Here is a 72,089-nt window from a genome sequence, read left to right on the forward strand (position 1 = left end):
GACATGGTGCTTTCTATCCCAGAAGGCATTAGGTATTTCATTACAAACTCGTTTGACAAAGTTATTTTCGATTTCTTTAATCTTTGATATGATCTTAGGAGTTCTAAGTTGGTCTTCAATTCTTTGAAAAGGTAATTCTTCTTTTAGAAAATTAATTTGTTTTCGTTTTTGGGTAATATTATTAATTTGTCTAAATATAGAGTTATTCTGAAGATTAAGAATTTCTTGCTTTTTAATGGGAGAGATGAATTTAAAATTTATTTCTCTTCCCTGAACTTTGGTGGTAATACCACTATCACTGACATAGAAAGGATAAATTTGAGTTAGGAAAGGCGTTCCAAGAATCATATTATATGTGATATCTTCAACAATAGTAAAGATATTCTTGAAACAGTAGCCATTATTACAAATATGAGCTTTAGAGAGTTTGTATTTAATTTTTAGTAGGTTATTGTTAGCAGTATAAAGTTTTTCTTTGGATTTGTCACAATACTTAGTAGGGACTATTCCTTCTCTGATAATATTATGGTCAGCTCCTGAATCAACTAGGGCCATAATACTGGTTTTGAAGTCATTAACAGCAAGGGTGATATTAATATGCCATTTTTGATATTCAATTTCTCGGATGACTTTTATAGAATTATTTTCTGGATCAAGATCCTTCCAGTTACCAATTTCTTTATTATTTTCAATAATAGAGAGTCTTGTTTCTATTTCAAAGTCCTTTTCTTTTAATTCATAAAATTCTTTATTGATTTGTTTTTTAAGGCTATTAATTTCACTCTGGAGGTCTTTTGTTGTTATTTGTTTAGATATGCTTTGATAGGGATATTTGTCCCAAAGTTTATTCAGACTAAATTGTTCACTGATATTTATCTTTTTGGAAGTAGAAGGTTCTTCAAGAATTAAATCTTTTAATTTATTAAGGTAATTATCTCTTATATCGGTATCTGGGATTTCTTGGATAAGGTCAAAGATGACTTCTTTCTTTTCTTTAGAGATGACTTGGATACAATTTTTGCAAATATCTTTTTCATGTTCAAAACTACTATGATAATCACTTTCGTCAGAGGTATTTAGCATTTTTTCTATTTCTTGATCGGATTCACTTTCTGAGTTAGAAGAGTTATCCTTTTCTCTTAAAAGATTATTGATTTGTTTGCTTATTAGTCTAATGTTCTTCTTCTTTTTCTTCCAACATTGTTCTTCAGTGTGTCCTAATTTTTTACAATACCAACATTTTATATCACTTTTCCCCTTATCATTGGTCGGTTTATAAGTTCTTTTAGGTTTTGTTCTTCTAAATTTATTTTTGTAAGGTTTATATTCAGACTTTTGTGATTCTTTTTAAACTTTCTATTCTTCCTTTTAATTCTAGAAGAAGGGGCTTCAATCTTTTCAATCACAAACATTTCACAGAAGCATCCTAATTCACTCTTCTCTTTTTGTTTATCTTTTCTATATTTGTTTTGTATCTTTATTTTCATACATAGAGCTAAGCCTTCTTTCTTGATGAAAGCAAATAATTGCCCGAACGTAATATTTTCAAAAGGAATATTCTCAGAATCTATATCATCTTTGATTTTCTGTATTATTCTTTCACTAAAAAGTTTGGGTAATCCTGCAATGAACCTTTCTTTCCAGAAAGCTTGATTGCAATCATTCCTTTTGAGAACCTGTGTTACGAAGACATCTTTATACCACCTATAATCAGATAAGGAGGGGCATCTAAGATTGGTCAGGACAATAGAAGAACTATTATATTCCTCTCTTGGGTTTCCTATAAAATACATTGAAATAGTGACTACCAGGAAGTCACAAGCATCGCTTGTTTCTTTTATTTCTCCGTCTTGGTCTTCAATACTCACAACATGGTTTAAAATTTGTTCCTTGCTTCCAAGATCTAAGGCATTATCCCACCAATTTTTTAATTGGCCGGTAAAACCATTAACAAGAAGGATACAAGCTTCTTTTTCAGAAATTCCATTGTACCTATAAGCAATTTTTGCCATTCCCATTTCTTGTAAAGTATTAAGGATTTCATATTCAGATTTTCCATCTATGTTCCATTCTGTTATTGCATTTCCATCATAACTAGATTTATGAAATTGTCCTCTTTCTTCATAAAGCATATCTGCAGGTGAAGGTCTATTGTAATAATTTTTATTGCTGTTAAACCTTTTCCCTTTAAATATTCTGTTTATCTTAAAGGGGGAGTTATCAGATTTTTTGAAAACTTCTTCTAAATTTTTAACAGAATCATTCTCCGTCTCAGAAGAAGAAAAACTTGTTTGTTCAGAACTTGATTCATGATTTTCTCTGATGACATTAGTATTAGAGGTACTTGGCTCACTAAGTTTTTCAGAAATTTTTGTTAATAATTTCTCTGTCTTTGGGTTAAAAGTTACACTCTTATTTTTAAAAATATCATTACTCTTAAAAAAAGGTTTAGAAGTATCGTTCAGGATACTCTGTTTGACTGGTGAAGGACTCTTGGTGGAAATAGTATCTAATTGGTTAGCAATAGTGTTAAGAATTTGGTTTGAATAATTATTTTGCTGGATAATCCTCTGTAATTCTTCGTTTTCAGTAGGATCCTTTTCATTAGGCTTTTTAGTTTGTTTAAAAGGGTCTGCAATAATTTCTCCTTTATAAGTTTGAATTTTTAAGGATTGAAGAGGAGGATGAACTGCCGAAATTATAGTATCATTACTTGACAAACACCATTTTTTTATAAGACTTGAATTAACTTCAATGGTAGGTTTTTTGAAACAATCATACCATCCTTCTGAAGAGAGGTATATTGCTATAAAATCATAAAAAAGAAAGTTCGATTTTATTTTCTTCATTTCATTTATCCATTCATTCTTTATTTTGATTCTAATCTTATTATAAAATTTATTAAACCATCTTTCTTTTTCTTTGTAAAAAGGAGAACTTAATTCTTTATTCAAATACTCCATATCTGGGGTAAATTCTTCATTAAGAGTTATGACCATAGTACTTCTAGTGGGTGAGTAAGGGTCACCTATATTTTCTTCAGACGTGGAATTTGGCTGTGGTATAGGTGTTTGGGATTTGGATATTAGTGGGTTTTGGCAGGTTTGAAGCAAGAACCGTTTTATAGGGAATTTCTGGTATATTTTGGATTGGAGAGAATCTGTTTGGGATAATTTGATTGGATTTTTGAGGAGTGACATGAGTTGTGGGTGAAACAAGGGCTTTTGAGGTATGTTTTGCAGCGAAGACTTCATAGTCTTTAGCACTTTGTATTTTCTTCCTTGTAGAGTCCATTACTGTTCCCTTGTAAAAATTCTCTAGTTAGAAAATCAGGTAGAGAATTGTTTTCTCCTTTTATAAATTCAATTTCAAAATCAAAAACAGAAAGAATAGCTTGCCATCTGGCAAATATTTGTTTTGAAACAATATTTTGAACATCTTTCGTAAGAACTTCTTTTGCTGATTTGCAATCTATTCTGAGTAAGAACTTTTTATTGTAAAGGTCATCTTGAAATTTTGAAATGCATAAAACTATGGATAAAATTTCTTTTTTGATAACGGAATAATTTATCTGTGTATTATTCCAGATTCCCGAGTGGTATCTAACTAATTGTTCTTTTGAATTAAATTTTTGTTTTAAAATTCCTCCATAACCTAGATTTGAGGCATCTGTTTCTATGATCATAAAGGCTTTTGGATTGGGGATGCCTAAGCACGGAAGAGTTTTTACTTCTTGTTTTATGGTTTTGATAATATTAGTGTGTTCTTCTGTCCAATTAGGGGGGTCTTTCCTAAGCCTTTGGTAAAGAGGTTTACAGGTCTCCCTAAGATTAGGAAAAAAGTCTGAAATGTAATTCATGCATCCTAAGAATCTCTGTAATTGATTTTTATCTTTGATTTCATCAGGGAATTTATCTGTAAAGGAAATCGACCTACTAATAGGTTTGAAAGTTCCTTTACTAATTTCATGTCCTAAAAATTTAATATTGGTTTGGAATAATTTTAATTTGGGGGTGGATATATCTAATCCATTTTTTTCTATGGTTTTTAAGAGAGTGTCCAAATGTTTGATATGTTGATCAATATCTTGGGAGAAGATTAAAATATCATCGATATAGACAATACTAAAATGACTAAGAGGATTCATGATATCATTCATGATTTTTTGAAATTCTGAAGGGGCATTTTTTAGGCCAAAAGGCATGACATTCCATTCATAATGTCCGAAAGGAACTGTGAAGGCTGTTTTATATCTATCTTTTTCAGAGATTTGGATTTGCCAAAATCCAGACTTAAGGTCAAATTTGGAAAAAATCTTAGCATTAAAGAGTCTTCCTATTAAATCCCTTTTGTTGGGGATAGGGTACCTAATCCACTGTAGAACTTTATTAAGAGGTTTGTAATTTATGACTAGCCTAGGTGTTCCTCTTCCTCACGCTCCTCCGTCGCTCCATTTCACCTCTCCGCCGCACTCGGAGCTGCGACGTGATTTTCTACCCGGCCACGTTGGACGCCGCAAACGACAGCCTCTTAAACGACGTCGAATTGACACTCTCCGAGTGGTAAGGTGCTGCAATTTTGCTTGGAGTCGACTGTTACACTGCTGCGGCTGCCATTGCCACGCAAAGCTCCTATCACACTTTGTGTGTGTGTGTGTGAGAGAGAGAGAGCAGAATGAGATGATCAGAGAGAGAGCTGAATGAGATGATGGGGTTACGTGCGTGGATTGGTTTTGCATTGGCGGTGGCGGTTTTGGACTTGATGTTGGTTGTGATATATGTATCATATATTAATATGATCGGTTTTGGAACACGGCGGCGGCGGCACGTAGATGGAGTCGTCGGGAAACATATTAGAAACGGAGAGGCCGCGGAGGGAGAGAGACGACCAATCGTAGGCGTAGATTATGAGATACCAGAAGACGAACATGAGGCATGACCCGATCCAGAATTTGTTCAGTGATCTAGGATGATTCTCCATTGATGTTCTTCTCGAGCAGCTTTCTGCTATCGGATTTTCTCACTGTTGTTTTTTTGTTTAGAATATGCGAGGAAGGTGTGGTGGTCGAGCACTTCGATTAAATTAATTTAATTTGATTTGGAGTTTGGAGCACTACAATCTTGACTTTAATTGGCTTAATGTTGCCAAAAAATAGGAATATATACTGTATATTGGCTTAAAAGAAGCTCGAGTATTTTTTAAAATTGATTTATTTTTAGTGCAATTTTTTTTAAATTACTCCCTCCATTCCATAATAGGAGTCACTCTTGTTGTGGACACAAAACACATCACTCTTAGCATGATTTTACTTCACTGTTGTTTACAAAACACATCACTCTTAGTATGATTTTACTTCACTCTTGTTTACAAAACACATCACTCTTAGCATGATTTTACTTCACTCTTGTTTACAAAACAAATCACTCTTAACATGATTTTACTTCACTCTTGTTTACAAAACACATCACTCTTACCATGATTTTACTTCACTCTTGTTTACAAAACACATCACTCTTACCATGATTTTACTTCACTCTTGTTTACAAAACAAATCACTCTTAGCATGATTTTACTTCACTCTTGTTTACAAAACACATCACTCTTAGCATGGTTTTACGTCACTCTTGTTTACAAAACACATCACTCTTAGCATGATTTTACTTCACTTTTGTTTACAAAACACATCACTCTTATTCTGATTTTACTTCACTCTTGTTTACAAAACACATCACTCTTATTCAGATTTTACTTCACTATTGTTTACAAAACACATCACTATTATTCTAATTTTACTTCACTCTTGTTTACAAAACACATCACTCGTAGCATGATTTTACTTCACTCTTGTTTACAAAACACATCACTCTTAGCATGATTTTACTTCACTCTTGTCATCACTCTTAGCATGATTTTACTTCACTCTTGTTTACAAAACACATCACTCTTAGCATGATTTTACTTCACTCTTATTTACAAAACACATCACTCTTAGCATGATTTTACTTCACTCTTGTTAACAAAACACATCACTCTTAGCATGATTTTACTTCACTCTTGTTAACAAAACACATCACTATTAGCATGATTTTACTTCACTTTTGTTAATAAAACACATAGCTATTATCATGATTTTTGTTTACAAAACACATCACTATTAATAATCTACACATACACATAATTCAAAATTAATTTAGCTTTAGCTTTAGCCCACAAAAAAACTTAGTGTTAGATATTAGAAGATTTGTAACCATGTCTATCCAATCCAATGTGCTTCTAAATCCAGGTAGGCATTGAGAGCAGCTGGATATTTCTTTATCTTTTCAAAGTCGTTAGAAATAAGGAGCTTCTTGTTATTGTCAATGATGAACTGTTGGACTTATGCTATTGTATATTGGTCTTTCTTGCTCAAGTTCTGTACGTATTTTCATGCATGTTGTATCTCTTTCAGTATTGGGGCAAAGTAAATATTGGTGGAGGACCTTATACACGGTGCCGCCGGCGCCGCTCCCGATGCGGCTCACGCGCTCCAGCTCCGAATGCTCTAATTGGAGATTGGACGAGCTCGGCGGCAGAGGGAGGGGAACGGCCAAGAAGGTGTCACTCTGCGGCATCGGCAGGGTTAGGTCAGGGCGGCGCCGTTGCTGGATAGGCCAATTCGGCGGCGGCTGCAGAGGCCTCATAGTTGAGTAATGACAAATTGAGTAGAAATTGATTGAAATTAGGAATTAATCATAGGATTATTCAGTAGAGGGAGGCTAGTAATAGTATAGTATTGGTGTGGAAAGAAGACGAGTCCATGGATATTCAGCAATGGAGGGAGAATGCCGTCCATGACCATTATACCCCCGCTTGGTTATTGTGGAGTAAATTTGTGAGAGAGAGAACTAATTTCTCCTTTAAATTCTAAAATTACTTGTATTAATACTAGCCCTTGATTTCTTAATCTTGTGGCTATGATTTGTTCTCTAGTTATTTGGTTAAGGGGTGTTTGCCATAGATCACTACCCTATATTTATATATATATATATATATATATATATATTTAAGGCATTTTTCATGATTAAGGGAAAGAAAAACTCTAAAAAGAGCTTCTTCATCTCGACTCAAGTCCTTCTTCACAAACCACCGCCGACGTATCGCGCTGATTCCTTGCCGGCGATTGTACCGAACAGAAGCCGTTATCAGCAGGTTTAGCAGACGCCTTTGACGCTCCATTCAAGAAGTGGATGCGACGAATGATTCCCCAATTCACACACAATCAATACAATTCCATGTAATATTATAATAACACGAAAACAAAATGATTGTCGCACATGAATATAATGATTAAAACAAAATCATGCAATTCCGTAAAGTAATTACATCATATATAATCATTACAAATGATTACATATTGTAATCAGATATGACTTTGAAGAATCAAATTTTGGAGTTGATTCTCTCCAACTTCACAGCGCACATAGTCGTTGTTCTTCGTAGTTCGTCATTTCTTCAATAAAAAATAAACAACAAAAACGCACAGCGAATAAAATAATGCATTCAAGCAATTCCAATAACATGAAATTAATCCACATAATCACAGCCAAAATTGGCTCTGATACCAATTGTTAGGGTTTGGTGCCCCTTGCACAGCGGAAGACATGCATTCACAAATAAATCATACATATGGATCTATTTGACCGATTATGGGATTAATTGATTCACATGTTAAACATTGAATTGCATACAAGAACGCACAAAAATCATGCTTAAGGAATTAAAATCCTAATTCATGATATTCTACGGTTTAGGAATACCGATCTAATTCTCCAAAGAATCGACGATTGCTTGCGCCTTCTCCACGTGATGTTCTTCGTACTCAACCACGAATCTTCTAATCTGTATCCCGAACTCAGAATCTGACCTTTGGGTCGGCAAAGCTTGTCAGAATCGAAAAGGGCTTGATTAGAAAGGAAACAGAATACCAGTTATATCAAAAACTGATTTTTTCGTCCACTCCCAGAGGGGAGCACAAAAATTCTAGGTTAATTAACGCTAAATCTCTATTCTAATCTCCTTTCTAATCTCCTTTTATATTGAGTTATAATGGGCCAGATTAGGGATCCACGGAGGTTGGACTTGGGCCAAACCTGTTGGACTTTTACTAATTAAATTGAGCCCCAATTTAATACAAGTCCGACATAATATTATTATCAGCCACTACAGCAAAATAATATTGACTACCCGTTCAATCCCAAATTACGAGTAATCCGGGCTTTATCTCTTTAATTTATTATTTCCCGTGTTTAAGATATAAATATCCATTAATTAATTTAAGTCAGCTATTTGACTTTAATTAATTAATATCTTTTTCCAAGAGTTGTCTAGTTCAAAATCTTTATTTATTATTCTGGAATAAATTCCAACCGGCCGGGTTTCTGAATAATAAAACCTTTTTCGAACACCTCTTGAGAATATTATCAAACTGGACTCACCCATCACATGATTCATTGCAATAACAATACTAGCACCTCTAGACATTGATCACCACTACCCAAGATACCTGGATTCTTGGATTGTGAAAAATCCGCACCATTTGATAAATCAAAGTAGTGCATAATCAATATCGTATGCTCAATGTTATGTCAACAATGATTAAGAAATAACAATCACCGAGACCTCGTCTTTCAGTAAATAGCAAGAAAGACTTATCTCAACTGTTAGATCCTTCAGTGCTATACCACACCAGTGTCGTTTATTTCCTAAGGTAAGGAAACATGCGGACTGACACTGCAACCTTTCACGATAGGTAGCCAAAGCCTATCTAGGTTGTGAAATTCTATTTCTCATCTACAAAGAACTGACAGCGTCACCTTCTGTGAACGTCGTTCACGATCAGTCTACTATGTAGAAGAATTAGACTTGTTTGCTTCTTATACATTTAAATATTTTGAGAAACATCTTATAAATGCACAAGCAAACACCAATGCGATAAAATTTCTTCTTCTCGCCTTGGGTTAAAAGTGTATTGTAGAGTTTATTGTATATAAGCAATTCTATCCGTGCAACATGCTCGAAATATACTTTTCAGTATACCAATCCTAACAATCTCCCACTTGTACTCAAAATCATGCTTTCGAGTATACCCACTGCCAAAACTCTCCCACTTATACTCTAAGCTGGTCTCGGGCCACGATACATCGAACTATCATACTTTTCACCTCATGTGTAAAACATGTTGCCATATAGGCATTTTGTGAAAAAATATGCCAGGTTGTTCTCTGATGATATCTTGGAAACCATAACGTCTTGCTGCGCACTTAATCCTTAATTAATTTCTTACTTCCTCTCTTTGTGATTGTGTAGCCTTATCAGTTCGTGTTTCCCTCGAGTTAGTCACATGGCTAGAGTAACCATAATAAAATATAATACTCATAGGCATACTCGGAATCACGGTCAAAGTTATTAGAAAGTTACTGAGATGAACAACTACCTTAGTAGTTTCCGATGAAACCACACTTGTAATTTTCATGATGGAGTCTATGATTTGATCAACACTCCTTCATGTCTTAGTATTCAACTCCTAAAGTGAACACATAGTCAGAGGATGACTCGATCACCGATCAATTATAAAATCGAGTATATGTAACCTAAAGGACATAACATGGATGTCTGGTAAACTAGAGCATACCGTTTAGTCTTTTTCAAGCACTATAGTATATTCTTTACCAATCCAATGTCCTTGGCCATGGTTAATATGATATCAAGCTTCTATGCCAAAAGCAAAGCTAATATCTAACTTAATACACATCATAGCATAATCGAGACTTCCAATTACAGAACTTGTCTCATTCCTCTTGATCTCATTCAGTGTCGTAAAACACTTACTAGAGACAAGATAATTCCATCTAGAAAAGTAAAACATTTTCTTGGAATTTTCAGTGCTAAAGTGTCTAAGTATTGTGTAGATGTAGGATTCTTTAAGAAACATAACATTCTTTTTCTAGCAATCTAATGACATAGATGCTTAGAATGTAACTAGATTATCTTAAATCCATCATCCTTAAACTAGGTAGACGGCCAGTTTGCTACGCTAGATAACCCTCTTAGTCGTTTATCAACTTTTATAGATGTCATCATCGTAGAGTACCAAAAATACCATACATAGTGCACTTTCAACTTTCTTGTATTTGTAGCTTTGTTAAGGGCACTGGTCAAATTCAAAAGATTTGACAACGTGCATGAAACACATGTTCTATGATTTAGATGCTTTCCTAAGACCATAAATGATCTACATAAGCTCCAAATCACGTGTTTCTTGCCATTTATTACATAACCATTAAGATGTTCCATGCATATGATCTCCTCAAGACTTCTATTAAAGAAAACTGTATTGACAATCTTAGTACATACATCCTAATTTATGTAGGCTACAATAGACAATATGATACAGATCGACTTAGGCAGAATGGCATGCGAGAATATGATTCTCTCTTGGTATAACCGTTCAGCCATTATTCTAGCCTTTTAAGATCTCTGTTTACACTTGCAGATCCACTAGCTCCCACTGGTTAAAATAGTCTATGGGTAGTATCGCAAGTCTTGCAAACATTCTTGTCTATTTAAGATTGTTATTCAGAATCCATCATCTTATCAAGAATGATTATCTGATGAGTCAATGCGTCCTTGTAGTTACATGGATTATGTTCAAGTTGATCTAAGACTGAGTCTAAAGACTCTCTTAGGCCCATGAACTTATTATGTTCGCAAAGAACGCTCCCACTACGACATGACTCTTATAATCTTAGGTACAGATGTTGATTTTCTTAGTTTCTTGGTTAAGATGGAAAATAGATATTCTCATTATTTTGAGAATTATCATGCTTGTTAGGCTTGTAGTTCTTCACAAAATCTTCATCAAACAATCTAGTATTCGTGTAAACAAACACCTATCTTGCCTTGAAGATTATAGAACCTATACATTTTCTATCATTTGGGATAACCTTAAAACATACCTCAATACACAACTCCAATTAGTTGGATACCTTTTCCAAAACATGTGTTGGAATAACTCCACACCTTGAGATGTGCTGGACTAAACTTGCCTCTAGTCCACAACTCGTGTGTTGTAGAAGGTACTGATGTTATGGTAGTTTCTTTAAGGTATAACTCATTGTTTCCAACGTATATCCCATCAATGATAAGGTGTTATTGAGTAAAACTGTTCACTTATCGAACTTGTCTTCGAGACTTCGATATCTTCTTATATGACTATCCCATTCTTTGGAAGAATGCTTGGAGTAGTCAACTAGGATTTAACTCCCACTACTGATCTTAACTCATTTGTTCGTCTCCTATGGTGTAAACCATTGAGACTTACTAGTCTTTCTATGTTGCATCTCTATAAGTATTCTGAATCCCTTGAACCACCAAAGGATTCTAACTTATAGTGCATCAACCAGACTTACTTGACCTTTAAGCTATTTAACAAACAAGTTGTTAAAATCTCGATAGTCACTTGAGTTAGACAAAATCAGTTTGAACAATTACTAAGTACTTTCTTGGCCTTATGATTAAGTACCATAAATACTTTATTATTCATTGTTTAAGAAGTTGAACTGTGGTGTTAAACTCAATCTTTTTGCAATTATATTGTTTAGATACTATGATGTATGATTTATTTTTCTATGGTACTATGATAGATATTCGATCCACATTTCTCAATAATGCAAGCATTATCAAATGACATTGAACATCATTTAATCATTAACACGTTTAGAAACTGAAACTGAATTCTTTCCAAACTAAACTGTACCAATAAAACAAAGTCTTATACATCAAAACAAAACAATAAAGTGGGCATAAAAAATAGCTCCCACTGCAACAACTGCCCAACTGGATCTAGATCTCTCTTTTAGAAGTTGCATTGTTATCTAAGCCATTATCCTTCTATAGAAGAGGTCAATCCGACTTACAATGCATCTTCTTTTTGCCTTTTCACGTAATTTATCTTGTCTTTCTTGCTTTCAGCAGACATTGATGACAATTCAGCTCTTCCCTCTTTCCATTGCTAGTCTTCTGTTCGATTGAACTGAGACATAGGAAAGATGCAGCCTTAATGAATTCGTCAACTATCATGTTATCTTCCTCTAATAGTAATTAACTGAATATCATGTAGAAGGTTTCCAACTTTTAAGTAACAACCTTCATATAATCACTTCCTACTATATTTGGCGATGAACTGAGTGTAGAAACTATTTGAGTAACTGAATCAGAAGATTCCTCAAAACATTCTCTTGTGGATATTCCAATAGAATCTGGACATCGTCCTTATTGGATATTCACGTTTCATCAATATAAACCAAGACGTGTCTTACTACTTAAAAGAAAGTAGTTTGACCTTCTATCTCAAAGAACTTGTCAGGCACATGCATGAAATGCATTCTTAAACTTTCTTTATAGAATTTTTTCAAGGACATAGAAGACATAAATTGGTGAATACAAACTTTAAGTTTTCAGCAATGAGAATCTTATCCATTTTATATTTACAGTCTACATAATTTTGGCCTTCGAGTTTGATTTCATTAAGGTTCGCAGACATTATTAAGAATTTGGCTGAGAAGAAATAAAACTATTTATCACATACTATGCTTGATACATAATCGCAAACAACCACAAAACAATTTATGTATCTCGCAACTGTGAAAACCAAAATAAGTACGCCTCTAGGGAGGTCATACAAATTCGGATTCCAACAATTTCCTGGTCACAATACCGACGGATAGTCCAGAGACCACTAAGGTGGCATGGCCGCCAAATATTGCCTAAGCTTTTACCCTAAATATTAACATCTAGGAATTTCATTTCTGTTTTGATACTCCTTCTAGGGAATGTCGTACGCCACTAACAAAATTCCATAACTATCTTATAAATATGTTTAAACATATGAACTTGTAATTTCACAGGATTATGGCTCCCACTAGGGTGGGTCGCAATAATATTAGAAACTCGCTTTTAGCTTAAACAATTTACTATTAAGAAGTCTAATCTTATAAACTTGCTATTTCATAGGATTATTGCTCCCACTAAGGTGGGTCGCGATAATATTAGAAACTGCTTCATATATAGACCAATTTATGGAGACCATATACAACACACTGTTGTAATTATAGCTTAGTCATTTTACGTATGGTTTTTGCATAATTATCACATAAGTAGATAAGCCAGATAATCCACTTAAAACAGATAATCACCAAATAAACAGATAAATCTATTTAATTCATGGTAATTAATCTCACTGGATAATTATTGGAATTAAATAATTAATCCCTTATCTTATCCAAAATAGGAATTTCGGATTTGTTAAGATTTATCTTAGATAATGGTTATCCAAATTAATTTAGGATTTATCTAGATAAAGTTGAATCTATCTAAATCCTCTTAGGATTATTCTAGATTTTACATGGATAAAATCAAATCCTAAAATTCAAGATAATACTGACATTGGATTATCATTATCTAAACCATACAAGGATATTTCAGGATAGAAACAAATCTATCCAAATCCATAAGATAAAATCCAATCACTCTAAGATTTAAGAAAATCTTAAATTATTTAGAATAAAAAACTAGAATATATCATATCTATTAGGATTTATTCTAGATAAATTAACTTTATCAAAATCCTATTAGATTAGGATTATCTTGTATTATCTTTATCCAAATTTATCTAGGATATTTTCTAAATAGAAATAAATCTATTTATATCCATAAAATTAGGATAAACTAGAATTAATATTAATTAATTCAACTAGGATTTAACCAGATAGAACTAAATCTATCTTAAATCCAAAAGATAATTAAAATACTGGATTAACAATTATCTAAATCTTCTAAGATATATTATAGATAGATATAAATCTATCAATATCTATAAGATATAGATACATTTAATTATCTAAATCTACTAGGATATTTTCTAAATAGAATTAATTCTATATATATCCACAAGATAAAGATAAACATGGATTTTAATTATCCAAATCTACTAAGATATATTCTAGATAGATATAGATCTATCAATATCTACAAGATATGGATAAACATAATTAAAATTTATCTTAGTCTATCTAGGATTTATTCATATAGAATTAAATCTATATAAATCCATAAGACAATAAAATTAATTGTTATCCAAATTTATCTAGGATTTATCTAGATATAATTAAATATATCTTAATCCATAAAATAAGGATAAAAATCCTATTAATCCATAATTTAATTAAAAAGTTTAATTTTAGTTAATCGAATTAAATTGATATATTCAAATATTATTCTAAATTATATCTTGAAAATATCCAAAATTATTCCTAAGGTTTGGGAACCCTAACTAATTTTGGTTTATCTCCAAAACTAATTCCTAGGGTTTATGAAAACCCTAACTAATTTTGGAAGCAAGCGCACGAGTTCCGGAAGCTGCCGACGGTAGACTCCCACTCGTACCATTAGCACTGCGCGGTGGCTACTTTTCACCAGACCTGAACAGTCTGGAAATTCGCCTGAGCTGCTGTGTCGTTGTTACTGAGTTGCACCGCAAAGACAACCCAGCCCGAAGGCATGGGCAACCTACTCTTCAGTCGCTGCCTGCGGTGCTTACTGCCGCTGCGTCATCTCCGCAGCCGCCAGCGCCGCTGCATTGTAGCTACTGCTTCACAACCGCTAGTCCTTCTTCACAAACCACCGCCGACGTATCGCGCTGATTCCTTGTCGGCGATTGTACCGAACAGAAGCCGTTATCAGCAGGTTTAGCAGACGCCTTTGACGCTCCATTCAAGAAGTGGATGCGACGAATGATTCTCCAATTCACACACAATCAATATAATTCCATGTAATTATTATAATAACACGAAAACAAAATGATTGTCCCACATGAATATAATGATTAAAACAAAATCATGCAATTCCGTAAAGTAATTACATCATATATAATCATTACAAATGATTACATATTGTAATCAGATATGAATTTGAAGAATCAAATTTTGGAGTTGATTCTCTCCAACTTCGCAGCGCACATAATCGCTGTTCTTCGTAGTTCGTCGTTTATTCAATCAAAAATAAACAACAAAAACGCACAGCGAATAAAATCATGCATTCAAGCAATTCCAATAACATGAAATTAATCCACATAATCACAGCCAAAAATTGGCTCTGATACCAATTGTTAGGGTTTGGTGCCCCTTGCACAGCGGAAGACATGCATTCACAAATAAATCATACATATGGATCTATTTGACCGATTATGGGATTAATTGATTCACATGTTAAACATTGAATTGCATACAAGAACGCACAAAAATCATGCTTAAGGAATTAAAATCCTAATTCATGATATTCTACGGTTTAGGAATACCGATCTGATTCTCCAAAGAATCGACGATTGCTTGCTCCTTCTCCACGTGATGTTCTTCGTACTCAACCACGAATCTTCTAATCTGTATCCCGAACTCAGAATCTGGCCTTTGGGTGGGCAAAGCTTGTCAGAATCGAAAATGGCTTGATTAGAAAGGAGACAGAATACCAGTTCTATCAAAAACTGATTTTTTCGTCCACTCCCAGAGGGGAGCACAAAAATTCTGGGTTAATTAACGCTAAATCTCTATTCTAATCTCCTTTCTAATCTCCTTTTATATTGAGTTATAATGGGCCAGATTAGGGATCCATGGAGGTTGGACTTGGGCCAAACCTGTTGGACTTTTACTAATTAAATTGAGCCCCAATTTAATACAAGTCCGACATAATATTATTATCAGCCACTACAGCAAAATAATATTGACTACCCGTCCAATCCCAAATTACGAGTAATCCGGGCTTTATCTCTTTAATTTATTATTTCCCGTGTTTAAGATATAAATATCCATTAATTAATTTAAGTCTGCTATTTGACTTTAATTAATTAATATCTTTTTCTAAGAGTTGTCTAGTTCAAAATCTTTATTTATTATTCTGGAATAAATTCCAACCGGCCGGGCTTCTGAATAATAAAACCTTTTTCGAACACCTCTTGAGGATATTATCAAACTGGACTCACCCATCACATGATTCATTGCAATAACAATACTAGCACCTCTAGACATTGATCACCACTACCCAAGATACCAGGATTCTTGGATTGCGAAAAATCTGCACCATTTGATAAATCAAAGTAGTGCATAATCAATATCGTATGCTCAATGTTATGTCAACAATGATTAAGAAATAACAATCACCGAGACCTCGTCTTTCAGTAAATAGCAAGAAAGACTTATCTCAACTGTTGGATCCTTCAGTGCTATACCACACCAGTGTCGTTTATTTCCTAAGGTAAGGAAACATGCGGACTGACACTGCAACCTTTCACGATAGGTAGCCAAAGCCTATCTAGGTTGTGAAATTCTATTTCTCATCTACAAAGAACTGACAGCGTCACCTTCTGTGAACGTCGTTCACGACCAGTCTACTATGTAGAAGAATTAGACTTGTTTGCTTCTTATACATTTAAATATTTTGAGAAACATCTTATAAATGCACAAGCAAACACCAATGCGATAAAATTTCTTCTTCTCGCCTTGGGTTAAAAGTGGATTGTAGAGTTTATTCTATATAAGCAATTCTATCCGTGCAACATGCTCGAAATATGCTTTTCAGTATACCAATCCTAACTCCCATAAAAATATGGGCAATAGGTATGGCATGAGAATTAAGATAAAATTGGTAAAGTAAGAGAGATGGGGAAGAATGGTATGGTAAAGTAAGAGAGATGAGGAGAATGTTAGTTAAAGTAGTGTTAGTGGATAGTGAGACCTACATTATTAAATTGATATAATTTTTCAAAAATGAAATGCACATATTTTTGTGGGACCGATGAAAATGGAAAGTGCACATATTTTTATGGGACGGGGGGAGTAAAAAACTAAAGAAAAAGCTAATACAAAATAAAAGAATTATATCAAAAAATTAATGAATGATCTAAATATTTAGTTATAAAAGGGATGGGTGTGGTATATTGCTAACTCACCCTTTAATTGCTAACTACAACTAAATGATAGACATTAGTTATTCAAATCAAGGTCCAAGATCATTCAGCCCCGAATATCAATATAGTTAATAAAAAATGTCAATTAGGGTATTAATGTCATTTAACAACAAATTAATTCTAACTAACTTTTAAAATATCTCAAAACTTTAAATGTACTCCCTCCGTCCGTGAAATGTTGTCCAGTTTTACCATTTTGGTCAGTCCGTGAAAAGTTGTGCACTTTACTTTTATTCTATTTTTGGTAAATGGTTCCCACTTTCCACTAACTTTTTTACACTCACATTCTATTATATAAGTATATAACCAAGGTTTGTGTTAAAATGACAACACCTTTTAAAGTGACACTGTGACACCACGTATCCAGCAATATTATAAACGCTACACAACAATAGTATAAAAGCTAGACAACAATCTATAGATTGTTGTATAGTGTATTAGATATTGCTGGACGAGAAAATTTACCCTTGAACATTTTTTATGATTGTCACATGGCAGTTGATTATTCGTCCACATGTACAAATGATTGGCTAGGAATGGTGGTATTGTGTTACTTTAAGAGGTATTGTCGTTTTAACGCACCCCATATAACCAATATATAAATGTGAGATCTTTATTCCACTAACTTTTCAACTCACTTTTCTTCACATTTTTTTAAACTCGTGTCGAGTCAAACTTGGACAATATATCATGGACGGATGGAATATATAACTATCTTGATTTAAATTATTTTTTCACACAACACATATCAAATTAAAGATAATTTAATAAGGATTTCAACGAGATCCTACATGAATTGTGTCGGAATCCAACGATGTCAAAGATAATTTAATAAGTATTCGAACGATGTCAAAATTTGAAAAAAATTTCATGAATTTTCGTATTCTTCAAGAAGCAGATAATATCAATACAACTAACATAATATGTCGCTAATGCTTGTATAATGTCAATATGAAATTGTGTTGACATTGTCATATCTTCGTGTTGATATATTTAATACACTATATTGACATTGAGTTCATAAATTTGATAATTGTTATTATCTTTTAAATATTGAAAAATGAAAAATGAAAAATGAAATTACACAAGACAATTTATAGACAATTAGATCTCTAGAATCTTATGGTCTTAAATTAGTTGTAATTAACAATTAAGGGATGAGTTAGTAATTGGTCACACCTCATAAAAGAGGATACTTCAACATCATTTATCCCATATTAAAATGACGTAAGAAACATTCAAGGATATCTCTATAAAAGAGAAACAACCAAGAATAATTTCATACAATTCATAGGCCAACAAATAAATGTGGGCTATTATGAAATTCTAGTATTAATATACTTACGAAAATTGATTTTTATATATAAAATAATTTTATAAATTTTTTTAGAAATCAACCAAAAATTGAGATAATTATCACATACATATAAAATGTTTGACTAATATTTCAAATTAGTATCTAAAGTTTCAAGTTTACATATGTTAAAAAACTTTTATTTATATTTTAAGTTGATATAAAAATGGCCAAACGAAGATTGAAAAATAAATAGAGTGAATTACAAAAATGGTACTTAATCTTTCATTTTCGCATATAAATGGTACCTGATCTTTATTTTATATCGTTTTTGGTATCTATAAATTATATTTTTGGTACATGATGCAATTTTTACCCCAAAATGCCCTCTAAACAAATACATTTTTTTGTTTATGTCATAGAGGATATTTTGGGCATACTAAAAACTAGTAATAAAAGTGATATTATAATATTTTCTTTCATTCTTCTCACTCTTTATACTAATATTATTAATCCATATTAATATTATTATTTTGATGTTATAAATTAATATTTTTATAATACTAAAAACTAGTAAATAAATAATTATTGTATAATTATTTAAATTATGAATCATATAATATTATATAATAATAATAATAATAATTATTATTATTTATATTAAATTAATAACTAACCAATGTAGTCTTCATAAAAATTTAAAATTGTGAATTGTATTCATAATGATATAAAGAGTTAGAAAATTTTTAGTTAGGTGTTTCAACCCTAAAATGAGTATAAAATAATTTAATAAAATATATTCAATTGATTTAATTACTTTAAATAATTAATTTGGTTAGGTGTTTTATTCTTGATTTATGTATTATGAATGTAATTAGATGATGTATAAAAGACTAAAAAGAATGAAGAAAAAGAAGAGAAAAGAAAAAAAAGAAGAAACACAAACTAAGGTGAAAATAGAAAGAAGAAAGGAAGATAAAATATTAAAAAGAAAGAAGAAATTGAAGAAAAAGAAAGAAGAAGAAACTAAAGAATAAAAACACAAATAAGAAAGGAAGGAAAAAAATCACATGTTTGTTATTATTTAATTGAAATTTCCAAAAGTATCCTTCATAATCAAAATATCACATGTTTAGTACATATGATTATTTTTGTCATGTGGTACCAAAAACGGTACTCCCTACGTCTCAAAAGAATATGCATTTTGGGACCATCACAAGTTTTAATGTAAAATTGGTAAAGTAAGAGAGAAGTAGAGAGAAAAGGTAAATAAATGTATTGTTAGTGGAGAATGAGTCCCACCTCATTAGAGAGAAAAGACTTTCCAAGAATAGAAAGTGCATATTCTTGTGGGACGGACTAAAAAGGAAAGAGTGCATATTCTTGAGGGACAGACGAAGTATAAAATAAAGATCAAGTACCATTCATGTGCAAAAGTGAAAGATTAGGTACCATTTATGTAGTTTACTCCAATAAATATGGAATGTAATCTCTCAGTCTCAAGGTAGTTGAGACATTTCTTCTGGGCACTGAATATAAGAAATTGATTAGTTAAAGATTAAAGTAGAGATAATAAAATAAGAAAGATAATACTCCCTTCGTCCCAACTAAGTTGATACAAAACTTTTGGGCACGAAGATTAGGAAATTGTGTTGTAAAATAGGAAAGATGAATAAAGTAGTAAAGATAAAGAGATAGTAAAGTAGGTGATATAATAAAGTAAGAGTGATTGAATGATTTATTTTTTGTCAAAAATAAAATGACTCAGCTTAGTTGGGATATCCCAAAAAAGAAATACGATTCAACTTAGTTAGGACGGAAGGAGTACTAAATTAAAAAAGATAATAAAATAAAAGAGATATAAAAAAATAAAATAAAAAATGAATAAAGATTTTATTAAAAAAATAACTCAACAAGGACAAAAAAAAATCTGAACCAACTTGAGATTATTAATTTATACAAATTTGAAACTTTTAGTTATCATTTTGAATTTGAAAATATTGGTAAAATATTTCAAATATTACTATACAACTTTGTGTCAGTGTTGTGAAATGAAAAACCTAATTTTTGCATCTTAAATCCGATTTATTAAAATATAATTGGATTGCTTGTTTGAGAGGAAACCAAATAACCAATCCATGAGTCAATTGAAGGTGAGTTTTCTTCCCCACCAAGAATTCTTGACTATAAACATCCGTCTTCTGCAGAGAAGAGTCGAAGAAGAAATGGGCATCATAAAGAGCGGCTTCTCATTCATTGTGGGGACTGCTTGCGGAGTTTACATCGCCCAGAATTACAACGTCCCTAATGTTCGGAAGCTTTTCAACACTAGCCTCGTCGTCGCCAAGCACATCGAGGAGAATTACCGCAAGCCCAAGAAGCGCGACGATGATGAATAGACCACAATTCATACTCCCTTCGATCTGATTTTTATGTTTTATACTTCAATTTTAGATTCCCCTGTGCAATTGAAGGGGTTCAATTTTATTTTTTTTAGATTAGGGCTTGAAAAACTTTTGAGGTGTTTATAAAGATTTTGATGGTTACTGTGTTCAATGTTGAGTATTGGAAACTTGGATTCGTGTGTTGTTTCTCTTCGTTGCTTTTTAATGCTAACTTGCTTCTGAATGGATGAATGATAATCAAGTTTTCTATTTGAGTTGAGCCTATGTTTGGGAAAGGTTGTTTGTGGTTCAGCATTGAGCTTTTGGTGATTCCTTTGCCTGCAAATGCAATATGTTTGGTGGTGTTGCTTTAATGCCAAATTGATTCTGTAAGGATAAATGATTAAGAAATCTTTGTATTGGAGCTGATGTTTAGCCTATACTTTGGCATCGGTGGTTCGTCATCTTGGTTCAGCATTGTGCTGTTGGTGATTCTTATATAAATTACTCTATAAGAAGGTAATGATATTACTGCTTGCCACTTATTTTGTAGAGTTGTAAGGAATGACACTTCTTTTGCTCATATATCATCCCTTTGAGATCTTCTCTGATGCTGTGTTTTCCTTCCAAGCCAATGGAGAGAAGCAATTCTTTGGTTTTGGATTAGTGAAATCTTCTAGTATTAAGAATCACCACACTAAAAGCTTAGATTATAGCTCTGTCACATGTAATGTGTTAAAAATTGGACACGCTGATACCATATTAGAAATGAGCCACTTACCCCTTACAAGGCATCATAAGGAGGGAGGGTTATCCGCACTTATATAGATGAGATGGGATTTTCACCAAGTCGATGTGAGAGATTTTAACAGAATGTTAATGAGCTATAATCAATCAATCTACAGTTTTGGGAATTTTTCCTAAAGTGATGCACATCCCTTATTGCAATGAAAAGTTATGCTATTGAAACAGATAAGCATGTACAAAAAAACATGTCTGTTTTCACCCCACTTACTTTCTGATCTTATTAGCTTGGATTTGGATGACAAAATAGGAATCTGATGGCTGAAGATAGCAGGACATGGGGAAATGCATTAGCTAATGGGTCACAGTTTCATTGTTGTGGTTCAAAATAATCTCCTACTGGTAAGGGGAGTTGGGCATAAAAAGATGAATGATTTACCTTGAGAACACAGATAAACTTGTGAAACTATTTTCATCCATAATTTGTATTTTGCTTGCATATCCTTATGGAACAGTTTCAGTCTGTAGACTGACTATTAGTTCACCTCAGGAAGAAACATGTCATGCTTTAAATTTTGGGGTGTCAAATTCATCTATTCATGGTATGGAAATGTTTTTTTTGAGGCTTTAGTATATTGTCTTGTAGTATATCTATTTCCTCTTGAATTGTGTTTGTGGAAATATTTGCTCATTAACTAGTAAATACTCCCCCCGTTCCACTCTAAGTGGAGCATTTCTTATTCACGGGATTTTATGCAGTGTTATTTTGTGAGTTAAGTGGAGAGAGAATAAAGTAAGAGAAGAGAAAGTAGAACGAGTGATGTTTTCATTTTAAGAAATGTGTCATTTAGAGTGGGACATCCCAAAAAGGTAAATGTGTCACTTAGAGTGGGATGGGGGGAGTATGTTTTTTTTGAAGGATGTTCCCTTTCCATGCAGGTTAAACGCTCTAGAAAGGGCTTTCAAGTTTCAGATATTTTCCTTTGTATGAAATTAATTAGTTTCTAAAAGTAAAGAAAATTGAAACTGCTTCTGAATCACAAGTTATCTCATATTGAGATATATGGAGTTAGGATTCAGAAATAGAGAATGACAATAGACCTGTAGTGCTTTCAAGTCATGGTTGCTTATATGTTTTATATCCTATCTCAGATTTTGTTGGCTTAGTCTTAGCATCTTTTCACCTAGATATGTATCTGATATTCATTGTGTACCAGCTTTAATATGAGAGAGAATTAACTTGCTTATGTAATTAAATGGTGTTCTTACTTAGCATTTGATAAAGTGACAGGGAAGTTTCTTTACTTGCCTTAAATGACACTGATTTTCACGTAAAGTTTAGAAGCTCGTCCTATACACGCACATAGCTAAACAGCAACTTTATGTATTTGTATTAATGTGTAAACTTTATGTATCAACACGCCAAATGATATGACTCTATACATACTTCTCTACTATTTTATTCTAATCGATGTTGAGGCACAAGTCAGGAGAAGAACTACTTGTTGTACAAGACTCCTGACGTAGCAGATCATTCTCCTTGCCCACCGCACGCCATTTGTTAATGCATGCCATTTTGTTTGGACTTGAACTCAGGGAGGAGCAGGAGCTAAGAATCTCCAATATCTTTTCTGTTTTGCCTAGTAGAAGTATAGCACTGCGAACGCTTTCCTCTCTCTGTTCAATGGAACTCTGGTGGCATTTTAGCGATATGGCATGCTGTAAGTTGGTAAGGCAAGCGCCTATTATGTCAGTGATCATGGCGGTAAGATTCTCAAACATTGCCTTACTGCATTCATGTGATCTATTTTCAGTTTCAAGCAGAAGGGTTTGGCATATTCTGTACATCGAATTTGCAGCCAAAACCTTGACGGGCCACTTTGAAGGATTGTACTTTAAACAACCAAGTGTGTCATTCTGTCTCAACTCTGAAAACATGTTTTTTGCTATGTCTGAAAGCTCTTGAATTGTGTCTCTTGGGCTCTTTTCCTGCAGTGCCAACTGACGGAGATCCATGTCGAGCCACCTGTAATGAAGGTCAACCCCTCCCCACACGATCTCTGCTGCTTTCCTGACATTCGTCAAGTCTTCATTAGCATCAAGGTTGTTTTCTATGAATCTAACATATTTAAGGCCTTGATGCACAGATTTCATCAGCCCTTTTAGGGATTGAAAGTTGGTGTTACTCGTTGCAACTGCAATGCTCGTCAGCGTCACTAGAGGAAGAGCCCAGCTGTAGGGAGGCTCTTCAGAATCCAATGAAGGAACCTGGTAGCTGTCAAATTTATGTACCCCTTCAAACCCTCTTGACGGATTGAGAGTCTCCATTAGTTCTGTGAGCTGTCTCGGCTGCTTTCGTCTCCCCATTCTAACCCAGTGTCCAATGGCGTCCCTGTCATTTTCCATCATCACGTCTACCAGCTCATCCTCTCCTTCAAGGTGCAGAACATAACTGCTGAGATCCAGTTTGCAATTGCCTCTCGAATCCGAATCTGTATCAGAGTTCACAATTGTGTTGTGGCATTTAACCAACGCAACAAGTTTCTTGCAGCAACGATGTATTTTTATCAACTGGCTAACGAAGATGATTGATATTCGCCCGACTATCTTGCTCAAGATCACCATTGCTTTCTGGATGAAAATGCATATATCTAATACCTTGTCCTTTACGGCATGCACAAGCTTTCTACTGCTTCGGCCGCATACTGACAAATCCAGCGGAAGCGCTCTGAGTTGGTACAGCTTCTGAACCCAGTAACCCTCTACTGATAATAACCCGTGTTTGCTTCCGTGTTTCATTCTCTTCGGGCACCTAAACTTAATCGCAATGAACCATCTCGTTGCAGGGGCAATCGTTCCTCCCACGACCGCCGCTGCCTGAGTCGCCAGTATCAACGCAGTCGACCACTTGTAGTCCGACTCCCCTTCACAGAATCTGAATCCCCACGGCATCAGGTAGCTACGAAGCACAGCCTCTCCCAGAGTAACCGCGGTGAGGAGGCAGAACGCCCCTGACGCGGTGCAAGTCGCCAAACGCCCCATCACGAACTGAGGGCTGCAGGTATGTGCCATCATCCAATGCCTAGCCAGATCATCTCTCATAATCCGAGTTATCGAAAGACTGCAACTGGTCGTTTCACGTTCCTTCATTGCCACTAAATACTTCTTGCTGTACTTAATATCCAGCACACACTTGGTTGCAGGAATCGCAATCGACGAAGCGATCACGATCGAGAACAACACGACCATCAGGGACATCACGACCACATGCTCGTACCAGAACACGTAAACGACCCCGGTGCCCATCTGGATGCAAACATTGACAATGACAGTGACAACAAGGATCCCAAGAGCCACCACATTCATCATGAGCTCTTTAGTCTCCATGGCTCCTAACGAAGGCATGGAGTTTCCGATGGTGGTGCAGATGAAGGCGGTGCTGCTGAGCTTTGCCAGCTGATCGTGGGCCTGGGGCATCGACGTGTTGAGATCAACCGCGAGCTTGACCGCAACGCCTATGAGAGTGAGAGTCGTTGCGTTGAGAGCGAAGAACTTGCAAGGGAACCAGAACTTCCTGTAGCGGAAGCCGTGGAAGGCGTCTATCACCATAGCTATCGCGCAAGCTGCGGACGCTGCTACGACGTAGAGGCCGATCCACGGCATCGGCTCGTTGAATCTCGAGTCATCCAGTATTCCATTGATGGTGCACCCAATCTTGCCCATGTGGTCTAGTAGTATTTACTCAAATTTGGGTTGAATGTTGAATAATTATTGGTATTGAAGTGGTTTGGGTTAGTGGAGCGTGTTGAACGTTGAAACTTCAATTTTCAATATCAGATGCATCCAAAGTTGATGACATTGATGATGATGTTTACTCAAACAATTGGAAGAAGTAATTATTTGAGTGAAGACAATTATTATTTGCTCTAACTTTTTTCCTTTTATAGTAAAGTACTTAAAGTAGAAAGTGAATAAAGTAGAAAGAATAAAGTAATAGATAGTAAAGTAAGAAAAAGAAAAAAGTTACTATATAAGGAAATGACTCAACTATGAGGGAATTTTCCAAAATGGAAAAATGATTCAACTATGGAGAAACGGAGGGAGTAGTCCCTCCGTCCTCCATAGGAATCTCGGTTCATTTTTACTTTAAATGATAGATACATTTTCACTTTACACTAACTCATTCCACTCAGTATTATAAAACTAATGCATAAAAATGGGTTCACATTTTATTATCTTTTCTCATCCATTTTTTTTTATATTTTTTAAAACTCATGCCGAACTCAAATGGAATTCTTAATGGTTGATGAAAGAAGTAATTATACTACATCAAGTTTGTTGAGTCACGATTGACTTTTCACCTAGTATATTTTTCTATTATAAATGTGTGATACTTACATTTTTCAAAATCTTCTGGAGAAATTCTTCTATGCAAGAAACAACTTTTTAGATTTCCAAATTAAAGTTCTCTTTTTGTCTATTTTTCTTTTAACTTAAAACAATTTTATTAATTAATTTTATTTATCGTGTCTTTCTTTATTCTTTGTTTATTATTTATTTTATTTAATCTTATACTTTATTCTATTTTTATTGAATTCATTAAACTTTATTTTCTTGAAGTGTTGAAAAGAAACTTCTATAATTAACTTGGGATAGTATTTGAGCTTTATTTTATAGTAGTATCTATTACAAAAAGAAATTTTCGTAACACAACATCAAGATGTGTATAGACGAACTACTGGCCCAGAATTGTCAATGATAACGCATTTGGTCTATTACATCTCTTGGATTGAATTAGATGTGACGTTTACTTTGGAAAAAATGCAAATTCAAAAAGGACATACTAATCTTAGATAAGTATGTCTCACTCTTATTAAGGTGTTCGCCTTTTGCTTTAGCCAGATGCCAGAAATAATTCTGGATCAGATATATAGGTGGTAGGCCACACAAATACATAATTCAATTTGTCTGTTCAGTCAGCATGATTTGGTTCACAAGTTTATAAAAAATATGCCTTAATGTACTGTGTTGACCAAAACACCCCATACTCCTTCTTCCTCTTCGGTTTCATCTCACATTCCTCCGCTGCCACCGCGCCACTCCCTCCGGCGGTCGTTGGAGCTAGATACCATCTTCAAACTCCTTTTGCATCTCTTCTTCCTCATCAATTTCTCACTCTTCGCCTCGATCGGCGCCGACGCTGCCGCTTCCTCACCGCTGTTGAAGTTGAGGGGCTCGATCGATTAAATTCTTCGCCGATTTTGGCCAATTCTTCTCCGTCCGCTTGTTTGTCCCGGTTCTATAGCGAGAGATATTTGATGCCAGAAATGCTTCCCGAATAAGCAAAAAACAAAAAAAAGTTCAGAGTTTATGTGATGGATCGTAGTCGCCATAGATTCTTAACTATGGAGTGAGGTATGTACAGATTTCCGACAACGGAGGGAGGGATGTATTCAACACCGGCTGTGCGACGGATTTGGGGGTAGAGCTGAATCAAATTTCAAAACGAGGGATGAAGAGATACACGTGGAAGTGCAGGGTTAAAGATGTAAATTCGTGGCCAATTCTTGGGATGACGTATGCATCCAGATTTAAAAACCACGATTTTTGAAAGATTTTTATCTGCACATTTGTGGAATGCACAGTGCGGGCCCATCAATTGTCGAGGGCCGCCCATATATTTAACTGATACACCGAACGCCATAAATTGTCAAGAAATGAGACCATTTCTGCCCATATCTGATAAACCGAACGCGTCAATGTTCATTGCTATTGTTAAAGTGGATACACCTAGAGGCGCCTACGGTTCCGGAACCGGCGGTTACGGTTCGGAACCACCTGTTCCGGTTTTGGAAATTGTCGAACATGAACCAAACCGCGAGGGTGATTCGCGGTTACAGTTCCGGTTCCGGTTCCAAAACCGCCGGTTTCGGTTTCGGTTCCAAACCAGCGGTTTTTTACGGTTTTTCACGGTTCTAAACTGTCGGTTTTTTGCGGTTCCAGCTGTTTTTCGCGGTTCCGGTTTGGAACGGCCCGGATCCGGCGGTTCCGGTTCGAAATTTTTTTAACCTGAACCGAACCACGGTTCAAAAATCGACGGTTTTGATTCAGGTAAATTCTCATGGTTTCATTTCGGAACCGTAACCGGCGGTTATGGTTTCAGTTTTAACCGCAGGTTCGGTAAACCTTGGGCAGGTCTAGATACACCTTACCAACATACTGAGTGGAAAAAATAAAAGAGAAGGTTGTTGAAACATAAAAAAAACACATGACTAAGTCTGATATGGAGTGGGACCCTAATGCTGAACTACTCAAACTTCCAAAAATAGCAAGAAATGTCACTAATTCTTGACATTTCAAGTTGTTCAGTTTCTCATTTATATTTCTTGAAAGTCCTCCGAATCATAGAAGGCTCGCACTTGTTCATTCAATAATGTTCGCTTCGTCCCCTAAACACAACGATCATTTTCTTTTATATTTATCCCATAAAAATATTTTATTTCTATTTATGAAAAGTTCTCCCAAATTCATTATCATGCTGTTTATTTACAATTTATACTAAGAGGAATCACCATTAAACATTAATAATAATGTGACCCATTAAACCGCACCAAGAATTGGATAAGATGTTACCCCTTCCTTTTTTTCAATTCCCCCCAAATTGCACAAATTAATGGCAAGGGGCATGAAGTGGCTTTTTGAAAATATTGGAAGGTGTTTTTTGTCATCACAAATTCACAATCAGGCATTATTGAAATTATCAAATTTGCGGTTCCCAAACTGGAAAACTAAACACGTACTACTATACACTTCAATTCGGTGGGCCATCCCTTTCGTAAATGGCACGCATTTCAATTCTGTTAATAAATGTACTCCATCCGTCCTACTAAAATAATTCACTTTCCTTTTTAATTTTTCTTATATAAGATGAACCATTATTGAAAATAAAAATCTCTTTATCTCTATTTTATTTCATTTTTTTCCTACTTTATTTTTTCCAACTAACACATACAATAAAACTGCATAACATCTTATGTCGCCCAAATAAGATGTCATCTTCTTTGAGACGGATGGAGTATATGAGATGCTCGAGAGAAGTATCTATACTCTTCCATCCGCAATTAGGAGTCCCATTTAATTTCAATATAGATTTAAAGAAATGTCACAGCCGCCCTTACTAAGGATCGTAAAGACGGGGAACTCGTGATTAGGGGAGGAACTAAGAAGCGGGAAAGAAATGAGGGAAGCAATAAAAGACAACAATAAATGACGATATTTAATATGAAACTCAATTAACTTCCAAAAGAATTATTTTAGTCTATCAAATAATTAAGCAGCAGGTAAATGTCTCGAGGTACTTAATGGTATAGAACTGTATAGAGTAATGTGAAAAACTTTTAGAAAATACTTTCAAACAAGGCAGCGGAAAATAAGTATCTAGGGAGAGTCATAGGACGACGTCTATGTATGAAGACACGACGCATCCGGGAATTCCTAAGGCTCAACTCAATATCCGCCGCAACATCACTGCTCAACCTGCACATTTTAAAAGAAATGCAGGGCTGAGTACTTAATATACTCAGCGGGCTCATGCCGAAAACATTTGATAAAAGTTATGTCATCCATACCATAGTGAACTCGAATTTTACGTTTAGAAAAGAAATATCATCGAGTATCACAAAAACAGTTTCATAGTCTGCCCAGACAATCAATCTCCCCACTTTCTCAACAATCCAACAATCACATTATCTTTCCACAGTACGACGAAAGTGTAGCCACACTATTCGCCCACGAAACCGGCCGACTAGCAAGGACGGCTCCCGATCCTACCGGTGTACACAGCCTAATAGGGTTTGCGGCCCTACTCAGACCCGAATTCGTTTCACACATAGCCCTATAGCCTAACGGAGCAAGCTCAAACGAACTAGGCATCTGGCAACAATCTCAACATCAAAACAACCATGGCATGACATAACACTTTAAACCACCCTTATAACTCCGTAATCATACTTTTGAAAAAGTAAAAGAGTTTAGTAAAAGAAAGCCCACCTCGCTTGCTTATACACACAATTCACAACTTTAATGCAACCCTTGCTCTTTGTACCCACGTACGCACAACAACCCTTGTCAACACCATAACACAATCAGTTTTTCCATCAACACATTTATCATGCATGCCCTATCGTTCCTTTCATCGTTTTCTTATATTGTCCATCCCAAACGTTCACCAACATAAACGAAACGAACACTCTAGCATACATCAACGTGCAACACATAATCACATCATAGGATACGTTCCTTATCCACACATGTATCATGTAATGCATTCAAAGCTTGTCAACAAAGCTTATTTCAACAAAACTAGAATCTGGCAGAACAGCGCAGTATTTTTGTAAAAATCATTAAAATTCCATCAGATCTCATATGAAGCTAAAATTTGGTCACCACACAGTAGACACATAAAGGTTTGTCCAGTTAAAATTCCACACCAAAATCATATCTTTTGATTGGTCAAAATAAAAACGAAACTCACTGGATGAAACATAATTTCTGGCAGGACTGCGCAGTTAAATTGAAAAATTCGTTATAAGTTCGTCCGTCATCAATTGAAGCTGAAATTTTGACACGACACAGAAGACATCTGAAACTTCATCCAGTTAAAAAGGTCGAAATAAGATCGTTTGATTAGTCAAAAACTCATCGGAACCTACTGTCTGAACACAACAGTTTTCATGCTCAACATTCACAAACCCTAGTTTGTCTATCATACATTCACACATACATATTCATGCTTCCAACACATATTCATGCTTCCAACACATATTCATGCTTCAAAACGAGATTACAACCATGCTTTCATAATCACACATAACATTCACCAATGATTCAACCACACACTTACACACACACAAACATACACGCACACACATAAACATCCTTGTGCAACCATCCTTCCCAGCAAAATAATTCTTAGATTTACGATTCTCCACTCACTATATGCATGAGGGGTTCAAAAATTATGGATTCAATGGAAAGAATGAGAGGGATGAATCAAAGTATACCTTTCCCTTGAAAAACAATCGGTAAGAATGACGAATGATACGATTCTTCGATGAATCTTGAGTTTCCAACTCCAAAACGAAGCAAGAACAAGGAATTGGTGAAGGATTTGTTGAGAGGGAGAAGAAAGGGAGGGAGGCGTGTGGGAGAGGAGAGGGAGAGAGGGAGGAGTGGGTTAGGGTTAGGGTTTTTTTCAATTTATAGTCTAGGATTAATCACACAATTAAATAAAACAATTAAAATTGTGGGAGAATAAAATAGAGGTCAATGAATAAATCCCACAATTTAAATGAAAATGGCCGTGTAGTGTGGGGGAAAGGGTTTTCGAAATTATGCTATTTAATTAGCATAGAAATTGATTTGGTATTTACTTGGAGAGAAATATACTCACAAATTAGGTAAAAAGATATTGAGCATCCCATAAATAAGGTAACAAAATAATCCAAGAATTCTCCAAGTAGGAGGGGGGGGGGGCGTGTAAAATAGAGAGTAGTCAAAGGAAATATTTAAATCCACCAATTAAGTAGGAATATGATTTAAATTTGGTAATTTCTTGTGGGAAAGACTCCCATAAAATAGGTAACAATTAATTTAATTCCACAAGGAAAATGAAAGGCATATGGGGCGAAAATTATATGGTCTTAAAGATGGAAAGAGTCAAATCCTAATTAAAGTAGGATGTGGAGAGATTTAATTGGATTTTAATTCAAGGAAGGAAATAAACAAAGTACCAATTAAATCTGCAAAATAATTCCTTCTCCTAAACAATAGGAGATTTTTGAAAATCCCAAGGAATGGGGCAAGGGTCGAAAATTATGTAGAATAAATTAGGGGTATTTTGGTTTTGGATTTAATTTGGATAAATATCCCAAAATAATTAATTAAATCCAAGAAAGAAAATATTATTTCTAATAAGTAAGAGGGCCGAAAATTCCAACAAAAATGGCTAGAACAAATATGCATGATCCCATTTAATTTAATCCACACATTGGAACATAATTCACCCTTATTCCACATATCTCACAACAACTTATTTCACATAACTAACTCAATTACCTAGAACAAATAAATTTCATAAAAGAAATTCCTATTCAACATCCACATTAATGAAAACAAAAGTCGTAAATTTTTCGGGGTGCTACAAGAAAGTAATGAAAAAAAATACTAGTAATGTAAGACCTATATTTATATATTTGTTTTATAATAATGTGAGTGAAATAAGTTAGTGGAAAGTGGAGTCTATCTACTATTTATAATAAAAATGAATTAAGACTCTTATTGATAAATAAACTGAAATGATTAATCGAATTTTTTAATGGCGAACTGATTAAAATGATAAACTAGAATTCCTAATAATAGACTAAGGAAGTATTTTACAAAGTGTCTGCTTTAGGAAAACACCAAACATAATATAGAATGTTGTAGTTAGAAAAATAGAAAAGGATGAAAACCTAAACATAATATGAAGTGGTTCGGTGAAAAGAATCTTCTCCGTCATAATCATAGAATCTATATAAATTTCAGTTTAATGTAATTTTGATCAATAATTTGCAAGAGAGTATCACAATGAACTGTTGATTACTCCAGTTGAGCATATTCTAAAATTTACCAAGTCCAAAAGAGCATAAATCACATGATCTAGAGCTTAAGAACTGAGAAGTCTAGACACAGGCTCACGCTAGAAAATTGATCAGAGGCAAGTGATTGCCTTAATTGTCAAATCTTTTACTCCTTATCTTCCATAGAATAAACCATATTACCTTTATTCCTTACGTCCCATAAAAATAACTTATATCATAACTTTTTTCTCCTTTTTTTATCATTTATGGCTCCCACTATTTACTACACAATTTCAACTACTTTTTTCATTCTCATATTTTACCAATTATGCGTTACAGCTCATATCAACCCTAAATGGTCTTTTTTTATGGGGCAAAGTGAGTATATTTCGAAGTTACTCGATAGAAACAATGGATGAATGACAATAACAGTGAGAATATGGTTTAGATAAACAAGTCAGATTCTTGGCACTTTTTCAAGATTGCTAGTAAGGAATGTTGCATTTTCTTCTATTAGATTGACATTGCTGGTGTGCTCAACTATTTTAGGATACAGAATTTCTGCAATCGATCATTCCTTTCAGGCATAGAGTTGATTTATCTCAAAATTTTGTATCTTCAGATAATTATTAAGATTAAAAGTAATAAGGTCAGTTCCTTTTACTTCAACATTAAAAAACTCTGTACATGCTATAATATGCTATCGATAAACACCTAGACGAGCATTAGATCACAGTCCGGTTGATCCTTCAGGCTCAGGGGATCACAGTCCGGTCGATACCTTCATCTTCTCCATACATTCAAAATCCAAGACTTCCCACCTTTAAAAGATAAAGTCGCTCAGCTGCACGCGTTTCATGTCCCTGACGTTTTTATTCTTTAGAATATAGGCGTTATCTTCTACGTTTGCATTCAAACAGTTCATCCGATGCCTGAGAAATCAATATTGTTTTATCAGAACCTGAAAACTCTGAGATAGAACATGTTGGTAACATTAGTAGCAAGCAATTACAAACCACTCAAAGTGATCTTCACAGCAGATAGAATTCCCAATGATTGATAGTCCAGCAGGTTTCCTACAAGCAAAATTGCATTTGTTAAATTGAACACTGAAAAAGGATGAATTCCTTTAAAGATGGCTGGAGAATACAACGAGAGACTCAGAGAAATATCATTTATTTTACAACTCTATCTAAGCTTTTGGGTTAGGCACATATGATCCTGAAATGAAGTTGGAGGGAAATATGAAATCAGACATCATAAACATGTTTTTCATTATATCTCTTGCGAGTCAATTCCATGATTCAACAATTTTCTTTTACATTGTGGGATGACGAATACGATCTGAAACAAGAGGATGAAGGCGACCTTCCCCAGTTTCAGGAAAACTCAAAGCAGATAACGAGTTTATCACAAGGGAACCAATTCGTGCTGTCAGCCAAGGAAAAAACATTTGTTTCTTGCAAAGAGTGGCAATGGGAAACAAGAAACGAAGGAGCTTATGCAAAACATTTGGTTGGAGCATCACTTACCACGTTGCGGAGTACATATCATAGAACTTGTCAAATGCTTTATCAAAACAATAATGACAAGCTAAGAGATCCTTGATACTAGTCACCCGGCAAGTCGACTTGCAACATTTAACCTGTGATGAAAAGAAGAGTTAATAACTAGTAGCTGTCATCCAAGAAATAAATAAAAGAACAAAAGAAAGAAAGACGAGCAGCAAAGGAAACACATAGTACAACTAATTTTTCTGTCTAAAATAACCGTGTTCTTTCCATCGTCTTTAGCTTGTAATAACACTATGAGCCATAAACTAACATCTTCCACAACCATTTTTGTTCTGCAATTTAAGCAGAAAGGTGAATGGTGTTATGGTGATATGAGGCATCAGCTAATTCATACTCCCTCCATCCTTTAAAAGTAGTAACTTTTGAAACAGCATGGGTTTTAATGCACAATTGGTAAAGTAAGAGAGAGACAGAAAGAAAAAGCGATTGAAGTATTGTTAGTGGAGAAGGATCCCACCTCATTAAGAAGAAAAAAGTTTCCTAGATTAGAAAGTGCATAATTTTAAGGGACGGACAAAAATGGAAATAGTTGCTAGTTTTAAAGGACAAGGGGAGTACAACGTTAAATTTCTAAGACCATCAAGTCCTTATTTCTTTTCCGTTCTTCCCATTATATGTGTTCCCATGAAATTACTAGATTCAGTTCCACATATTCACACCATATTGCACCAATAATGGCAAGAAAAGAAGATGTTGACTAGAAATTTATCAGCAGGTGTTTCTCATTCACTTCACTATAAAACATTAACTTTATGTGTACCTCATTTACTTGATAGTTGATAAGATTAGATTATATGCACAAACTCCTCTCAAATCATGCAAATTGTAGTACAATGGTAATATTCTACAACACGATTTCCAAAGCAACCAAAAACAGAAATAGATACTCCCTCCGTCCAACAATAAGTGTCACATTTTGCCATTTCGGTCCATCCCACAATAAGAGTTACATTTTACTTTTACCATAAATGGTAAGTAGGCCTCACATTCCACCAACTTATTCCACTCACATTTTATTATAAAACTAATATATATAAGTGGGACCCATAGTCCATTAACTTATTCAACCCACTTTTCTTTACATTTCTTAAAACTCGTGCCCACACCAAATGTGACGTTATTGCGGGACGGAGGTAGAACAAATTAGATTTGCATAGCTTCTGATAGATAATTCCCAGGACTCTCACCCCCAGCATGATGGAACTCATCCTCCAAGATACCCAAACTGATTCTCAGCCAAAAATAAAAAAGTAAAATAAATTCTTACCAGACGGTTAAGTTTATACGAATAAAATTGTTGATGTATTGGATTTTCCGTGATGTGTTCACTCAGATGACCTGCACTGAAAACTCAAGGTCATCACTCATTCTATTCTCTTCAAGTAACAGATATAGAAAATAATTTGTGGAAGCTGTAAGGATTAAAAAGGCCATCAACCAGTCACATGAGCACCTAATGATGAGCATGAGTTTTTCTTCTAAATAATTGAAAATATAGCAGATACGGATTCATATTCTCCATATTGATTGATTGTACCATGGGTTAAAATCATTGAATAATAGCTCGAAGCCTATAACAAAACAATATGCAAGAATGAGGTATGACAGGTAGTAAAATTGGTTTCCATCAATCAGTTTGATTAAAATAAAATGTCTAAATTTATAAAAAGAAGTGAGAAGCCTATATTAATAGATGACCGAGAGAGTGATGCATTTTCGTTTCTCATAGCAGGTGAAAATATAGGAAAGCAAAACTGATGAACATTACCAGAGAGATTAAGATGATATTTGTATATCACCGTACCTAGAGAACCATTGTTAATATTCTTCTACATTCTTCAACTAGTCAAGATGTATATACTAATATATGAAAAGAAACTTGTTTATCCATCCAGTGCAATAAAGAAATATTAATGCACAACCAAAGGCTTGTGATGAATTAGGAGAAGAGATTGGAACAAGTAAAAGAGCTTACCAATCACAAAAGTTATTCTTACAGCCTAGACAAGCAGCCAAAGTGGTTGATCCACGACATGTGTTACACCTTGCATTCAGGAAATTCTTCCCAATTTGGTGGCATCTGCAGATACAGACAGCATGTCATATGTATCATTCAAACTCAAATCTAACTATCTAACAAAATATATAATCAGACAGTTCAGCGTGCTTCTTCATAGACACTGAAAACCAGTGGTTTCTCTATCTATTTCCCTATTCTAGCTAAAATAATCGAGATGCAAGTAGACTTCTCAAGCCACTTTTTCATTTTATATGATAAATGGTATGATGTGAAGATCTCTGGTCCACAATTGGTGCTCTACTCAGCATCGTATTCGATTTTCAAGCTATGTAACAAAAAATATTAAATAAAGTATAATTTCAACAAACATTCCAAACTCAGAAAAATGGACACTAATTGTGGACTGGGAAATTTCATTTCAAATTCATGTACTACTAGATTGCATGCGGTCCAGCTTATAAGGTAAGACTTTTCATGCTGACCATTCACCTAGAAATGTGTCAACTTAATCAGATGCCATAGATATTGGCTGAAGAAAAGGTGTGTTGGGAGTTTGCAACAAGCCCTACTTCACATCCACAAAGTAAGGATTACAGAAGAAATTTTAACAACAGAACATGAGAGCAAATTATGCACACAAGGACCTTCTGTACAAATCAAGAAGATCTCTGGATACTTTATTGGATCTGTTTTGTGCCATAGCAACCTGTAAAGAAACAGTCCATGATTAATAAAATGCTGAACTTAGATCAAACAAAAAGTTACGGTTTCTATCACGAGAAAAGAACTGATTGCATGCCTCTCCTGCTTGACAGGATCCACCAGATGTCAACATCAAGCAGTCCTCTGGAAGATGTCCAGGCTTCTTGCACTTCCAACTACAACAGAGAACTCCCCAGTATGAGATCCAGATGCAATAGAAGTTCAACATCCGAGTCTTGGCGAATCAGATATTAACTGCTTGCAAATTTCACAAAAGTGCATAAATAGCTGATTATACCATTCATAAGTGCAAAGCCCAGATATCTTCTTTGACCAGCGATGCCTATCATAATCCCATGTGTCCCCTCCAGATTCAGGCACCTCCAACGTACATCGACGTGTAGATAATGGTGCAACTTGGAGTTGCTCACTTTGGGGGCCCTGGAAGTAGGTTTTAAGTCAAAACTCGAATGGAAGATAATGAATCAAAATAATATGTGTATTGTTAGACCAAGAGAAAGAAGAACCTTTTGGAACTTAATCTTCTGAAGAAGTTGAGCTTTGCACTCTATGCTGCATATATCGTCATCAGTCTACAATGACAATAGGTCACAAACTTAATCAGGTACTAAAAGTTATTCCTAGAGGGCACAGAAGCAAAGTAAATCCTAGATGCCTCACCTCATTGCATATGTACTCCCCATAATTTCCACATATAACGCATACAGGTTCTCCTGGAGCAGGATACCTCTGTTCATATTGTGTCTTGATATGATCAGCTTCCTCTGTGCTAGCTAAGAAAGTCAGAGATCAATAACTTAGCGGTCCACATAAGAGATCAATAACTCATTATTAGGAATACTGCAATGATTTTGTCCCCATATGCACAAGTTTTAGCAGGAAATAATATATCCTGCAGCACTCATTATGAGAAACACCAGCAGATTATATGTGTATCTAATAGTCATTTAGAGGTCTCTAGGATTCAGGTTTCACCAATTCCATTGCACAGTACATTCACTTGCTCAACCACTAAAGCAAAATAAATTGTTTCCTTGCCATCAAAAGAACTTCTGCATATATAATCAGCAGCAAAATTGATCTCCTTATGGTCTACACATCTTATCACCTCAGGATACAGCATATTAACCATCAGCTCCCTAGAGGATTGTCCTGAAATTTGGAGATCTAAATTTCAAGGGAAAGGCATTCATGTGACTGAATTGGTAAAGAACAGTGATAATTTTAATGAGAAATTCCTTCTGGTGATGCTGGTATATTTCAGGTTTAGCATTATCACTAAGCTGCATTCCGATCTACATCTTTTATTCCATATCAGGTTCATCATGTAGTTCAACACTGTTAAATCTGTTTAGGATTTGCTTCTAACCAGAAACTGGAAAGTACTTCATTTCGCTGCTAGGATTGGAGGGCTCTTCCGAAACACTTGAAGTATCTCGGTCCTCTCCACAATCAGAAGAACTACTTTCATCGCCTGCACATTAGAACATTCCTTATAAAGATTATAATACATGTTTTTAAGTTGCAAAAATGCAAGTGCCCCTATACAAATAAGAGGAAGCTACTAACTTAAAGTATGTGTAAGAGGAAGCTACTATACAAGTGCCCCTATACAAATAAGAGGAAGCTACTAACTTAAAGTATGTGTAATAAAAGAAATAATACTCCTACAAATTTCTTAGTAATAGTTAGAATGTTGTTAACAAGTTCTAGAAAAATTCACATGTCAAACAAAACATCATACTGGTGCAAACCGGATTTTCAGGATCCATTACACCACTTTATCATAAATCAGGCAGAATCCTAAAGCCAACATTGCATACTGTTCATGGCATGCATAACCCTAATTCAGGGAAACTTAGCTACCTCAACCAAATTCAGTCGGAAAGCAAATCAAAGATATCATGCAGAGCTTTATGTTGCTAACTAGGTGATCTAGTGGTTCTTGCTCTCACGGAACTATGGAATGGAAGTGGGAAGATAGCCAATATATTTTATTACTCTGGTAAGCCCAGCAAAGGGACCCCGATTAAGATATTTAGCATCATATGTAGAAATCAGACTCTCAATTGGAATGCACAAACTTACTCTCATACCCCACCAACTTTAAAGCTGAGCTTGAATTTTCCTGTAAAGACAAAATCTCATCAATTTGCATAATTAGAACCAAACAGAAGAAAAAGGATACACAAAATCAGCAGAAGTGAAATAGACAGCTGACATCACCAGCACATCAGCAGTTAACTGTTGGTAAGGTTGGGAAGCATTAGCTTCGTTCCTGTTCATCCAGAAGTAATTAATTTAATAGCAAATTTACACAAAATTAAACAACCAAAATGAAAGATTTATCACAATCAACACAACAAGCAGCATTTTCATGAACAAACAATTCATTCATGAGGTCAAGTTGGTAGCAAAATTAACTAAAAAAATTGACCTCCGTTTTTCAATATACTCATGGTGGGACATGGGGCCATCATGTTCTTTCACAACAATTGAGTGATGAGGCGGCGGCTCCTCACGCCGTCGCTTTCTTTTCGGAGTGGTGAGTGGCTCTTCCAAAGGAGTATGGCCGGTGACAATGTTGTAAGCTGAAAATTGAAGAACAATCGATGAATTGAGACAACCAACAATGAAAGAAATAGACGATGGTGAAGGTTGTGGAATTGGGAGTTACAATTGAGATTTTGAAGGACGGAATTCAGGTTTAATTTCTTGTTGTATGTATATGAGGGATTCTTGTAGAAATTCGACGGAGTCGCCATTGATCCCACGCACCAACAGCTTCACAATCGGAAGAACAATTAATTACTCTATTATGCTAACAAAATGATACACTAATTAATAAAATATAGACTTAGTTTTATTCAAGGGCTCCATTAACAATACTCTAATTAATTTTTATTTCTGGGTGAGGAAGTATTAATTTAATTTAAATATTTTTACTAGCACATAAAAAATTAAAGAATATTTTAGAATAAGAAAAGAAAATATTAAAAATAGCAGAAATTCAACCAGATCGCGCAACCCTAATTTGATTTCTTTACAGCAACGATTTTCCTTTCTAATTCCCTTGTGCGATCATGGGTGGTCACGGTGGATTGAACATCCTCCCGCAGAAGAAGTGGAATGTCTACAACTTCGATAATCGGGAGAAGGTCCGCCTCGACGAGGAAGCCGCCGCCAAGGAGGAACAGCTCAAGCGCGAGCAATCTCGCCGCCGCGACACCGAGCTTCGCCTCGAGAAGCTCCGTCAGGCTCGTGGCCTACCCACCCAACATCCACCCGAATCCGACCAAAAACCCTCAATCGAAACTGCGCCTCCGCCTGCTGCTGCTGTATCTGTTGCCGAGCCCTTGAATTCGTCGGCGTCTGATTCAATGCACATTAATTTGTTCGAAGGAATCAGGATTTTCGACCCGATCAAGCCCGGCGACGAGAAGAGAAGTGAAAAGAGGAGCCGATTTGCGAGGGATGATGACAAGAATAAGAGGATGAAGAAGGAGGAGGTTAGGGTTGTGGGGCCGGAGGATGAGAATCTTAAATTTGGGTACGGAGTTGCTGGGAAAGGCGTGAAATTGCCGTGGTATATGGCGAAGCGGGTCGCTGACGGGGACAGCGACGATGATGATGAAGAACAGAGGCGTAAGGAGAAGAAGAGGAGCTCTGGTGGTGGTAAAAAGACAATTGAGGAGTTGAGGGAGGAGAGGATGAATAGAGAGAGGAAGGAGAAGGAGAGAGAAAGGGCTTTGTTGATGATGAAGCATAAGAAAGATGGGGGTTTTTCTTCCCGGAGGAGATGAGGTAGTTTCTTGGAAATTTGATTTAGCAAAGTATCGAATTTTCTACTTCCATTTTAGCATTTGAATGTTGTTTTCAGTAGCAAGATTTTAGAATCTGATTGGTGGAGATGCATTAAGTAGAATGCCTAATTTGTTAATTCGTCAGGTGCAAGCATGCCGTTCTTGATCATAAACCACTCTATTTGAATACTACGACTTAAGGACTATGTTTGTATGCCGAGTGATTGAGAAGCGTATATGCCATGGTGTTGATACGTTGTGTAGCATAGTTTAACTGGCATGGTTTGTTTGAACAACTACTGATTTTGGAATGAAGGAACGGTCTGTTTTCTCGTTGCAGATTGTTGGTGTCATATGGTAGGATTGATCAACAGATAACAGTTGCTTAGGAACTTTCATGGATACTAAAACAAGTGGAATCAATTCATCTATTCCTCTCTCTCTCTGAGATATTAGTAATGTGAATAGAGTCGATCACTTTCTCATATAGTCCGTGCTCTAGTGTCAGAAGTTTTGGCTTTTAGATCAAAACTAGAAGCTTTACCCCTATGTTTGGATTCTGTAAAGACTTTGCATTATGTAAATATTCAATTCTGGAGCAGTGTCTGGTGTTATTGTGTTATGGTTTTTGTGTTTTTATTTCCTTGTGAATTTTGTCTATGTGATTTCGAGCTGAGCAGCATTTGTGTTGTAGTAGGTGTTTGATTTCTTATTTGGGTTACACTTTTTAAATATTTACATCAATTATTTATACTAGAACATTAGTAGTAATATACTTCCAAGAATTTCAACACATCAAGTAATTCCTACAAGTGAATGCTTATTACTATAGAGATGCTGGTAATTTGGTTACAAATGTATACAATCTTACATAAACGTAACAGCTCTAATCCCTTTAAAAATAATTATCAGGGTAGACAAACTACCAGCTGCTTATAATTAATTTGGTTACTGTTAATTACTAAAGTTGGTTATTGGTTTATTGTGTGTAACATGCAATCAATATCTGGCCGAAAGAGTATGGATGTAATCTATGCTGCTTAATCCTTTTCATTAATCCATTACTCCCTATATCTCACTCTAAGTGGAACATTTCTTATTCATGATTTTCATACAGTTTTGTTATGTGAGTTGAGTGGAGAGAGAATAAAGTTGAGATAATGATGTTTTCATTTTATGAAATATGTCAATTAGAGTGGGACATCCAAAAAAGAAAAATATGTCATTTAGAATGGTACGGAGGGAGTATCTAGTTTCATTTTCTCTCTAATATCACAAGGCGCACTTTATTTTTTTTACTAATTCTAAAGAAATTGTTTATTTACACATGACTGTTCTTTGTAGTTTGTACTAATAAATAATTGTTGTCACAATCTCAAAAATCAAGAATAAGCCGAACAACTTGATTTGTCACGGCTTATTCGGGAAAGCAAGCTCTTCTATTTGCTGTGAATCTCTCTCCTATGTGATGTTTTAGATCTTTTATCATACGGTGCCTTCAGCCTTGGTTAAGTGCTCTTCTTTTTCTACGGCAGGTGACGCAACGCTGGGGTGTACTCACTGTTATTTCACAAGATGGCAGGTTGTGCAGCTAACGTTATGTATTCGTGGAACAATTGAGACAGCGAGAAGTATAACAAGTCATTGTCAAGGGAGAAGTGCAATTCAGTTAGGAAGCAGCCAGTGGATAGAAGAAACTACAAAATTCTTCAATGACGAGTTGTGTGCTCGGGTTCTTGGTTCAATCAGTTGGCCTCGTTCGAGCAATTAGAGCCGGCATGTACAACATGATAATTTATGGTTTGCATATCATAGTCCCCACTCAAAACCATTTCCCTTAGAACATTGTTATTTTCAGCCTAAGAACTCAAAAGAGAAAATAACAATGGTTTAAAATGAGATTGAGTACTCAAAACCATTGTTATTTTCCCATCATTCACCAATAATTATCATCTCTTCTACTTCAGGGAAATGGTTTAAAGATGAGCCTAATATTGGTGAATAAATTGAAATGGAAAAATTTAAAATAATTTTCAAATATGAATGGAGTATTAAAGTATGTTCTCTTAGCAACTAATTTTACTTATTTGTATTACCATCAGAGATAATACAACAACATACTGTATATAGTAAATAGAGGTGGAAGAGGCAGTTGTCATTTGAAAGGAAAGATAAAAATGAACTTTATAATATAAAATGAAAAAGTATCGATTTCAATGTCTATCAACTTTCACAGCTATATATCAGGTGAAATGCTTGCTCAGCCTTATCGTGATTGAAGAAGAGCCGGTCACCGGTAGGCTAGCGCAAATGGAGATCAAGAACAACGTTCGCTCGATTCACTAAGAGATTGGGTCCGAAAATTCACCTTCTTCCCGGGCTAATTTCCCAGTGTTTTTCTGAGAATGCTTGGGAACTACTCCTAGTTCAATGTTGGAGAAAATATTTGATGGACTAGGATTTTTTAGTTAATTAAAAAAAAAAAAATTCTAGCTAATCAATGAGCTAAAAAATACTCCCATTCTCAATTTCAACTTTAGTTGGTTCAGTGCCACAGCTGCATTCGACTCACGTCGTTGCTTCTCTTTTTCGTGGCAGCGTTGGCGCCTCCACATGGTTAGTATCATGACATAGAACGACGTCGTTTGTCTCACGTTATATGAAAAATGAAAAAGGAAAGCATCCAACGAACCACATCAAAATTCCAAAAATGAAAAGAAAATAAGCAAGGGACAGTTCTAATACAATGCAAATAGTTTGAAATCTAATCACATATTTCAAAACTTAAGCACAGTTTTTATATACTGGAAATTATTTGGAATTTAGAGTGATACATGTATATACCCTTTCCTTTGATGAACAAAAGCAGATACAAGCACTTGGATAAGAAGGAAACACACACATATTTTCACCTTTCCATTTGCACTTCACATATATAACATGTCAACAACATCTATACATGCACGGAGTTCGAATCATCTGACAACGGGAACTCCAGTTTCACGGCCGGATCTGCTTCTCTTACGCTGCTGGAAAACAACAGTAAAGAAATGAAGACAGATGTAGACGAGAGTCTTGACTACCCAATCCTCAACTGAATCCGAAACCAGCCTCTTTGCCATCTTTATTACAAAAAACGTCGCCACAAACATCCAACTCCTGCACGGAAAACACATGTTAACTAGTTAGGTCATCACCGATGTACAAAATGAGAATCGTGCACGAAACATAAGACAACACATGATTTATTCACCATATCACTGGGAGAATCCTCATGACGAGGTACAAAAAGATCAAACTCAGAAACAGAACAGCGACGGCCTTCATGTACAGATTGTCACCAAGCCACTCGTTCTTGCCCCCGAGCTACATCAATAAGTATTTAGAAAAATGTACACAAAACATCGAAGAAAGTATTTACAGAGAAGCAAAACTAACCTGAGTACTATTCGAACTTCTTCCTTTCAAGATTGAAGAGCCTCCTCCTGATCTATCCAAATTTGGTGACTGCTGCTGTTGTGGAAGAACATAAACAACCCTCAGTTTGTAATCTCCAACGGCGTGTGCTCTGTCGTTGAACTATAACAAAGAAAGTGGCAATCCAAATGTCTATAATATATCATCAATTTTTTTTAAAAAAAACTAGTAAGGTTAAGAAGCTGATTACAAGAAGATTTACTTGGAAAAGACACATAGATTTCTACGAATACATGAGTTAGTTAATTACCAGTTTTCGTGTTTTAGCAACCGTGTCATCAGGACTTGCAAGAACACTCTTGATCAGAAACTTATCCTTGCACTCCATGTTCGGAGGGACCTCCTCTGGAGCGCGCATAGTAACTGCAAAACACGCAAACTAGAGATAACAAAAAAGAAAAGGCCTGTAAAGGAACAACAACTGACGACATGCGTTTCAAATGTCAGATAGAGAAGAATGTTTTCCAACAATTCCTTGCTTCGGAAACTGCTTTTTTTGGTTCAAAATCGACATTTTTTCTGCGTTTGTGAGGTCCATTACACTATAATCAACCAAGAAGAGAAAGTTCTTAATTGAAACATGATTGTCGTATTAACATGTTATATTATCTAAATCCTAATTTTCTAAAGATATAAAATGGAAACATGTTAAATTTATGGTGCACCTTCAACGTGACAAGTTGATCCAGGCGAAAGAATTCCATTATTTGGTTTAACAAAGTACTTTTCTGGACTGGTAGTCATAACCTGACAAATATTATGAAATTGAGACATATATACATAATACATCCATATAATGAGATATGATCAGTTGATAACCATCTTAAATTGATAACTGACAACTATGTCAACAATCTACTTTATGGATGTCAATATGACATTTGTAGGTCAACTAAATACATTGGCATACGTATGTCTTCTGTTGACATGTAAATATAGATGTCAACAGAAGATATACGTATGTCAACTATATTTAGTTGACATACAAATGTCTTCGTGTTGACATTTATAACGTAGGTTGTTGAGATAGTTATCCGTTATCAATTTAAGATAGTTGTCAACCTAACATGATCCTACATATAGTAGTACTCTCTCCAATCCCCATTAAATGTCTTATATTTCCTTATTTGGACTGTCCCAATAAAGATCTCATTTCACTTTTACTACTTCAGCAAATAGACCCTACATTCAACTAACTCATTCTACTTACAATTATTATAAAACTAATATATAAAAGTTGGGTCTACGTTCCACTAACTTTTCCTACCCACGTTCCTTAAGAAAGTCAAACAAATCAAAATTTCATTTTTACCTTAAAAGCAACATGCCTGGAGGAGTTACTGCGCAATCGAATCGTGCAAGATGCATTTTTCATTAACTCAACTGAGCATATTAACCAAAACACATAAACAAATCAACAATTTAAGAAACTGAAAAAAATAAAATTAATTAAACAGCAAGCATAAAATAGAATTACTAACAGCGGAAGGTGAGCTCTTGAGGTTCGATTACGAGAAGCTTTTCGGAGATGGACATTTTGAGCAACGACTTGCAGAAAGATAATTAGCAGTTGAAATGAAATGAATTGGTAAAAGTCTATAAATTAAGCAAAGTCAAGAAACTGTGTCATGATTGGCAAGTTGCAGAGCAAGAGTAATAATATGGCGCCAACACCATTAAATTAGTATACTTAAATATTTTAACTTTTCTTGTACATCCATTATTATTATTTTTTTTTATCATAGTTCTACCCAATCTGTTTGATTTATGTATATCTGTTCCAAATTAAAATTTAAAATACCGGAATTAGTATACATTAAAATTTGAAATTTCAGTTTAAACTCTGCATTTTCTAATGTTATACTAATGGATTGTATGTTAGTATTAAACTCGTTAAATATTGAGTGACAAATTATATCATCTAAATTTCTTGCTATTTTGGTTATATCTTTTTAAATAAATAAGATATTAAATATAAATTTGATATTATTAAAATATATATGAATAATTATAAAAATGATAACAGTAAAATATTAATTTTATGTTTTAAACTGTACATGATATACTTCCTCCGTCCCTGAAAATTTGTCACTTATTTCCATTTTCGTCAGTCCCTAAAAAATTTTCACCTTTCACTTTTACCATTTTTGATAGTGGACCCCAAATTCCACTAACTCATTCCTACTAACATTATATTATAAAACTAATATATAAAAGTAGGACCCACATGCCACTAACTTTTTCAACTCACTTTCTATTATATTTCTTAAAACTCGTATCGGATCAAATGGTGACGAATTTTAAGGGACGGAGGGAGTAATATTAATTGATGTTGAAGGTTTTTAATTTAAAATTTGAAAATTTTTAATTAGATACTTCACATGTCCCATAAAATAAGGATTTTTGGGGAGCGACACAAGTTTTAATGTCAAACTGGTAAAGTATAAGAGTGGATGGAAAGAAAATGTGATTGAAGTATTAATAATGGAGAATGATGGTCACCTCATAATAGATAAAAACTTACTAAAAATGGAAGAAGACTATTTTTTTTGGGACGGACCAAAATAGAAAAAGAAGACTATTGTTATGGGACGAAGGAAATTCCAGGTATAGGATTTCACTACTTCAGTTTATTCAAAACACAATTATGATATCCAAACAACTACTGTCAGAACAACGTGGATTACTACCATTTACGTTTTCAATCTTAGCTAATAAAGCCCTCACTCTTAGGTTTATCTTTTTGGGGATATTAACTATGGGGAGCACTAGTGTGCATCATTAATTAGAGTGCTAACGTACATCCAATCACGTGCCGCCATGTGGCATGGAAAATGCAATATTGTAAACACAAAAATGCAATACACATTTCGGAAGTTGTACATGCATTTCCACAGATTGCATTTTAGTTATAGGCAAATTGCATTTTATATTGTTAAGTTTTGCATTTTAACATAAATTGTCTACAATGCAAAATAAACTATATATAAATGCAATCCGTCTATATATAAAATGCAAATTAAACAGTCAATATTTAAAATGCAAAACTCAACAATAAAAAATGCAATCCGCCAAAATTCATCTATTACTTCTACAAAAGTATATTGCATTTTTGTTTTTACATTATTGCATTTTTCATGCCACGTGGCAGAATGTGATTGGATGTACGTTAGCTCTTTAAAATTAGTTAGCATATTAGTATATCTCTATTAACTATAGCATCTTCAATCCGAATCTAACATATGGATCATCTCTCTATTCTCCCACATGCCCATAAATCGACAAGATGTGTCACTCTACTTAGCATTATAGAAAAGAATTGGATATTAGTCACCCATACAAGAGGTAACACAATCCATAATAAAATAAAAAGGCATAAAAACTATCCACGAGAAAACCCGAAGGTAGAATTGTAAAGTCTTCTCTTTATCCTCTTGCTCCAATCTCCAAGTGCAGAATGATTTTTTATTTTTAAATGATGAATATTTTGGAGAGGAATTCTCAGGTGTATCAGTCTCTCTCCTCAATAATAAAATATGGATAGTATTTATAGACATGTGGGCGTTTTTGTCTATAAGGTAACAATTCTGGGCTCAGAAAACAAACTGCATCTGCTACCCGAATTGGCTCCATCCTCAGACTCTTATTGGTGGACTGCTGACTCAAGCTTGACGGTCGCCGGTCGTAACTTCAATGCATGCAAAATTCCAAGATAGACCGTTGGCTTCTTGTCAACCGTGGTCTGCTCGACGGCCACTGACTTCGTCTCAGCGGACCGCTAACTAGGTCAGTTTTCTTCAGTCGTCGTTTCTAACATTTTCTATATCTATTTTGCACATTTCTCATAACACACTTCTCATAACACACGTCAAAATACCAGAATATATATAAAATGTGCAATTAAAGATATTGTGCATGATTGACATTCAAAACTATCCAAATATATGCCTTAAAACATGCAAATTTTGTGTTTAAAATACCCCAAACTTGACCCTTTATTTGTCCCCAAACAAAACAAAAGAGAAACTAAAAGAAACACGGATGCATAAGGACTGGACTTTATAGTTGCCTCAAATCATGGAAAAGATACATTTGAGTATAACTGAATACAAATCAAATCAAGCAAGATTATTAATATACTTTCATTATTAGTTCGTCGATCACCTTGGAATCATGCGGTCACAAGTGTTTGGAAGTGTGTTTATAACTCACACTCAAAGGTGTTTATGGTAATATAATGATAATGTCTCAAATCATGCATCATGCAATGTTTAACCATAAGCTTGCTCAAAGTCTAATTCATTCTCTACTTTTTGTGATTAATCATCAAATATCCGAAAGGTCTTTATTTTTTATTGTAATGAACGCTCTTTCGTAGGTGGAATATTTGGCCAAAGAGTGACTAAAATCCCAAAGCAACGAATGAACAAACATCTTCTTTCTTTGTTCGAAGTTAACTCCTTGATTTTTTCTTTTCTTTTCAACCTTCTTTCATTAATATTTTTTTCTTTTTTTCTTAAAACATCGTCTTCTCTTTTGTGCACACTTAATTTTCTTCTATTTTTCCTCAATTATGCACTTTTGCAAATAAGCTCACTACTTTCTGCTCTTTTTCCCTTCTATATCTCCAACTCTCTTATCACGATATTAGCTAAAAATTCCCAAAGTAAATATTTAGAGTCAAATCTCATAAGGTATAAGCATGATTAAAAGAAAAAAAATAATACACTAATTATACACCTTTTCATCGAGCTATCAGATCAATGCATCAAGTTAAGCACAAATAAAGGTGAAAGAAATTTATTTTGTCATTGGCAACTAAATCTAATTTGCCCCTACACATGCATATTTCTAATATTCTCCATGTTAAGCTCATAACAAGATTCCTCTTTTGGGTTTATTAACTAAACTACTAAAAACAATAAAATTATAATCTCACGGTCCACCAATGTCGGCCCGAAGCCTGCGGCCCTCATCTCCAGCCCGATGACCTATCCTGCACCCTGAAGACCTCAGCGGACTGTCGACATGACTCATCGGCCATTGAAATTATTATTATTATTATTATTATTATTAGTATATATTATTATTATTATTATTATTATGATTTACAGTAAGTAATAAAAGAAGACACAAACGTAAATAAAAGCTTACAAACATTGGGTTTCCTCCCAACAAGCGGTATGATTGCCATCGTTAGCTTGACGTGTCTATGTGCTTTCAGTTGGGAGGACCAACACTATTGAAAAATAGTGAAACTTACGGTTGAAGTAGTCAAACTTGTTCCATTTTATTTATGATTTCAGTTACAATATTTAGTGGTATTTAGGAGAGGTCAAAGTTTCTTCCATTTTATTTAAGTTTTCCGTTTCCTAATTTGGTGGTATTTAGGAGACTTAATTTTTTAATAAGTTAAGATAGTAGAGGTTTTCTTTTTCCTTTAAATATCTTGTAATTGTTGTTATTTTATTCATCTTCAAATTTACAGAGCAATAAGATTGTGTTCTGTGTTATCTGTCTTGTTCCTCTATATTGTTTGGTTCCATATTTCTTTACATGGTATTACAGCTTGGTTGCATATCAGGTGTTTGATTTTATTACTCTAAGAAGATGAATGGTGGAAGCAGTACCTCTGTAGACAAGCTTGTTGCCAACAACTATAGTTATTGGAAGTTATTGTTGGGGTTTGGTGCCCCTTGCACAGCGGAAGACTTGTACATAACAAATAAATCAGATAAGAATATATTTGACCGATTATGAGATTAATCAATTCACATGTTAAACATATAATTGCATGCTAGAACGCAAATAATTCATGCTTAAAGAAAGTAAATCCTAAAACATGAATTCTATGGTTTAGAGTTACCGATTTTATTCTCCAAAGTATCGTTGATTGCTTGCGCCTTCTCCACGTGATGATCTTCAATACTAGACCACGGATCTTCTGACTGGTTCCCAAACTGTATCTCAATATCAGGGTGGGCTGATCTTATCAAAATACTATGACTCGAATAAAGAAGATAGAAAAATTCCTCACGGAGGAGGAGCTGAAAAACTCATGGAGGAGAGCTGAGAGGAAAAAATCGTCATCTACATAATATGAGAGGGGACGAAAATTCCTCAATTAAATTGTGTATTTTCTGTCTCCTTTATTCTCCTATTTATAATAGTTACATATTGGGCCCAGTCAGGGATCTATGGAAGGTTTTGGATATGGCCTCCCCTAATTAGCTTTTTACTAATTAAATTGAACCCACAATTTAATACAAGCTTATATTGGAATATTATGAGCAGCCACTACAGAAGCAATATTGCACTGCCCATCTAAATCCGAAATTATAAGTAATCCGAGCTTCCTTTTTGTTTGTTGTTTATTTCCCGCGCTTAAGATAGAAATGTCCATTAATTAATCAGTGTCTGCTATGGACTTAATTAATTAACATCTTATTAATTCCAAGAGTGGACTTAGCAAGAAACACTTATTTATTATTCATGGAATAATTAAATTCCAACTGGCCAGTTTCCGAATAATAAAAACTTGTTCGAGCTTTTCTTGGGGACATTATCGAACCAGACTCACCAGGCGCGCTTTCAACATAATAACAATCCTAGCACCTCTAGATATTAATCACCACTACCCAATATAAGGATTATTGGGTTGCGAAAAACTCACACCATTTGATAAGTCAAAGTAGTGCATAATCAATAACATATGCTCAATGCTAACGTATGTTGATTAAGAAATAGTTGTTTATCAAGACCTAGTCTTCCAGTAGATAGCATGAAGACATGTCTTGTTGTTAGATCCGTTCAGTGCTATATCACACCAATGTCATCTTATTTCAGTAAGGCTTATAAATAATCGGACTGACATTGCAACCTTTCGCGATAGGTAGCCAAAGTCCATCTAGGTTGTGAAATTCTTCTTTCTCTTTTGCAAAGCATTGCGTAGATCCGACTGTAGTTACTTTAAAGTGGATGACGCCCACAACCAGTCTACTAAGCAAAAGACTTAGACTTTGTTTACTTCTTATGCATTTAAATGTTCGTAAAACATCTTATAAATGCACAAGCAAACACAATGTAATGATAATTGTAATTCTATTCGTGCGTAACTGCTCAAATAATACCGAATTGTAGAGTTTTTCGTATACAAGCAAGGTTCTATTCGTGCTCGAAACATGCTTTTCAGTATACCAAACCTAACAGTTATGTATGGAAGCTTACCTACAAGGACATGATTTGTGGGATCTTATATTTGATGAAGATGAACTTCCGGAGGATACACCACAAAATGGAGAAGAGAGGAGAAAGTGGAAGATCAAGTGCGGCAAAGCTTTATTTGCTTTGCGACCATCGATTAGCAAGGATTATATTGAGCATGTTCGTACTGTGCAATCGCCCAAAGAAGTGTGGGAGACTCTAGAAAGAATGTTCAATCAAAAGAACACGATGAGGCTCCAATTTCTGGAGAACGAACTTGCTGGGAATATTCAGAATAAGCTAACGATTTCAGAGTATTTTCTGAAAGTCAAAAGCTTATGTTCTGATATTTCAGAATTGGATGCAGAAGGAGCTGTCAGTGAAGCTCGATTTCTTCGCTATCTTATTCGCAGATTACATGAATAGTTTATGCCATTTATCTCTTCAATACAAGGGTTGGTAAATCAACCTTCTATCATAGAGCTGGAAAAATTGCTATCTAACCAAGAAGCATTGGTAAAGCAAATAATTGGTGGCAACAACCAGTCTTCATCTCGTGTTGAAGAGGTTCTCTATGCAAAAGACAAAGGAAAGAGCAGGTTTACTTCAAAATCTCCTTCAACTGGTGGTAATTATTCCAAAGGTGAAGGATATCCAAAGAAATCTTCCCCAGAATGTTATAGATGTGGAAAGCTCAGACATATCAACCGCAATTGTCGAGTGAAGGTGAAGTGTGATCGATGTGGGAAAGCTAACCATATTCAACGCAATTGCCACACAGATTTTACTAAAGAAGGAGCAAATGTGGCTTATGAAAATGATGAGCATGCACAACCAAAATGGGATCAGTGTCTATCCATTGACGATATCTGCCAAGCTAAGGCTCCAAATCCGTTTGCAGATGCTGATACAGGTGCCAATGCCTCTATAGACTACAACTATGAATGGATCGTTGATTCGGGATGCTCTCACCATGCAACTGGAAATGATTCCTTACTCTAGTGTGTTCGCCCATACAATCAAAAGAAGGTTATTGTGACCGCGGATAATTCGCTACGTTGAGAAGGATGTCTTTCTTGAGGACGATTATCATGTTCCAGGCTTGAAGAATAATCTTGCATCGGTTTCTCAAATTCCGGATTCTGGGAGGTATGTTCTTTTTTGGACCACATGATGTGAAAATTATTTCCAACATAAAACACCTTGATGCTGATGTTTTATTTATGGGAAAGAGAAAAGACTCGCTCGATGTATTGTCTGCGAATGAAGCATATACTGAGAAAAAAGTAAAAATGATAGTGCCACACTTTGGCATGCTCGATTAGGCCATGTTGGTTTTCAGTTATTGCAGAAAATTTCTAAGAAGAAGCTTCTTGAAGGTGTTCCTGTGTTCCAAAAAATTTATCCAGATGTTGTTTGTTCCGACGCCAATACGGAAAATCACAGTGACCCCCATTCTCAAATTCAAAGAATAAAGCTTCCGCCATGTTGCAGCTCCTTCATTCGGACTTGATGGGGCCCACAAAAACACCAAGTTATTATGGTTATCGTTATGTGATGGTTATTGTGGATGATTTTTCTCGATTCTCATGGTTTTTCTTCTTAGAACAGGAATGTGAAGCATTCTCCAAGTTTGTTCAGTTCAAGGAGCAAGTGGAGAAAGAATTTGGGTAGAAAATTAAATGCCTATGCACTGATAATGGAGGTGAGTTCGTGTCTGATCAGTTTATGAATTATTGCAATGAAAATGGTATTCGTCGTCAGATGACTTGCCCCGAAACTCCACAACAAAATGGAGTTGCTGAGCGTAAATTGGCTCATCTTACATCCATTTGCTTATCATGGATACATGTAGAGAACCTCCCAAGAGAGTTGTGGGTTATTATATCATCATAAGCCGAATGTGAGTCTATTTCGCTAAACTCACATTCAGCTAGTTTTGTTGTGAACTGATTACCTTCGTGGCCAGGTACGGAACCATGTCCATATGAGTTATTATATCATCATAAGCCGAATGTGAGTCTATTTCGAGTTTTTGGTTCGATTTGCTATGTCCATGTCTCAAAGTCTAATAGGACTAAGTTTGATCTGAAGGCAAAACATTGTATTTTTGTTGGCTATGACACTCACAGGAAAGGAAGGAGGTGTATGGATCCAGAAACAAAGAAAGTTGTTGTCTCTCGTGATGTGGTGTTTGATGAAATTTCATCTGATCAAATTGATGCAAATGACAGAAGTATCACAACTGATCTTTTGCCTATTCTTGACTATGCAGCATCAAGTGATAGGGGGAGTGTTGCTACTTCTCCTGAAGAGAATTTGCAGCAAAATGAGACGACAGAAGCTGGAACTCGAAGGTCTGACAGACAAAGAAGACCACCTGCTCATTTAGCTGACTATGAAGTTGAGGTAAATCTTTCATCGGTGATTTATGCATTTCTAATGGGAGAGTCATGCGATGATGAACCAAAGTCTTATGATGATGCTAAAGGAGATCCTAAATGGGTCGTAGCAATGAAAGAGGAAATTTTGGCTCTAATCAAGAACTGCACATGGGAACTTGTTAAGAGGACAAAAGATATTCTACCTATTACTTGTAAATGGGTTTTCAAATTGAAGAAAAAGATTGATGGAAAAATTGATCGCTATAAAGCTCATCTCGTTGCTCGTGGTTTTTCTCAAGAATATGGTCAGGATTATGATCAGACTTTCAGCCCCGTTGCTAAAATGGCAACAATTCGAACCATTATTTCGTTGGTTGCTTGTAAAGGATGGAGACTTTGGTAACTAGATGTGAAGAATGCATTTCTCTTTGGAGACTTGGATAGAGATATCTTTATGGAACAGCCGGATGGATTCGTTTCGAAAGAATTTCCTGACTATGTGTGTCGTCTTAAAAAGTCATTGGCCTCAAGCAAGCTTCGCGTGCTTGGTATTGTAAAATTGCTCAATATATTGAATTTTGTGGTTATAACTCTTCTGAAACTTATTTCAGTTTATTTATCAAGGAAACATCTTCAGCTTGTATAATGGTTCTTCTCTACGTGGATGATATGATTATTACGGGAAATGATGATGCTGAAATTATTCGTCTTCAAGAGGCCTTTGATGAGGCTCGTTTCATGCATGTGTTTCGTGATAAAATGCACCCAATTCTGTGATACTAACGTGCAAATGTGAGTCAGATGTTTATGAAAGTCCGCCATATTCAAGAAATGAACTGATCAGTTGGGTGGACGAACGCAGGAAGGAAAAGGAGACGCTTTGCTGAGCGAACTGATCAAGTCAGGATCAAAAGGAGTCAGCCGAAGTCCCACATAGAAGATGGAGCTAAAAACCCCACCAAAAGCCAAGGGCAGGAATGACAATTCGAGAGGACGATACCCTAGGGATAAGAGCCCTACGCCTCTCTATAAATAGGAAGCCAAGCGCTAGTAGGAGGGGGGATGCATTGACACAGAGACACACTCCTTAGAATTCAGCTCTCTTCTAGGGCTGTAATAGCAGCTCACACACTTGGTTCTTAGTTTAGTTTAGTTTAGCGGCGTGTTGGTGTTGGTTTTATCATTTCCATCTTTTGGTTCTGTAATTCCGCTTCGAGAAGGGGCGATGAAACAAATTTTTACCTTTTGGTTTTGTTCATTTTTAGTTTATGCTTTGATGTTTCAGACTATGTACGTTTTGATTCAGCTATTTCAGTTTAACGACCTTGGTTTGCGTCCAAAGCTGGTTTACTTTGTATGAACTCTCTGATCTATGATTGATTTCCGATTTATGTCGTGCATCTTAGCTCAAATATTTTGCTGCTGTTTATTCTATTGGATCTGTTCCGTTATCGATGAATCTTGCTCAGTTGTTAAGCAATTTGTGGATGAAGTGCTTTAGGATGTTTAGATCTGGTAGATTAGTTGATATTTCCTCATGATTATGGGTTAGTTTCTTATTTACGTGAGTATGGTTTAGTTCTTAGGGACAAATTTAAATTTACATGTTATGATAAGATGTGTTGTTACGTGAATGCTAAGATCTGATTATGCTTTGTGTTTTATGTTGATTCCATGAAGAAGATCAAGTTGTTAAAAAGGTTTTACTTTATAGTACGTTTTGCAGGAGACTGACAGTCGTTCACTTTATTTTGTTTGTCCATTTCAGGAAACTACATGATGAGTGGATCAAGTAGATTTCATTCTGTTTAGCAAGTGGATCAGTTTAGTTAGTTTAGTCTCTCAAGTCAAGTAGCTTAACTTAACCCACCGTAGTGAAGCGTGGCAGCAGTCATTCCCATTCGTGTCCGCATCCAATGTAAAACAAATCATATATGTGAGATCGATCCTTACTTCCCTATACTAGTTAATACTCCCTCCGTTCCATATTAATGGAGGCGTTTCTTTTCGGCACGAATAGTAAGAAAAATTGTGTTAGGTGAGTTAAGTAAAGGGAATATAAAGTGGAAAATGAAAAAGGTAGAGAGATGAAGAGAGTAAAAAGTAAGAGACAGTACAATAGGTGTGGAAAAATGTGTTGACTTTTACTAAAAAGGAAAATGACTCTATTACTATGGAACGTACCAAAATGGCAAAATGACTCTATTACTATGGAACGGAGGGAGTAGTATTTTTGATTAAGGTTTTGAAAGTGCCTTTGAGCTCTCACTCAAGTCGGATCTAAGTCAAATTGACTAGTGTGAATCTCCACTGGATCCACTCACTGGCATTTTGCAGGTAGGAGACATACACCTGGCCAGTTGGATCAGTTTGACGATTTAACTTGAGCAATGCGAAACGACACAAGACAAGCAGAAGCTCGACCTTTCAGCATTGTCTGTTCGTTTTGGTAAGAAAAGTTTGGGAAGTTAATTGTTTTCTTGGCCTAGAAGTAACAAAGTCAGATGGATATTTTGTCTCGCAACGAGGACATGCTTCAAACTTATTGGACCGTTTTCGTATGCGGGATTCAAAGCCAATGACTACTCCTATGGAGTCATACTTGAAATTAGCTAAAGATGAAGGAAAGTTGTTGGCATATGCAACACTTTTTCGCCAACTTGTTGGTAGTTTATTCTATTTATCTATCACAAGGCCTGACATTTCTTTCTCTGTTGGAGTCATATCCCAGTTTATGGGAAAGCCACGAGAGCCTCATTTGATTGCAGCAAAGCGAATTCTTCGCTACATCAAGAACACTCTGCATTTCGGATTGTAGATTGGTTTTGTAGATGCAGATTGGGCTGGTGATATAAATGGTAGACGCTCAACAACGGGCTATTGTTTCGATACGGGATCAACAACAATCTCGTGGTGCAGCAAAAAGCAAAGCACAGTTGCGCTTTCAAGTTGTGAGGCTGAATTTGTGGCAGCTTCGATGGCTGTTCAAGAGTATGTTTGGCTCAAGAGGCTCGTCCAAGAAATTTTTTGTAACTTGAAGTATTCGGTTTTGATTCGTTGTGATAACGAAAGTGCTATTAAGCTTGCTGAAAATCCAGTGTTTCATAATCGAACAAAACACATTGAAGTGCATCACCATTTTGTTCGAGAAAAAGTTTTGAATCAAGAGATCGATTTGCAGAAGATAAGAAGTGAAGATCAAGTTGCTGACATATTTATGAAGGCACTTGGCAGAGCTAAACTTGAACAATTCCGAGCTGCTTTTGGTGTTGTTGACAGTAAGTTTTCACTAAGGGGGGGGGGGTAATGAAAAATAGTGAAACTTACCGTTGAAGTAGTCAGACTTTTGTTCCATTTTATTTTATGATTTCAGTTACAATATTTAGTGGTATTTAGGAGAGGTCAAAGTTTCTTCTATTTTATTTAAATTTTCGGTTTCCTAATTTGGTGGTATTTTGGAGACTTAATTTTTCAATAAGTTAAGATAGTAGAGGTTTTCTTTTGCCTTTAAATATCTTGTAATTATTGTTATTTTATCCATCTTCAAATTTACAGAGCAATAAGATTGTGTTCTCTGTTATCTCTCTTGTTCCTCCATATTTTTTGCTTCCATATTTCTTTACGCAACGCCTCTTGTCTTCGTAAAAACAAATGATACCATCTTATTCATGATTTTCTTCCAACATTTGTACGTATCAATTTTGGTCCTGATCACACAGAACTCGCAGTTCTCTAAAGCCTTGGCCTTTCTTCTTTTCCTTTTGTCTTTTGTGCATCGGGACATGCACAAAGTTAGTTCCATTTGTCTTTTCTTCTTGACCTTTTTAGTGTTAGTATCAGGAACTGGACAAACACAAAAAATTAGGGCTCAGAATTGTCTTCCCTTTTCAATGGGTCGAATGGCTTGTTCACGTCAGTCATGAAGTTTCTTTTGCATTCTTCCTCTTTTTTGCAACTTCTTGTGCTTCTTCATCTTTTCTCATGGTAGTAGATGGACTTTCTCTTGAATGGTGTATTAGGCATAGATTAGGGATAGAGAACGAACAAGAGATATTGTAGAATTGATACTTCGATGATTTTCATTACTGCATAGACTATCCTTTAAATAGGGTTGATACATGTATAATTATGGTATGATATCAATCAAATATCAATCTTGCTATTCTATTCTTGGTGTAATATTGTGGAGCATAATTGGTGTTACTCTTTGATATATTTTCCTTTCTTAACACTCCCCCTCAAGTTGAGTGGTGGGATCTCCAAAGCTCAACTTGCCAAATATGGTCACGAGGCTTCTTGAATTGACGGCTTTGGTGAGGATGTCGGCTAACTGTTCTTCAGACCGGACAAATGGTAGTTCCACAATTCCACTTTCCAATTTTTCTTTGATGAAGTGTCTGTCGACTTCCACGTGCTTGGTTCTATCATGCTGTACTGGATTCTCGGAAATGCAGATTGCTGCCTTGTTGTCGCAGTATAGTTGACTCTTGTCTTGTGTGAGTCCAATCTCGTCCATCAACCTCCTAAGCCATAAGATCTCCATCAACCCACTTCTTATTCCTCGGAACTCAGCTTCCGCGCTTGATAATGCCACCACTTTTTGTTTCTTGCTCCTCCATGTTACCAGATTTCCTTCTACAAATGTGAAGTACCCTGCGGTTGACTTCCGATCAATTGGATTACTTGCCCAATCGGCATCAGTAAACCCATAAATTCCTCGGTGTTCATTCTTTCTGAACATTATTCCATGTCCAACTGTTCCTTTGAGGTACCGCACGATCCTCAACGCAGCTTCATAGTGGTCTTTTTGTGGTCGGTGCATGAATTGACTTACTACTCCTACTGCATATGCAATGTCTGGTCTAGTGTGAGAGAGATAAATGAGTTTCCCTACCAGTCGCTGGTACTTTCCTTGGTCTGCTAATTCAGCTTCATCAGAGATCTGTAGCCCGTGGTTCACTAAGATTGGTGTATCGGCTAGTTTGCAATCAATCAAGCCTGTCTCCGCTAGAATGTCGAGGGTGTATTTCTTCTGTCGTAAGAAGATTCCGCCTTCAGACCGCAGTACTTCTATTCCCAAGAAGTATTTAAGGTTTCCCAAGTCTTTCATTTCGAATTCTTGGAATAAGCTCCCCTTTAGCCTCTCTATCTCTTCTGTATCGTCTCCCGTGATAATCATATCATCTACATAGATAATCAGGCATGTGATTTTGTCATCTCACATTTTCACGAACAAGGTATGATCAGAGTTGCCGAAATCCGTACTTGGTCATGGCTTCTTTGAATCTTCCAAACCAAACCCTCGGAGATTGTTTGAGCCCATAGAGTGTTTTCTTTAGGCGGCATCCTTCCCCTTTTGCAAATCCTTCCGAGAATCCCGAGGGTGCTTCCATGTACACTTCTCTTTTCAGCTCCCCATGTAGAAATGCGTTTGTTACATCAAATTGGTGAAGTGGCCAGTTCTTGTTGGTAGCAACTGAGAGTAGCACTCAAATGGTATTCATTTTTGCTACAGGTGAGAACGTCTCATCGTAGTCAACTCCGTAAGTCTGCGTGTAGCCCTTGGCGACTAATCGCGCCTTGTACCTCTCTATAGAACCATCTGGCCTTCGTTTGATAGTGAACACCCACTTGCATCCAACTGCTTTTTTCCCGTCTGGGATTTTGCATTTCTCCCATGTACCGTTTCTTTCTAAGGCTCCCATCTCTTTCATCATTGCCTCTCGCCAGTGTTTGTATCTCCAAGCCTCTTCCACAGTACACGGGATCTCCTCTTCTTCATATAGGGCGGCCTCGAATGCGTGCGCCATCTCTGAGAGGTGTCCCCTCGCCAGGTTCACGATGGAGTATTTGGCTTTCTTGCCGATGAATTCGGGGCTATATCGTTTTGGCGGAACTCCTCTATTGGCTCTTGGTGGAAGTTTGTATCCTCCAAGTTCTTCACTAATCTGTTCTTCCAACAAATCACAAATTTCTGGATCATTCTGCGAGTCTGCTTCGGGCTCATTATCTGTCTCTGGGTTAGTTTCACCAAGTATAGCCAAATTATCAATACTAGGCGGAGTTTCAGAGACACTTACAGGAGATACCAGTAGGGGATCGTCTTGGATAGTGTCACTGTTTGGTGCGGGCTGTATTTCTTCTTCATCTTCTGCTGGGCTTTGTTGGAGAAGGTCTGTTGGGATTTCATAGGTTGGTGTCTGGCTTAGTGGATCACTATGGCTCTCCCCCTGTCCACTAAGCTGGCTAAAGGAAGTCGCAATTCATGGTGGTGAACAAGCGATTAGTTTTAGGGTCGAAGCACCTATATCCTTTTTGTGAGTTCCCATAACCCACGAAGACGCATTTGATAGCACATGGAGAGAGCTTATTTCGCTCATGTTTGGGAATGTGAACAAAAACTGAGCATCCGAATACTCGAGGCTGTAAGGTTAGAGGTAACGGTATGTGGGCTAGGGTCGAGAGGACCTCTAGTGGGGTTTGAAGGTCTAGAGTCCTGGAGGGTAAACGGTTTATTAGATAGACAGATGCGGCAACAGCTTCGGGCCAGAAGTGTCTGGGGGTTTTAGACTCAATGAGCATGGCTCGAGCCATTTCTAAGAGAGTACGGTTCTTTCTTTCTGACACGCCATTTTGTTCTGGTGTATATGGGCATGTGGTTTGGTGAACAAGATCATTTTTATGGCAAAAGGTTTTCATCTGTGAATTGACAAATTCTCCCCCATTGTCAGAACGAAGGACTTTTATGTTTTTCTGAAATTGGGTTTTGACTAGTGCATGGAAGTGACTAAAATGTTCAAAAACGTCATTCTTTTGTTTCATAAAATAGACCCAGGTGATACGAGTGAAATCATCTATAAAGAGGATAAAGTATTTGAATCCTTGTCCCCCCACAGTCGAAGAGGGACCCCACACATCAGAGTGGACTAGTGAAAATAGGGAATCAACACGAGTATTGTTTGATTTATATGAATGTCTACGGCTCTTGGCCAACGCACAGGTTTCACAATACATATCTTGACTGAATTTAGGAAAGAGGATTTTTAAATAACCCGTAGAAGGATGTCCCAAGCGTCGATGCCAGAGCCAAGCCTCTCTATCAGGAGTCCCGTGGGTTAGTAGAGCAGTTCCTCGTTGTGTAATTTCATCCAAGTAATACAGCCCGTCCCGTTCAGTGCCACATCCAATAATTTCCCTTGTCCTAATATCCTGTAACAGACAGAAGTTAGGTTGCATCAGTAAAGTACAATTTAATTCCTTTGTTACATGACTGATTGACAACAGTTTATGTGATATGGACGGAACATATAAGCAGTTAGATAACGTCAGAGCGGATGAAATTGTGACTGTTCCTGCTCCTTCAACAGGTGTAAACTCGCCACTGGCTGTTTGGATATGACTTTTCGGTGCCCTATGCATATTAGATATATCAGAGATGTCATAGGTAATAGTGTCAGTGGCTCCTCCGTCAAAAATCCACTTATCATTTTTCTTTTCAGAGGAGACGTTTAAGGCATAAGATTCGGGTAAACTGTCAAGTATTTGGAACTGATTTTTACTAAGTATAGGGGTTGTTTCGGAATTTTCAGCAACTGTCGGGGGTTTATTTGGGAATTTCTGAAGTGGGGTGGCTATTTTGCAATTTCTAGGAACTTTAGGGTTTCCTTGCAAATTTCGGGGTCTAATCTGCAATATACCTAGATCTGGGGGGTCAGGATAAGATTTAAGGAAAGGGTAAGGGTTTGAGAATAAATTCTCAAACCCTAATTTACCATGTAATTGTTCCGCCTCCATTTCTTTCTCGGCAGTTCCCGAATTCGCGAACCCTCATCCTCTGGCGATGGTTGCTACGCCAGTTGTCATCTCCTCCATTTCTGGGTTGCCGCCTCGGTTGTAAGCGGCTCCCGAGTTGCTCCCGATGGTGGTGCCCGGTTCACATTTGCCTATCGCCGTCGCTGCTCGGCCGGTTCCTCTAAATGGGGCTGGTGGCGATGGTTTGATTTTCTTTTCTTGCCACCATTCTGGGTAGCCGTGGATTTCAAAGCATGTTTCCCGGCTGTGTTTCTTCTTCCCACAATGTGAACATACGAGCCTTGATTTGTCTTCTTCAGGCCGTTTGTTCCATCCACCGCCACTACCGGGCCGCTCCGTTGAGGATGGCTTCGATGCTGCCATTGATGAGTTACTGCCAGGCCTGCCCCGACTCCTTGTGTACCGGAGTCCTCTGTCTGGAGAATGCTTGACCGGACGTCTTCTCGTCAGAGGATGGCATAGGCTGCCTCGGCTGAGGGAAGTGGTTCTGTCCTGAGAATCTCCTTCTTGGTGTTCTCGTATTTGCTGTTTAGGGCTACTAGTAATTGAAATAGCCTCTGTTCTTGCTTTTCTGTGTTGTATATGTCGATGTCCTCTGCATACTTCATTGGATTCGGATGTCGCCGATCTATGGAGATCCATATGTCGTTTAATCTGGTCCAGATCTCCTCTAGTGATTCCTCCTTCTGTTTTAATGTGATTGTCTTTGCATACAGGTCGTATACTTGAATTTTGTCGCTCCCGCTGGCATAGGTGACCTCGATGCTCACCCATATGTCTCTGGACGTCGGGTATTGAGTCAATCGACTCACCAGCCTTGGTTCCACATTCTGGGTTAACCATGTGAACACACAATGGTCGGCTTGTTGCCATTTTCCGAACGCTTGGTCGGTTTTGGCCGGGGGGTGGGACTCCAGTGATGTGAGACATCATCCCCCTTCCGCCAATCGCCGCTTTCATGAGGATAGACCATTGGGGGTAATTGTCACCATTTAGCTTCTCTGCAATAACCAATGGTGATGAATCAATTCTGTAGGTTTCTGGTGGTGATTCTTTGGTTTTGATTTTGCGCGATACTTGTACGCATGAACTCGGCAAACATTCGAGCGAATTGCTCTATTTCCGTTGGTTTTGGTGGGTCGTCGTTGTCTGACATGTTTTTGTTTCTGCAGGATCTGCCAAGTTTTGGCTAAAGGGTTGAGATTGGTCCGAGACAGTGATGAGACTACTCTGAGTCTCACCCCTGCTCTGATACCATCTTGAATGGTGTATTAGGCATAGATTAGGGATAGAGAACAAACAAGAGAGATTGTAGAATTGATACTTCGATGATTTTCATTACTGCATAGACTACCCTTTAAATAGGGTTGATACATGTATAATTATGGTATGATATCAATCAAATATCAATCTTGCTATTCTATTCTTGGTGTAATATTGTGGAGCATAATTGGTGTTATTCTTTGATATCTTTTCCTTTCTTAACACTTTCCTCCAACTCGAGCTAGATCAACGTTTGAAGAAGGAGAATCAAAGTGGAGAGAGCTGATCCTAAGCTGAAGAGTTCAGAAGCCGTCAGATCTAAGCTCGCTTGTTCAGGGACCGTAGGATTAGAATTAGTTAAGGATGATTAAATCTTGATCGTTGATCCAACTAGCCGTTGGAATCCGATTGAACTGTTTAAATTTTGTTCTCTTTCAGTTTGAGCTGTTAAGCTCATTTTGTTACTCACACATTTTCCTCTATCTTGATCAACTCTCTAATCTCAATACAAATCGTTTACTTGAGTGTGTTCTTGTTCTTCGTTTTCGGTTTTGATTGCCAACAAATACATTATTGAACACATGTTTAATTTCTAAGTAAATAGTTACAAGAAACAAAATGTGTACAACGGGAACATATACAATATGTAAATAGTATTCCCTCTGTCCCATTGTAGTAGATGAGGCGTTTCGTGTTAAGCACATGTGTTAAGAAAAAAGATAATAATATTGAGAAACACCTCTACTATAATGGACGGAGGGAGTAGTATTTTTAACCTATCCATCCCAAAGTAGATATCATCATTTTCTTTTTAGTTTATTCCATAATAGAAGTCATGTTTATATTTTGGAGAAAGTTTTCTCATACATTAATATATAATAATATAGTTCCTCTCTATGGCTGATACACAAAACTCTTAGTCTCTTAAATTCTCATGTCATCATCCAAGTGTGACATATGAAGGAAGTTCTATAACAGTATAAATTTATTTTATCATAAAAATATTTATTTATTAATTTTAAGAGCTATCCAAGTGTGACATATGAAGGAAGTTTTATAACAGTATAAATTTATTTTATCGTATAAATATTTATTTATTAATTTTAAGAGCTATCCAAGTGTGACATATGAAGGAAGTTTTATAACAGTATAAATTTATTTTATCATATAAATATTTATTTATTAATTTTAAGAGCTATCCAAGTGTGACATATGAAGGAAGTTCTATAACAGTATAAATTTATTTTATCATATAAATATTTATTAATTAATTTTAAGAGCTTGATATTTTTATGTGCGAGACCAATAATGGATAGAAACCATACATCTCCCTTAGATTAGGTATCTATGTGTCTTTGAATTGACCTTCACATCAGTGACCATCCTTTAAACCCCAATTTAATATTTCATTTTTTTCAAGTTGTAACATTAATTTAGCCTCATTTTTATAATAGGAGTAGCGTCATTTCAACGCCAACGCCAATTCAACTTATTAGCAGTAGTGGCAAGTAGTTATAATTTAAACTTAGTAAAGATTGTAATAATGATAAAAAGTAGTTGAAGTATTATTAGTAGAAAATGAGACCATTAAATTAGTGAGATAAAGTTACCTTATATGGTAATTTTGGTAGACATGCCAAAATGGAAATATTTTTTGGACGGATGTAATATTTTTAAAATATTGATAATTTATATTCAAAATAAAATTATTAGAATTTTTATAATTTAAAATCCTAAATTACATAATTCAAATTCATAATTTACATAATTTAACTTCACACAAATTGCATAAGTTTTGAATGCTCGAAGAAGAGAAACGTTTTGCACTAGATTAGGGGTGGCACGGTACGGTATACCGCACGGTACAGTATACCGTACTGCGAATTACGGTTTAAGAAAATGTCATACCTATACCTTACCGAATTTTTAGGTATGATTATTTCTGATAATGTTACCATACCGTCTATGTGGTATACCATATCGTATTACGGTAGACCGTACTTTTATGTTATACCGAAATAAGGTATGGCATACCGAGTACGGTATACCAAAATAAGGTATGACATACCGTTATACCTGTGTTTCATACCAAATTTTTTTTATTATAGGTAAATATTTAAAATAAAATTTCACCTATTTAAATAATGTCCAAAAGATTAAAACTACACCACAATCAAATCTATACAGTGGACTTGATTTGCATCTCTGCGTGAGTGTGTTTGGGGTTGGGGGCATTTGAACTAAGATATGAAAGTAGTGTTAGGGATTTTAACATATTAACTATTTTTTATATAAATTTCAAATACAACATATATATCGAATTTTTTGGCAAATATCGTAAATGTGGAATATTGCGGTATACCGCGGTATAGGAAAATCTATACCTTTACCTTACCGAAATCTATCGGTAAGGTATCATACCGTACCGCAACTTGCGGTATACCGCAAATTCGGTATTTCCTATATTTTTTCAGTACGATAAGTGCGGTATTTCGGTATATTTAGCCAGCCTTACACTAGATGGTTGGAGAAGGGGTCGGCTTGCTTTGATTAAGAGCACCCTCGCCGCCATCCCGCTTCAAATCTTACAGGTCATGAACCCTCTGCTTGGCTTTCTTGACGAGTTGGAGCAAATTCTGGCTAAATATTTTTGGGGTACAGTTGGAGAAAAGAGGAAGCTACACTGGATTTCCTAGAGACAGATTTGCTTGCCTCTTGATGAGGGTGGCTTGGGTATTCGCCGCTTCAGGGAAGTGGCAGTGGCTTTTAGGTTCAAGCTGTGGTGGAGACTGCTAGCTCAGGATTCTCTTTGGGCCCAGTTCATGACCCAAAAGTACAGTATCCTTCCTTGTCACTTGCATACATCACCTTGTTGGTCGCATGATAGTTCTACTTGGCGTTGTTTGCGTCGTATTTGGTCATACATGCATCAGTATATTCCTTGGTCCTTGGGTGAGGGGAAGATCAACTTCTGGGATGATGTCTGGCTTGGGGCTAGCCCCATTCGGAGTCTGTGCGTCCCGGGAAATGATCCTCCTCAATCTCAGGCCGTTGCATCATATTGGCATGATCATGCATGGGATGAGGATATGCTGTATAGTTTATCTTTCAGGTTTGACGTACCTCCAGTTGTGATAGACCAGATCAGAGCCACGCCGATCGAGTTGGGGGCGAAGGATGTGAGGCGGTGGAGTCTGACTAGCCATGACGAGTTCTCTGTGACCTCAGCCTGGGAAAGCATGCAAACTAGATTGCCGAAGAGAGAGATTTTTGGGCTTATCTGGAACCAAGGATTGACCCCTACCATCTCGGTGTTCATTTGGAGGTTGTTGTTTGGTAGGTTGCCGATGGACGAGAAGTTGCAGAGGAGGGGGGTTGAGTTAGTGTCTACGTGTTAGTGTTGTTGGTCTTCTTCAGCCGAGTCTCTTAGTCATGTCTTCTTCTTGAGTCAGTCGGCATTTTCTGCATGGGAATTTTTCGATGTCTGGTTTCCTTCCTCGCACACACCTATTCACACAAGCACTGATATTGCACTTAGACTAGGTCATTGGCGGAGGTCCTCTTTCCAGAGGGCTCCCGCCTTACATATTAGTTTTCTTGTACCCTGTTTGATTGCTAGGTTCCTTTGGACGGAGAGGAACGGCTGCAAGTCCGGCGGTCGTCTTTTTCGTCACTCTCATGTTATTTGGCAGGTCACTCACTGCCTGCACGTGCTTATCTTGGCCGGTAAGATCACCCCGACACGCTGGAGGGGATGTTCGTCGTCGGTTGATTTCATGCCTTTCTCCCCCAGACAACGTGTTCTGCGGTCACTCATGGTCCTATGGCATCCCCCTGATGCCCCTTGGGTGAAGCTAAACACTGACGGTGCCTTCTCTACATGGAGGACTTTTGCGTGCCTTCTGTGCTCCGATAGCCGCATCATCGAGCTTTGAGGCGGAGCTGTTGGCTCTGATTCGGGGGTTCGAGATGGCTATGGAGCTTTCGATACACATCTGGATTGAACTTGACTCAGCGGCTCTGGTTACCTTATTGTCAACTGGACAGCTTGGCGCTGCGAATTTCATACATCACATTGCTTTGATCCGGAGTATGACTTCTCAGCGGCATGTTCGGTTCTCACACATCTACAGAGAAGGGAACCGAGCAGCTGACTTTCTTGCAGGTAGGGGGGTTCAGACCCCTGCCCTTACTTACTATGATCCAATCTCTGCGCCTCGGTATCTGAAGGCGCTGGTTAGGATGGACCAGCTGAGATATCCTAACTTCCGGTTCCGACGTAGAGATGTGGGTTGATCCAGCTTCTTTGGTGGTTGGCTTTGATAATTTTTCGTTTCTCCCTCGTATGTATTTAGTCAGCTTTTTCCCACTTGATAGCACGGAGGATCTCGACTATGGGACTTCTCTTGGGCTTCTTCATGTTCTTGCTTAGATCCTAGTCACTTTTGGGCTAAGATCATGTTGTTAGAACTTTTTATTTTGATCTTATTTACGGGTTGTAGGTCTGCCTAAACCTCCAGCCCACAAAAGGCGCTTTTGATTAAAAAAAGTTGACTCTTAAAAAAATCAAATGCATGAGTCCCACAACTAGATATATAGGGTTTTATGCACAAAAAATATTTCAAGTTGAAAAATATTTGATAATCGATCATTTGTTATAATTAAAAACAGTAATAATTTAATTTAAGTTTTAGGTATAGTAGTGTATACCAATCACATAAACAATATACCCATGTGATTAAAATAAAGCCCCAAACAATTACTAATAGTGTGACGCCCCGGAATTTCGTTCCTTTCTTTCGAGATAAATCGGATTTATTAGCTTAATTAGTTTCATTTGTAAAACGTGTGATCGTAGAATTTCGTTGTAATCCCGACTTTGGAATAATCTAAGTATTTCCGTTGGAAAAAAAGTTGTGCAAGAAATTACTATCTCAAGGAAAAGTGAGGGAAATACTTTTAATTTAGAAATTTAGAATATACATGTGTATTAAGGTAAAATACATGCTACAAGTTGAGATATGTGGATGAAAGGGACAACACATTCCCAACCTACCCTACACCTCCTAGCTACACAAAAGATTCCCTCCATCACTCGGAAGGAAATAAGAAATGAGGCTACTACTATCCTAGCTAGTTCTAGCTTTGGGAAGTAGCCAAAGATGGAAATGGATAAAGTGCTACACTAGTCAAATTCTTCCTTCTTCTCTTCCCCTTGTCAATCTTGAGCAGCCACTAGGGTCCAAAATGACAGCCACCCCTGCAAAAGAAATTACACAAGATTAGAATGAGGACAATGACAATAAGAGATGCAAGGGTGCTCCCTCAATTAGCATGGTAACAGGCAGCACTAGATTCTCCAAGCTCCTCAAAGGAGAAGGGAGACAAAAGGGAGCAGAAACATGAGCTCATTAGAGAGCCCAAAAGAAGGCAAATCTGCATAATCAAGATCATTCGGATCATCCAAGTGCAACACCCTCAAGACTTGCACAAATTAAGAAAAGAAGCATTGTGCCAAGTCCAAAAAGGGATAGAGCTGACAGCCCCTAAATACGAGCCTTTGTCCCCAAGATTTCAGTCACAAACAGCCAAGATCTGAGGCTATATAAACAGCCCCTCACCACCTCCTTCCTCCCCATTTTTGAGCACCCAAGGTTTCACATACCATAAGAGAACAGCAGAAGGGAGGAGGAGGAGCAAGAGGAGGGAGCAAGCAAATAGGACAACAGGCAGTAACCACAACCGAGAGTTAATCCCTCAACAAGTCCCTCTTGCATCATATAGAACATTAGATAGCACAAGAACTTAGAGAACATAGAATCAAGTGCTATGGCTTCAGCCAAATTTCACAATAGGAAGCTTCTACCATGAATCCCAAAGAGCAGATACAATAATCAATGTCTCAAGGTTAAGGTTTGATCACAACCATAGCCAATGCTTTTAAATCACTCAGTTGCTGTCGGAATTTCAAAGTAAACTAAGTTTTAGGGAAGAGAAAAACTTAGCTTAGCATCCGGTGGAGCTGTCCGACGACGAGCGAGCGCTGACGCGACGGAGGCAACGGACTGACGGCGTAGGCGTGATGGGGGGAGAGAGAGAGAGCCGGAGGAAGAAAGGCGATCGATGACTTGCTGCCTCTTGATTCCCAGTTAGGTATTTAAATGGAGAATGGAAGTGGAAATGTGGAGAAGAAGGAGTTGACCGAATGGCGACGAGCGGACAGGCTAGCCGATTCTCGGCGCTGGCCGGTCCACTGGCCGAACCATTAGAACCGGCGAGCGCCATTTCAGCGAAAAAATCGGCTACCCGACACCGATTTTCGGGCGCTAGCCGATCCGCTCGTCGGTCGGCTGGCCGCCATTGCAGTCTCCCGATGGGCAAGCGATCGGCCAGCTCAATATTTTTTTTTAATTTTTTGAAACACTATATATATACTCGATTTGCGCGTCATTTTCATTTGCACCACTTGTTTTAACCAGTTTTCTCTCTATCTTAATTTCTGTACAAGAGAAACAACGTGAAATGAGTAACGCGGGTGGTAGTGGTGGTGGTGATGCTGAGGAGTACGAACGGTAAATGAACGAAGAGTTGGAGGCCTATACGTCCCGCGAGACGAACCAGTTGATACAAATGGCCTTGCAGCCGGCGGTACCTCGACCTTCACCTGTTGTCCACCGACGAGCAGTGATTGATCGGGATCACGTAGCTGCACATCAGCGGCTATATGAAGACTACTTTGCGGAGGAGCCGCGGTTTGGGGCGCCTCTTTTCAGGTGGCGTTTTAGGATGCGTAGGGCAGTGTTTATGCGTATCGTTGATGCTTTGGAGCGTCAATATTTGTGTTTCCGGTTCAGGTACGATGCGCCTGGCAGACCCGGCCACACACCTATACAAAAGTGCACTGCGGCAATCAGGCAGTTGGCCTACGGAGGTGCGACAGACATGTGGGACGAGTACCTCCACATCGGTGAGACGACTGCCCTGGATTGTCTGAAGTATTTCTGTCAGGGCGTCATTGAAATATTCAGTGATCAGTATCTTCGAAGCCCTACTACCCCTGAAGAGTGCCAGGATCTGATGCAGATGTACGGGGAGAAGCATGGGTTCCCCGGGATGTTGGGCAGCATAGATTGTATGCATTGGGAGTGGAAGAACTGCCCCCCTGCTTGGAAAGGGTTCTACACGACCGGTTACAAGGGAAAGAATCCCACGATGATCCTCGAGGCCGTAGCTGATTACCGGCTGTGGATTTGGCATGCATATTTTGGGGTAGCCAGGTCGAACAACGACCTCAATGTCCTCAACTCGTCGCCCCTTTTCAACGAGCAGTGCCAGGGTGTCGGTCCGGCCATCAGTTTAATCGCCAATGGGAACCAGCATGATATGGACTACTACTTGGCGGATGGGATATACCCTAGGTGGCCCGTCTTTGTGAAGACGGTCAGATGCGCATCAGATGAGAGGAAGACCTACTTTGCACAACGACAGGAGTCGACGCGCAAGGACGTGGAGCGCGCATTTGGTGTGCTCCAGTCTCGATGGGCGGCAATTAGGGGTCCAACGCGTTTGTTGCATGTCGACTGCATTGCTGATATAATGTACGCCTGTATTATCCTGCACAACATGATTGTCGAAGATGAAGGTGTACAACTGACTAGTTGGGCCAATGAAGATGCTAATGAAGCCGGCCCAAGCCACGGCGTGGCCGCCCCCAACGTACGAAGGGGGGTACCTCACGATGAAGTCGGCCGCCTCAAGGCACATGCCGACATGCGCCAAGTGGATGCTCATATTCAACTCCAAAAGGATTTAATTGAAGAGTTGTGGGCGCGGAGGACTGCACGTCATTAGATTTTTTTTAATTAATGTAATTTTTTTAATTAATGTACTTTTTTTAAATTTAAATATTATTATTGAATTTTCTCGTATCTGTGTCGTAAATTTAATTCTGTATTTTGTGTGATTGTTAATTATTTATTTTTTTATAATTTTGTTTATTGTGGCTAGCCTATTGCTTGTCCAGTTGCTTGTCCTGGTGATGTGGCATGAGGAGTTTTAGTCCTGATGATGTGGTAGGAGGAGTTTGTGGCTAGCCTATGGCTGACCTATTACCATTGGAGATGCTCTGAAGGAGTTGGGGCTGATTTTTGTTTTAAAGCAATTGGGCCAATCTTAATTATTTGTTTTGGGGCAAGATGGTGATGAAGGGTTGGGCTGATACCCTTTTGAATTAATTAAGAGTATTGGGTCGATCCCCTAAGTAATAAAATATGGTTGTTTCAATTATTTATTTTAGACCAATTCTTGTGTAGAAAGAATACACAAGTTAAGAGGATTTGGCTCTAATTACGGACCGATGGTTTCGGAAGAAAAACAAATTTTGAGATTGGGCCACATATTTTATTGGTTGGTGACTTGGGCCAGAAGACTATATTTCAATGGACCAATTTTAATTAGTTGGGCCGAGAAAGTTAACTGACGAGCTTGTGTTAACTGTGGATAGGCTACATTCTTGGAGTGTAATTAATTTAAGGATTTGAGCTTGGAGCTTAATTAATTAATTCCCGGATAAATTACTAAGTTTCCAATAGAATAATGAAGTTGAGGACGCGGAAGCCAACCGGCGTCGCCCCGCGACGCCATGGGCGACCTTAAGAAAATTCAAAGAAAAGAACTAGAAGGGATTTTCCAAGAATCCATATTAAAAATAAGTGCCCAAGTAATTGTGCTAGGGAAAATAGAATTTCCCGGATTTAATTAAAGTAAATAATTAAATCCTGTAAAGTAGTAAAGCCGAGGTAGGATTAAGAAAAATCCTATAAGCCAAGACTAAGATATAGGTCCTATCCAATAGGATGCATGCATTTTTTTTTCTCAAGGAAAATAGTTCAAGTACTAATAAGCGTGCTACACTATTTATTTTCAAAGGATAAATTGCTCAAGGACAAGTGATGCCAAAGCGAGTAATTGAGTTGAGGAATAAGCATATCAGGTGGGCTTTTTTTTAATATCCAGCACATTAGTGTGGATATAAAGCAAATGCTTGTGAAATTATGAAATATCATCTTTTCTCAAAATAGAGATGTGATTATTTTCAAGTTGTTGTCATGCCATAAAATGTTTATTTTTGTGGTCTATCTATTGGGGCTATATGCCGGCGGGTTTTAGCGACGCCAAAACTATGTAACGAATTCGGTTCCCAATGGGACCGCAAATCCTGGTCAGAATAACGTGCACAAGAGCCGTGAGCCATCCTAGAGAGGTTGGCCGGCCATGGTGACCGTTGAAGGTGACCACCTTCACGGTACACGACTTACAAATATGGTATGAGTTTTGAAGAACTTAGACTGATTAGTCGGATTTTTAATATCACAAAGAATTTAGTATACTCGGACCTTTTAAGAAAAACCCACATGTGATACTGTTGATGGATGACAACTATATATTGTATGTTTTGCTTTTTGGCACGTGTCCACTGAGTACTCCTGTACTCAGCCCTGCATGTATTTATAAATGTGCAGGTTGAACGTCAAGAGGAAGGAGTATTGATTGGAGTCGATGTTATTAAATAATCAAGTGATCTTCCAACGATTCGTGTCCCCATACACGAAGTCGTTTATTAAGGACTTATTCCGCTGTATTTTTGTGAAGTGAGAATTGTAGAATCTCACCATCGAACTCTGATTTATTTGATGAGATGTTTATCCTATTTTTCAAGACCATGTAATTGAATACT

The 72,089-nt window shown here is 36.6% G+C and overlaps 5 protein-coding genes across 9 annotated transcripts; 2 read left to right on the forward strand and 3 right to left on the reverse strand.

Annotated features, from left to right (window-relative positions):
- Positions 1 to 20,752: 20,752 nt before the first annotated feature.
- LOC121799324 lies at positions 20,753 to 23,616 on the forward strand. 2 transcript variants are annotated; one of them, XM_042198649.1, is made up of 4 exons: positions 20,753 to 22,077; positions 23,072 to 23,196; positions 23,290 to 23,382; positions 23,471 to 23,616. In XM_042198649.1, the coding sequence occupies exons 1-4, from the start codon at positions 22,034 to 22,036 to the stop codon at positions 23,548 to 23,550; spliced, it is 342 nt and encodes a 113-aa protein (XP_042054583.1). In that variant the 5' UTR covers positions 20,753 to 22,033; the 3' UTR covers positions 23,551 to 23,616. The 2 variants fall into 2 exon arrangements, with proteins under 2 accessions (XP_042054583.1, XP_042054582.1); XM_042198648.1 differs by having other exon boundaries at positions 23,072 to 23,382.
- Positions 23,587 to 25,198, reverse strand: LOC121800922. Its single transcript, XM_042200411.1, has 2 exons — positions 23,662 to 25,198; positions 23,587 to 23,594 (listed from the first exon to the last, which is right to left on the reverse strand). The coding sequence occupies exons 1-2, from the start codon at positions 25,196 to 25,198 to the stop codon at positions 23,587 to 23,589; spliced, it is 1,545 nt and encodes a 514-aa protein (XP_042056345.1).
- A 7,474-nt stretch (positions 25,199 to 32,672) lies between these two features.
- On the reverse strand, positions 32,673 to 39,555 carry LOC121799325. Of its 2 annotated transcripts, XM_042198650.1 has the most exons (16): positions 39,427 to 39,555; positions 39,089 to 39,195; positions 38,849 to 39,002; positions 38,638 to 38,689; positions 38,500 to 38,539; positions 37,781 to 37,885; positions 37,072 to 37,184; positions 36,918 to 36,983; positions 36,689 to 36,831; positions 36,488 to 36,566; positions 36,333 to 36,394; positions 35,644 to 35,748; positions 34,936 to 35,011; positions 33,627 to 33,739; positions 33,111 to 33,170; positions 32,673 to 33,026 (listed from the first exon to the last, which is right to left on the reverse strand). In XM_042198650.1, the coding sequence occupies exons 2-16, from the start codon at positions 39,174 to 39,176 to the stop codon at positions 32,918 to 32,920; spliced, it is 1,365 nt and encodes a 454-aa protein (XP_042054584.1). In that variant the 5' UTR covers positions 39,177 to 39,195; positions 39,427 to 39,555; the 3' UTR covers positions 32,673 to 32,917. The 2 variants fall into 2 exon arrangements, 1 of the variants encoding a protein (XP_042054584.1); XR_006050254.1 differs by lacking the exons at positions 32,673 to 33,026; positions 33,111 to 33,170; positions 39,427 to 39,555 and having other exon boundaries at positions 33,628 to 33,739; positions 34,936 to 35,006; positions 39,089 to 39,300.
- LOC121799326 (nucleolar protein 58-like) lies at positions 39,495 to 42,273 on the forward strand. 2 transcript variants are annotated; one of them, XM_042198651.1, is made up of 2 exons: positions 39,495 to 40,215; positions 41,750 to 42,273. In XM_042198651.1, the coding sequence occupies exon 1, from the start codon at positions 39,495 to 39,497 to the stop codon at positions 40,212 to 40,214; it is 720 nt and encodes a 239-aa protein (XP_042054585.1). In that variant the 3' UTR covers position 40,215; positions 41,750 to 42,273. The 2 variants fall into 2 exon arrangements, with proteins under 2 accessions (XP_042054585.1, XP_042054586.1); XM_042198652.1 differs by lacking the exon at positions 41,750 to 42,273 and adding an exon at positions 40,555 to 40,815.
- Positions 42,274 to 42,994: 721 nt separating this feature from the next.
- On the reverse strand, positions 42,995 to 45,271 carry LOC121800311 (vesicle-associated protein 1-2-like). Of its 2 annotated transcripts, none has more exons than XM_042199889.1 (7): positions 45,173 to 45,271; positions 45,004 to 45,074; positions 44,357 to 44,438; positions 43,942 to 44,054; positions 43,653 to 43,727; positions 43,468 to 43,580; positions 42,995 to 43,373 (listed from the first exon to the last, which is right to left on the reverse strand). In XM_042199889.1, the coding sequence occupies exons 1-7, from the start codon at positions 45,225 to 45,227 to the stop codon at positions 43,190 to 43,192; spliced, it is 693 nt and encodes a 230-aa protein (XP_042055823.1). In that variant the 5' UTR covers positions 45,228 to 45,271; the 3' UTR covers positions 42,995 to 43,189. The 2 variants fall into 2 exon arrangements, with proteins under 2 accessions (XP_042055823.1, XP_042055822.1); XM_042199888.1 differs by having other exon boundaries at positions 43,653 to 43,793.
- Positions 45,272 to 72,089: the final 26,818 nt, after the last annotated feature.

The sequence above is a fragment of the Salvia splendens genome, chromosome 4 (genome assembly GCF_004379255.2).
Source record: "Salvia splendens isolate huo1 chromosome 4, SspV2, whole genome shotgun sequence".
Taxonomy (NCBI): domain Eukaryota; kingdom Viridiplantae; phylum Streptophyta; class Magnoliopsida; order Lamiales; family Lamiaceae; genus Salvia; species Salvia splendens.

Coding starts and splice junctions, on each gene's coding strand:
- LOC121799324 (XM_042198648.1), top strand. CDS start 22,034: ATGTCATGCTTTAAATTTTGGGGTGTCAAATTCATCTATTCATG. Junction 22,078..23,071: donor GTCAAATTCATCTATTCATG/GTATGGAAATGT, acceptor ACTTGAACTCAG/GGAGGAGCAGGAGCTAAGAA. Junction 23,383..23,470: donor ATTGTACTTTAAACAACCAA/GTGTGTCATTCT, acceptor CTTTTCCTGCAG/TGCCAACTGACGGAGATCCA.
- LOC121800922 (XM_042200411.1), bottom strand. CDS start 25,198: ATGGGCAAGATTGGGTGCACCATCAATGGAATACTGGATGACTCGAGA.
- LOC121799325 (XM_042198650.1), bottom strand. CDS start 39,176: ATGGCGACTCCGTCGAATTTCTACAAGAATCCCTCATATACATACAAC. Junction 35,749..36,332: donor CTTCTTGATTTGTACAGAAG/GTCCTTGTGTGC, acceptor CTGTATCTGCAG/ATGCCACCAAATTGGGAAGA. Junction 33,740..34,935: donor CGTATAAACTTAACCGTCTG/GTAAGAATTTAT, acceptor TTTTCATCACAG/GTTAAATGTTGCAAGTCGAC.
- LOC121799326 (XM_042198651.1), top strand. CDS start 39,495: ATGGGTGGTCACGGTGGATTGAACATCCTCCCGCAGAAGAAGTGGAAT.
- LOC121800311 (XM_042199888.1), bottom strand. CDS start 45,227: ATGTCCATCTCCGAAAAGCTTCTCGTAATCGAACCTCAAGAGCTCACC. Junction 44,055..44,356: donor ATCAACTTGTCACGTTGAAG/GTGCACCATAAA, acceptor CGTGTTTTGCAG/TTACTATGCGCGCTCCAGAG. Junction 43,374..43,467: donor AGGATTCTCCCAGTGATATG/GTGAATAAATCA, acceptor TTTTCCGTGCAG/GAGTTGGATGTTTGTGGCGA.